The sequence below is a fragment of the Dipodomys merriami genome, unplaced genomic scaffold (genome assembly GCF_024711535.1).
Source record: "Dipodomys merriami isolate MVZ:Mamm:240054 unplaced genomic scaffold, mDipMer1.0.p SCAF_15, whole genome shotgun sequence".
Taxonomy (NCBI): Eukaryota; Metazoa; Chordata; class Mammalia; order Rodentia; family Heteromyidae; genus Dipodomys; species Dipodomys merriami.
The window spans coordinates 24,922,480-24,994,256 of NW_027202826.1; the positions used below are offsets into that span (position 1 = coordinate 24,922,480).

General features: G+C 44.1%; 1 protein-coding gene across 2 annotated transcripts; it reads right to left on the minus strand.

Annotated features, from left to right (window-relative positions):
- Nucleotides 1-8,062: 8,062 nt before the first annotated feature.
- Pitx2 (paired like homeodomain 2) lies at nt 8,063-29,820 on the minus strand. 2 transcript variants are annotated; one of them, XM_070022465.1, is made up of 4 exons: nt 29,297-29,820; nt 25,329-25,384; nt 11,918-12,123; nt 8,066-9,409 (listed from the first exon to the last, which is right to left on the minus strand). In XM_070022465.1, exons 2-4 carry the CDS (start codon nt 25,372-25,374, stop codon nt 8,846-8,848), a joined length of 816 nt encoding a protein of 271 aa, XP_069878566.1. In that variant the 5' UTR covers nt 25,375-25,384; nt 29,297-29,820; the 3' UTR covers nt 8,066-8,845. The 2 variants fall into 2 exon arrangements, with proteins under 2 accessions (XP_069878565.1, XP_069878566.1); XM_070022464.1 differs by lacking the exons at nt 25,329-25,384; nt 29,297-29,820 and adding an exon at nt 13,116-13,725 and having other exon boundaries at nt 8,063-9,409.
- Between the last annotated feature and the right edge of the window lie 41,957 nt (nt 29,821-71,777).

Below are 71,777 nucleotides of genomic sequence, written 5' to 3' on the forward strand. Positions count from 1 at the left end.
CTGCTTTCCCCAGCCACCCACACTTTTAGAAGTAAGTACATGTCCTTTTTCTCCCCTACGCTTCTCTGCATCTCTAAGTCCCTAACACACAGTGCCTGACTGTGATTCATACCTCTTTTTTTATTTATTTGCTTTGATGAGTTCATCGTCTCTTGGGAGCAAACTGGTAGAACATTTGAGTCCATTCTGTTTTTCTTAGGGGAGTGGGGTGACACCAAATTGGGTGATGGCAAAGTTTGGGCTGTCACAGTTTTACTGGTGTGCCACAGAACATTGTGTGCATTGAAGTTAGAACAGTGACAAGCTACAAGAAGTGAAGAGATTATGTAACTACATTTTCAACTCAAGCAAGACTCTGTACCAAAGAACTGAATAGATGTACTCAATTAATGTCTGTACACATTACTCTATGCAAGCTGGATGTATGCTCTTTCTGGAGGACCTTGTTCACTCCTTGTTTCTGGTGAGGGCCCAAAGCCCTCTCCTGAAGTCTTAGGATTACCATACAGGCTGTGAATGCAATGAAGAAGTGACAGCCTTTGGAGAAGCTAAGAACATACTGCATGAAGTCATTCAGACTATAAAGCTGACATGCGCAATTCCACATTCTCCCCTCCCCCACCCCACAAGCCTGCTGCAAAGATTTAGGTGAATGCTCTTAGAAAAAAAAATTCTGCTGTTCCAGCAAATAGTTCAGAGGTACTGTCCAGCTTGGGAGAAAAAGTTCCACCTGGGAAGAATAAAGGGTAATATGGAGAGGTTATTCTAAGCCAGACTTTGCATTTTAAATCAAGTAACTCTTCTGCATAAGCAATAAACCAGTTGTTTTAGGAAATATAACAACTTGTCAAGGCACTGACAGATACCTGTAATCTCAGCTACTTAGAGGCTGAGATCTTAGGATCCCAGTTTAAAGCCAGCCCAGATAGGAAATTCTTATCCAATTAACACCCCCCTCCTCCCCAAAATAAGCCAAAAGTGGAGATGTGGCTCAAGTGGTAAAAAAAAAAAAAAAAAAGCCAAGTCAAAGTACCTGAGTTCAAGCCTCAGTACCAACACACACACACACACACACACACACACACACACACACACACACACACACACACACACACACAGAGTATAAAAATCTCCTGTCATTTACTAGCAACCCTGGAGAGCTCCATGTAGCATCCTAGCTTTCTCTTGCTTGTACTCACCCTATCTGTTTCTGTGAATGGGGGGAAGGGAATGGAGGATTAAGCAGAAGGGCAGAGAGAGAAAAGGAATCACCTTCGGTCGTCAGGAATTTGCTCTGCCCCCAGTCGTTAATGTTTCCAAGTGAAGGTATGAGAAGTCAGGAGGTGCACAGTCTTGTATAATACCTGGGGTTTGTTATCTTTTCATAAACTCTGTATATTTGTCTAGACACGTGGCCCTAGTGCATAAATCAATGGAGAAGTAACATTGTTACTTGAGATTATTTATGTTGAAAGAAACAAATCAGTCAGAGAGTCAGGAAAGGCAGAGCTCAAGACTGGGTGTGTGTTGGGAGAGGAGGGTGGGATGCTCAGCCAGAGCCTGGGATTTTTCTCTCAAGCCACCAACCAACAGCTTGTGTGGGGTCTTTGCCCCCAGGCCAGCTCCAAATTCCACAGTCACCCACCTTTTACCCTTCCTGTCCTTCACCAGATCTGGATTTCTAGGATTCTGCTGTCGTTCTCTTCCCATCCAGTCCTGTCCCTCAGAATCCTGCCTCCTCCAGCACCAGGGGGACGGAGACCTAAAGCTTCCCAGCCCTGAAGGTAGCTAGCTGTTTCTCCCAGATTGCATCGGCCTCTGCTGACCTTGGTAAGAGATGGAGACCTGAACTTTGGGAGTGAGAGAAAGGACGTCTGTTTGTGCTAAAGCTCAAAGAACTTGCAAGGTGGCCTTGCAGTTCCCTGCCTGTCTTCAACCACCCGTGGTCTCCAGGCATGTGGCAGTCCGGACAGTGGGCCCGCACAGGGCCAGGGCTGCTGCTGTGGCCCGCAGAGCGGGCTATACCGCCATGGAATAGATGATTCATTTTTATATGTAACGTTTTACCTTACTCTATAGCTTGGGCCAGTTAATGTTCAATCCCAGGATTCCAAGGCAGTTTGTGTAGGAAGCAGGCAGGGATGACCCACTCAGGGTACTGACCACCCTGGAATGAAGCAGCTCAGGCCACCGAGAGGGTGAGGAGGGACGTGGTGTGCGGGAGACTCCTGTGGCGGTGGATGTGCGTGGACTAGTTGTGGCATCCGCAGCCAGCGCGCGCCTCCTGAGGCTTGGTTCCAAGGTCCAGCCCTGGACCGCCCAGGAGGGAGCCACCCAGGTCCTGGGCGATGCCTGTCCCCAGCTAGACCCTCTGAGGAACTGTCCACTCCAGGGGACCTGGATGATCCACTTGGGGCTACAGGCTGCGGAGGGGGAGGGGAGGCAGGTTCAATTTGGATTTGGTTGTGCGGGTGCATTGGAAACCAGGGTACCTTGGGACCCAATGGGATGAAACGCGGGGTGACTCTGTGGGTTCCAGGTTCTGTGTAAGCCCCTGAAAATCCTGTCGGTGAAAGGGAGAGAGGATGGCTTACCACCGGCCCTTTCCCCAGGAAGCTAACCCCAAAACGATCTTTAAAGACATAGCAGTGGCTGTGGTCATGGGAGGGAGGTCGGACAGGATCGAGCTGGTCCCGAACCACGGCTTAGGCCACCGGTGGTGGTTGCTGGTGGTTGGGGTTGCTTCTAAAGTTGATCAACCCGTCGGGCCTCGCGGCCCGGGCCAAGATTAGACATCCAAAACGCGCCGATCCACGGTCCCAGCCACGCTAGTGGAAGTTTGGGTCTGCAGCCCAGATGGGCGGGAGGATTTTCCCCCCTTCTTCTTCTTTGAGAAACAGATAAACAACGCAGCCTCATCAGATAAGACGGCTGCCTAGATTTCAAGCGGTGGGGTGGGTTGGGGGGAGTAGGGGTGGCCTGCAGCTGCTGGGAGTCCCTAAAGTAGAAAATGAACATCTCCAGAGGCCCAGAGCCTGTAGAGGAAAAGGCTTATTATCATATATATATATAGTATTACTATATATAGTATTATATATTATATATAGTATTATATATATTACATATAGTATTATATATTATATGTAGTATTGTATATGTGTGTGTGTGTGTGTGTGTGTGTGTGTGTGTGTGTGTGTGTTCTGGATCCTGGAGCCGGGCTCTGGCAGGCAGAGCCCGGTTTTCTCGCCCTGGCCGGTGGGCAGGGTCTTCACCCTGGGTCTATGATCTCTCCCCTCCCCCTACCCCAGGCCAGCGCCCAGCATGGGTGACGCCGCCAGAGACACGGGCCACCAAAGGCGGGCACCGCGCGTAGGGACGCGGGAGAAGACTGTGCCAGTCCATCCGGAAGGACAGAGAAAGATGCCATCGGGGTTTTTATTGGGTGCAGTCATGGCACGGTAATGCCTACGCCGAGAAAGCAGCAGCCAGGCAGAGTTGGTGAACCGGCCCCAACGCTGGGCTCCAACGAGTGTGAGTTCCGAGTTACATTCCAGGAGGTGACACAGCGCGCTCTCTTGGGGACCACCGGGGACGGCTGAGGTCTCTTCTTCCCAGAGGGTCACTCCTCCCCCCCCTCCCCTCCTCTCCCCCCCCCATCCCCAGCTAGGGAGGGGATTCCTGCCCAGGATTGTATGCGGGTGAGAGTTTCTTTGGCAAACTGCTGGCGAAGCCCAGGACTCTGGGGAGAGCAAGCCATCAGCTCTGCGGAAACTCCATGCCTTTATCTTGGTACGTTAGATCTCGGTATAAGAGCCATTTTCTAAATGGATAGAAGAGGGAAAAGAGAAAATAAGACGAAGCAAAGCAGAATTTTTGCCGTAGACAAAGAAAAGAGGAGGAAGGAAAGAAAAAGAAAGAAAGAAAGAAAGAAAGAAAGAAAGAAAGAAAGAAAGAAAGAAAGAAAGAAAGAAAGAAAAGAAAGAAAGGAAAGAAAGAAAGAAAGGAAGGAAGGAAGGAAGGAAGGAAGGAAGGAAGGAAGGAAGGAAGGAAGGAAGAAAGATAGATCAGGAGTAACACCTTAGACTTTTTTTTTTTTGGTTGCTAGACTCTTAGAATAAGAGAAGTAGTCCTGGAATGATCCATCAATATCACAGACACAATGTCCTTTTCCGTAAATGTCTTTTTTTTTATAGGCACTGAACGTTGTAAATGTATTTCTCTGGTGAACTAAAAGGATGGTTCTTTTAGCACGTTTTTTTATTTTTGGCTTAGGAGTTTACACTTAAGTATCTCCTATTTTTTTCATAACTACCACCGAACTGTTCATAGTGTATTCTTACAAAATAAAATTTCAAAGTAGTTAAAGTTTAAAGGCAGTTACATTATTTAACGGTAGTCAAGGTAGCTCTTCATTAGCATGTTTTATTTCTCACAGGACTTCCCCCAATCCCGAAAACAAATCTAAAATCGACATTTACACCACACGCACAAAATACCAAGCATATAAATGAAGTTATGCACCTCATACACAATAAATTCTGCTCTCTACACTTTCAGATAAAACGTTAATAAGGAGAAGGTTTCCACTGGCATAGAGACAGAAGAAATAGAAGGTAGAAAGGGCACTAAAACTTTTAGGATTGGAATAAAATTATCTTGATTTGGTCTGCTAAAGCTAAAAAGGTAAATCAGTTACGTGTTTAACATGGTATTTCTACTTAACCCAGTTTTTTTTTAATCTCATCTTGAATTAGCAATCTCTCAAATTCAGTTAAAATGCAATTGTTCAGAAGGTTGAGAGAGGAAAGAGTATTAAAAAAAAACTTCTGAAAATCTGCTATTGGAAATTTCTCTCATCTCTGTGTGCTTTACATTAACTACTGTTCTCCAGGAGTTTATAAATCAATCCATCAATCAAGAGTCCATATTCATAAAGGCCTGTGATCTGATTACACCTCTTCCTAACCCCTCTTTTTAAAAAGAATTTTAAAAATTGAATTGTCCAGCCAGAGCCATGGCAGAGGCTCGGGAATGGTCCATCGTGATGGCGGTTGGGGATTTGTGGAGTAGGATGTGGATTGTAAGACAGACCTTTGTCTGGTCACAGAGGTTAGGGGGAGGGCTGGTCTCTGGTGAGGTCGGACAGGATTTTTATAGGTTTGCCTTAAAAGGGCTCACTGCTCTCTGCAGGGTTAATTTATAGGGCTATCGAGGAATATTGGGATTTTTAAGACACTGTGTTTTCCCCATTATTTTTTTGTTACTGTCAAAAAACAAAAACAAACAAACAAACAAAAACCTTCCTCCTTTCAGCACCTTGTTGGAAAAGGGTGGTGGTGTGGCCAGGGAGAACTTTTGGTCCAACTGAACTGCAGATAGACCCCAGGCTTCCCAAGATATATTAAAATTAAATTTTAAAAAAATGTAAGGCATTTAAAAGCAGAGATTTAGGAAGTGGAAGCAGAGCGAAATGTGAGTGAATGAAGGGTACACCTTTCCTCATCTGAACTCCGCATTCCATGGGGGGGGGAGGAGTTGAGGACTTAAAGAATGTCTCAGAAAGTTTTCAAAAGATAAAATTGAAAAAAAAAATACAACAACAACTAGAGAATAAGCCAGAGACAGAAAGGTAGGGAAAGGTGGAAGAGAGTAACAGGTGGGTCACTGAAGCCCCTACAGCTCTGAATGGTGTGCCCAGACAGGCCTTCTGTGCCTGGCCAGCCCAACCTCTGGGCACCAGAGAAGGTGAGCAGCGGTGGGCTGACGCTCTTCGGAAGACCTCAAACTCGCCATATTTTTTTAAACTCGGAGGGGTGTGAGGGGGGATGGAGAGAGGTTGGTCTTCATGCTATAGATTACATTAAAGGTTCCTTTAAGCACTTTAATGCACAACTAGCTCAGAAATCATTAAGAGACCTAGAGAAGGAGGCAAGAAAAAATACCCTCACACTCACCGGTAATAAGTGTTGACGTGCAGCAGAAATCGATTGAGTGGAACCGAGCTGGTGGCTGCAGAGAAGGCTGGAGCAGGAGGGGGTAGAGGGGGGCCCTCTAGACGGCTCCCCGGAACTAAGAGAGGTGGCCTGGCTGGTGAGCCACTGAGGAGTAGGGCTCGAAGCCAGGATCAGGTACAACTTTTCCTTCTGGAAATCGTAGCAGCAAAGGAGCCGGAGGCTTCCACCCTCCTCTTCGGTCCCGTCTCCCCCTCCCCGCCCCCACCACACACACACTTCTAAATCGTGACAACTACTTCCAAACCTGTAAGTCATTTTCTTCTTCTTCTTCTTCCGCAGATTGGTTGATTAGCTGGAGTCGAGTTCTGTGTGAGCCAGCCAAGAGACTAGGCCGTAGTGCGTCCATCGCCTCTTCCAAATATCACCCTCTGCGCGCCTGGTGGAGAAGCCAATCTGTCCCCACAGGTCTCCTCGGCGCTTCCAAGTCTGGGTCCCCAAATCCCAGTTTCTCCCCTCCCACCCCACCTCCACCCCACCCCCTCTCGAGGCTGGGGTGGCGGAGATCGCTGGGCCCCTGGGGCTCCAGGAGCCAAAGTCCGCCCTTGGGGACCGCTTTCCTCTCCACTGCTCCCGAGCGAATCGCAGGGACCGAGGTAACCCTCGTCCAAAGGGCTTTTATCTGCCCCCCCCTCCTCCCGCACTTCCCACCCCGACTGCCACATGATTCTGCCACCGGTCACAGGTCGGAAGCAAAGCTTTAAAAGAGAAAGAAAGTTAAATTGCGTTGGGCACTGGTCTTAAGTCGGGGTATTTTGATCTGCGTCCTCTGTAAGCAGCAGCAACAACTCCTTGCAGAACAAAGACTCAGTGTCTGAGCTCCAAACGCTCCTAGGTTAAAATTTCAGACAAAAGCCATCTAAGTGCAAAAACACAGGTTTTTCTCGACTGCGGCTACTTTTCACTTTCGGATCTCAGGCTTGCTGTTTGTCCTAGCGTACTGGGAAAGGGGAGGAGGGAGGTGACAAGAATAACAAAAGACTTCGCACTCACCCTCCTCCACTCTAAATCCATCTCAACCCTGGTGATGAACTCTTTGGGAACCAGTCCTATTTTGCTACTATTCGTTATGAAATCAACTTTCACATTTTTTTTTAAAAAAAGAAGCTGAAAAGAGCTGATGAAGGTGGATCGTGTGCTTCAAGTACTTTTAAACACTCACAGGGACCTGATTCCTGATTAGACGTCAAAGGATTGGAGGGAGGGCCAGGGCTGTAATTCATCTTGATTTGCTTCATTGTCCCGCAGTTTGCAAACTATAATCCTGTATAATTTCAGGAACAAGCAGGTTTAGAATTAATGGGTCAATATTATTTAAAACAAAACACGGGGATCCTGACCTTTACCTCAACTACATATTGCTGGACAAGACTCAGGAAACTTTACTCTAACCTCTCAACCTCTGGGCTCTTTGAAACGGAAAAAAAAAAAAGCTGGAGGCTTGTAGTTATTAGAAATGGTCTTTGTTTCTTTTAATGTCTCCAAAGGATTTAGAAATAGTAATGCAATATAGCATGAAGGATCTCTCTACTTAAGCCTTAAAGATAAACGCCGAGGCCTAAATATTTTGAACTGGAGGATTTTTCCTTGTGAATTTATTAGAGATGTATTCCTCCTAAAAAGGAATGTATATAAACTGGACATGTGGACACTCGCACAGATTTCTCCAGAACACTTTACTGGAGGTGTGGCTCTCTCCTCTAATGGAGTAAACCAGAGTCATTGCAAATTGGTGTACTTCTACATTTCTTTCAACCTTCTTCTTCCTCTCTCTCTCTCTGTTTCATTATTTGCTAGTACTAATGGAATCTTCTGGGTTTAAGCAAAAAAAAAAAATCTGAGATACAAGGCCAGCCTTTGAAGTCTTTCTCCTCCACTGTAGGAGTGTCCCCCCCCCCACTTTATTTTTTAGTTTCTGATGAATGAATGGTTATCATTTATTTCTACCAAATTTAAATAAATACTGATACCTTACAAGTTTAGCAGGGAACCAGGGGAGACTGGTTTTGTTTAGGGGGCCAGTAAATAAGACTCCCTGGCTAGGTGACAACAGAGGGAGGAGAAAGAATCCAGACCAATTTGTATGCAGTATATTTTACTCCCATGAAATAAAACACATATTTTTTTCATATTTGCTGAAAAGTAAAACAATAATATTGTACGAAATGTTATACACAGGGTAGGTTGTACATAGCAGTTTCAGAAACATCATTGCATCCACCAGAGAAACTATTCTAAAACTGATATTCACACATTTTTATAATAATAATAGGTTAGAAACATACAGTGTGGCATTTAGTATATACATTCCCTTGCTCGCAAGCGAAAAAAACCTAATCGCTTCTGTATAACATGCTTTATTTTAAAGCCTAACCTTTAAAAACACTGTTGTGATATTACTAACAACTGCTTTTATAAAATTAATTTGACATTTCCATATATATACATCCTTTCAGTCATTTTAATGTTAACAAGGCTAAACTTAAAAAATAACAAGCTTATAGTAATGTTAAAATGTCATATCCAGTCAAACGTTTTGTTGGTGTAACATGTCCTTGCAAGTGTTGGAAAGAAATACTTTTGAGTGAAAGATGTCAGACATGGAGACCATTCCTTTGAAATCAAAGGAACTCTCTTTCCCTCTCTCTCTTTCCCTCTCTCTTTCTCTCTCTCTCTTGAAATCAGTGGTTTCCTTCCCCCCCCTCCTCTATCCTCTTTTCCTCTGCCTTTCTTTAGTGCGCACGACCTTCTCCCAAGTCTTTTCAAGGGCGGAGCTGCCCCTTCGGCACAGTCCTAGGCTCCCGGCGCAGCGCGCACGCGCGCGCGGCTTAGGCTCACACCGGCCGGTCCACGGCGTACTGGCAAGCGCTCAGGTTGGACGCCGGGTTCTGCACGCTGGCATAGCCAAAGCTAGAATGCTGCTTGGCTTTCAGTCTCAGGCTGGCCAGGCTCGAGTTACACGTGTCCCTATAAACGTACGGCGGAGTCGGCGGCGCGTAAGGACAGGCGGGCGTCGGCACGGCGGAATTCAGCGATGGGCTGCTCAGGTTGTTCAAGTTATTCAGGCTATTGAGACTGGAGCCCGGGACGCCCGTCACCGCCGAGGGCACCATGCTGGACGACATACTCATGGACGAGATGGAATTGGGCGGGGAGAACATACTCTGCGACGACAGGGGGTTGACGTTCATAGAGTTGAAGAAGGGGAAGCTCTTGGTGGACAGCGAGGCCGACGTGAGGCCCTTGGCAGCCCAGTTGTTGTAGGAGTAGCCGGGGTACATGTCGTCGTAGGGCTGCATGAGCCCGTTGAATTGTGGCCCAAAGCCATTCTTGCATAGCTCGGCCTGCTGGTTGCGCTCTCGCTTTCTCCATTTAGCCCGGCGGTTCTTAAACCAAACCTGAGGATGAGGGGACCGGAAAGGAGGGGGAGTGTGGGGGGGGGGGCAAGGGAACAAACAGAGGCCACAGAACAGATTAGTAAAATCACGATCGATCAAAGCATCGGAGCCCACCCCCCCTTCCGCCCCCCAGCCGCGCACGCGCGTCTGTCTGCGTCTTCAGGGTGGTGAGTCTCCGCAGCCCACACCGCTAAGCTACCGAGGCCTGTCCTGGGTTATGCAGTCCGCTCCGCTCGGGCGATCCTGGGCTCAAGGCTGGGTCACAATCCCTAGTCCGACGCCCAGTGGCCTGCGGGCGGCTGGATCGCTAACCCAGGCCCTTCCCCCGGATCCCAGAACACTTCGTCTACAAGAAACCAGGATCAGTCAGCTTTGCCCCCAACCGTTCCCCGACCTGGCAATCTTGCTTCCATTCCAAAGCCACAAACCCGGCGACGAGGACCAGGGCCTGGGAGGGCACCTGAGGGCCTGCGCTCCCTGCCGCAGCTCCTCCCTCCTCCCTAGCTCCTCCGCCGCCGTCCTCCACACATTCCCACCACCACCCCATCCCCGCCAACGCGGTCCTGAAACCGGGGCCTGGACACCGCATTCTTCTACGCTTAGAAAAAAAAAAACAACCAAATAAAAAATCTCCGGGTTAAATCCCACGAGCTGGGCGCGTAAAAGTTGGAGAATCTATAGCCCATTCCCTCCACTTCCTACCCTCAGAGCCTCCTAGCTCTCTCTGCTCACCTAAGGCCTGGCCCGGCCCAGTGGGATAATTTGGTTTCTCCGGTGATTGCCTAGGCAGGCCAGACCCCATCTGCGTCCCGTGGCCCCGCCGCAACCCCTCTCCCAATCCACATCGGGCCTGCTGGTCGCCCCAGACGGCGGCTTTTGTGTATTGGAGCAAGGCCTGGCTCCACGTCCCTAAGCAGACACCAGTGATGTTTCACATTACACATCTCCGGCGGGCCCAGCCGCCTAATCCGCCTTTTTTTTTCTTCCTTTTTCCCCCCCTTCCATTCTCAATTTCCTTTTTATCCTCCGTCCTCTGCACCCGTCTGCTATAAAAAGCACGCCTCCCTCCCTTCCACTTGGCTGACCCAAAGAACCAGGGGGAGAGAGAAACGTGCACCGCGCTGCCCTGGACCTGGGAGGGCTGCAGAAAAAGCCAGTGGAGTGGAGAGGCTTTTCCCAAAGAGTCCAGAGAACCACAAATGGCCTTTTCATTTTAATGACTTGCCATTTCCACCCTAAGCGTTCTAAACTTTGCCCAGGCGACAGGAGTACGTGCAAGGCCCGTTCCCAGACGCTCTAAAGCGAATGAAAGGCTGACCTTGCGCAAAACCACGAGGTCCCTGCCCGAACGCTCGGGCCCCGAGCGGTTAAAGTAAAACCATTTCCAACTCCAGCCGGGCTCTTTTATCTACTAGCGTAGCCCGCACAAGTGCCACCCAGAATTTCCTTCCCTTTACGGTGGGAGCGCCTCTGGGTTTTTATTTCGTTGTTATTATTATTATTCAAGGGTCTCTTTATTTTTCATTCTTTAACCAGAAGATTTTTATTTTTCTATACAGAATACATGAACCAAAACCAAAACCAAAAAGGCCTCTGGATGCTGCTTAGTTCTGTTTTCTGCTTCCAGAAATCCTAACAATTTTGGAAATTTCCATCGACCAGCCTAAACCAGGATGTTGCTATTGGTTGATTTTATTTAATCTCTCCTTTTTTTTTGTTGCCAATCCATAAAGTGCAGATTTGCTACAAAGCTAAGGTAAGCTCTCTTTTTAAAAAAAAACAAAACTATGATTATAATTAAGTGGAGGGGTGAATCAATCTTCAAAGAGTTCAACTCCTGAGAGAAGATAAATAAACCAAATTGAAAAGTCCCCCCCCCCCTTTTTTTTTCTTTCTAAGAGAGCTAGCAGAATCGTAGTTTGCTCGCGGAAATTACAGAACTAGGGGAGGATAGGGTTTGAGAGAGATCAGAGCGGTCAACCCCCCCCCCAAAAAAAAGGCCTTGTAAGGTGTGCGACCGAGGCCCAGAGAGGAGAGGCTGGGCCAGGCGGGGAGGGAACGCTGTTTAGTGAGGGCCCACCCTTGCTTGTCTCGGGCGGGTTTTCCTTGTTAAAGGAGCACAGGTTGGAGCCTGTTTGCCGCTTTTGGCCGGGAGGGATTTTATTAGTGCTCGTCTGGCGACTGTAAGCCGGGAACACAATGCCCTTTGGAGAGGAATGCCCACGCGGCCCAGCTTGGGTAGGCGCAGGATGGCGGGCAGAGAGCGGGTGCGGCTCCGGGCGCCAGTGCCTGGCTGGGGCAGCTCGGCCTCGGAAGGGGGAGCTGTTACCTTGTTACCCTCGCTGCTCGGAAGCCTGGCGCCGGAGCCAAGCGGCTCCCCGCCCGCGCCTTGCAGGGGGCCCGAGCCACCACCTCCATTTCCCCCGCTCCCTGCCCCGCACATCTACCGGGCCTGCAGCTCCACCATGCCCGCAACCCTCTCCCCTAAACTCGGTTCCTGGCTCCTACCCGGACTCGGGCTTCCGTGAGATTGGTCCACACGGCGATTTCTTCGCGCGTGGACATGTCGGGGTAGCGGTTCCTTTGAAAAGTGGCTTCTAGCTCCTGCAGCTGCTGGCTGGTAAAATGAGTCCGCTGTCGCCGTTGGCGTTTCTTCTTGGAGGGGTCTTCGGCGCCCACGTCTTCATTCTTTCCCTGCTGGCTCTTATCTTTCTCTGAAAACGAAACACACAAAGACTTGGCTCAGAGGGCCCACCTGCAACTCGCATCTTCCCCCTGGACCCGACGGCGGCCGAGGCGGTGCGGAACGGTGCGGTGCGCGGCCCGCCGGCCGGCGGCTCGGACGTGGCCAAGGGAGCCCTGGGTCGGTGGGGTGTGCAGATGAAAGTGTGGGTGTGTGCGCCCCATCTCCTCCCCTCCCCCGCGCAGCGCCCGCGCGTTTTATTTACATGTTTATCTCATGGAGGCGGCACGATCTTTTTTTTTTAATAGCCCGCGCTTTCAAAGTGGATTTCTCCGCCTCTGTGCGCAGACATACCAAAGTCTCTGGGGACGCGCGCGCGCGCGCGTTTTACAGACTCCCCCCCACGTATTCCACACCCCCCCCGGAGAAATCTCCGATTTCCATGCGGTTTGGGAAAGGCTCGGAGAAGTAGACTCTGGGATTCGATTAGGCACTCAAGTTCGCCAGCTCTTTTTTTTTGGGGGGGGAAGGGGGGTAAAGTAGGAGGGAGGGTCTGGGTAAGGGAACCTCTCGCAGAGCAGCATTTTGGAGTGGTTTCAGAAAATCCTTTCCTAACCAGGGGAGCGCCTTCCTTCAGAGGCGAGCAAGAGTGGGGGGGGGGGTGGCCTCCCAACGCCCTTGAATCAAGAGGTGGAACTTTGGTGACCCAGGACACAGAAAGGAGGCCAGGTTAGGAGTGGGTGTGTGGGGGGGATTGCACGGGACATTCGCGCCCCACGAGCCAGGTTAGAGAAGGTAGAGTGTAAAGACCGGGTCTTCAGAATCCCGGCTCCCGGAAGTTCTGCAGAGATCCAGCGGGACGACCACTCCCCCACCGCACTCCCCCCCCCCACCGCACTCCCCCCCCCTTCCTCCCTAAGAGGGGCGATTTCCTCGGGGCGGGATGGGGAGGGCGCTGAGATCCAGGGACCTGGCTGTGCCGGGCGGTTTGGGAGGTGTCCGCGGGGCGGCGAGGCGCCTTACCTGTGGTCTCTGGGCTGGAGGTGTCGGAGATGGTGTGCACCTCTAGCCTGTGCTTGGAGGAGTCCAGGGAGCGGGGCTGACCGGGAGCCAAGACCGAAGCCATGGCTAGTGGCTGGGGATGGTGACAGGAGGCGGACGAGGAGGCGGCCAGCAGCTTGGTCCCGACCGCACGGTGCTCCGAGTGCAGCGGGCCTTTCATGCAGTTCATGGACGAGGGAGTGAGCAGCGCTACGAGTCCTGGGCTCGCGCCCCGCGACCCCCCAAGGGGGTGTACCGCGCCGCCGGTTCCTGGATTGCGCTCTAGGCGCGGAGTTTCCCTCTTCCCCACCCCTGCGCTGGCGATCGGGGCTAGAGCCTGGGGACGTCACCCCCGCCAAGTCCTGCAGCCAAGCCGCCCCCTGTCTCCTCCGGAAGGCTCAAAGCGGGAGAAGAAAAAAAAAAGTCCAACAACCGAGTGTCAGCGGCGAGCAATCGGAGACATGGAAGGGGGGGGGGGGAGTGTGGGCGGGAGGGCACCCGCTCCGAGCGTCTTTGGGGAGCAGGCTTCGGAGATCCAAAGCGAAACAAGAATGGGCCAAGACCCCCCTCGGTCCCTCCCTCCCTCCCCCAAATACCTCTCCAATAAGGAAAGCTAACTCCGCTCGCGCTCCGCCCGCCCCCCGCGCGGCAGCCCTGACAGCGAAGTGTCAAGAGTGACAGGGACAGGTAGCTGATATTAGATCTCCCGCAGCGGAGGCCTGGGCCACAGCAGCGGCGCGGGACCCCCCGAGCACACCCCCCGGGCAGAGCGCATGCACACACCACCCCCCTCCGCGGGCCCGTCGAGCCGGAGCCGGGCCCCAGCGCTGCTCAGCTCCGAGCACCCCCGCCAGCGTCCGACCAGATCTGCGGCTCCGCGCTTCCCTGTTGGCCTAACATCTTAAAACCAGAGGCGGGCTTCCTGCTGCTGAGACGTCACGCTGCAGCTGCCCTCCCCGGCGCTCTCCGCCTCCGCCTCCTCCTCCTCCTCCTCCTCCTTCTTCTCCTCCTCCTCCTCCCTAGACCCTTCCCCCCGGCTGGGAGTGACGTGACTCCACACCAATCCTGAGGCCCCGAGCCGCCCTGGAAGGCCTTGTGCTGTCTGCACCTATCAGCGGTGCGGGGCCGGCTTAATTCCTAGCTGCGCCCACCCGGTCTCTACAGGCAAGTTCTTGGAGAATTCTGCCCCTGCCCGGCCACAGGCGATCTGGCGTTAAGATAGGTGCTGGGGATGGAGGAATGGAGCTTGGAAGGAAAAGTGGAGAGTTGGAAGGATCCACAAGCCACCTTGCCCCCCCCCCTCCTGCTTTTGTGTCTCCTGGCATCTATTTGTAGTGAGAACTCCCCCCTCTTCCCCTCTCCCCGCCCCGCTCAGCTCCGTCTAAAAAGACACTCTACCTAGAACTCCAAAATGATGAAAACCTCCACAAATCACCTTTCCGTGCTTAATTCCACTCCCCTACCTCCCACCCCCCAAACTGTCTGTCAGGTGAATGCCGCGCTAATCTAAGGAAGCTTTACTTTAATTGCAAAGGAGATAGGGTCCTGGGGGTGGGGTGGGGGTGGGGGGGAAGGCAGGCTAATAAATTAGAAATCGAGGAGAAAATGGACCCGTCAAAAGAAAATCACTTTGGCTGTAGACGAACAACTGTTTGGTGGTTCACTCTGGATTTATACAAGAATAAAAAGTCGCCTCAAATCACGTCCTGGTAATGCTTATTGGTCCCTAGACAGAAAGCAGCACACAATAGAGGAGAAACCCTAACCCAGCGTTTTGAAAACGCGGAAAGCTTATCCATTCTACTTAACGCTGATTAAGACACATATCCTAGATCTTTCAAATTCCTTGTACACTGTATTAAGCTCGTCCTAACCCGAGAGAGCCATGCTTTAAATTCGACTCTCTTGTTTACTTTATTATCAATCACATTTAAATCCATAGAGCCCGTAGAATCAACAACCTTGAGCTAATTATATATAAAATATGCTTTAATGAATTTCCATACAATTAAGGTTGTTGCCAAATAACCAATTTCAAGGATAATTTTTAACAGTCATTTTCTTTTCCTAGGGAACTCAAGACTGTCTGGAATGATTTAAAGTACAGACAGGCAGAGATATAGAGTGTGCGCTAAGTTTAGATATGTACCACGTTCAACTAGGACACACAAAGCCCTTTTCATTTATATGAAACAACATAAAATCACCTTGGGGTAGTGGTAGAAATCAACTATTTACAGTATTATTCCCAGGGAAATTTTCTATTCCAAGGAAATTAAAGAACTAAGGGCAATATATGCAAAATAAATTTGCAAAGTCTTCTTGCATGGCTGGGACTGTAGCGGAGGAGTGCTCTAGAAAGTAACAGGACAAAAAAAAAGTCCTTTTGTCCTCTGCTTAGGTCAGTTGAAGAACACAAAGTAATCTCTCCTAGGTTTCTGCATTGACAATTGTTTTATTGTGGAGTTAGTGTTATCATCTTTGAATGTGGACTTGTTTGACGTTACTGTCAATGATTTGCAGCACCACCATAAGGTATCTTCAGCCACAAATTCTCTCCGAATCCTTATTCACCATATTGAAAAACTTACTCAGTCTAGCACTGAGCAGAAGAAGCTGACCGCAAATATGGTTAGAAAATTTCTCTCCCCTTTGCTCTGCGTCCAATCATATCTATAAAAATTCCTCCCCCATTTTAAATACACCTGGGAGAAGTCGAAGCAAGCGAGGATCATTTCAAAGTCTTCCTACCACCATTATCTGACTGTAAGAAGCATTTAGCTACTAGGGAATCTTGCTTCAATAGTAAGCTTCCAATCAGCATCTCTGGTTTTAACCTTTTATTCCATTTCTCCCCAGTCCATGCGCTTGCAACACACACACACACACACACACACACACACACACACACACTCACCGGCTCCGGGGACAACACAACCCCACGTGACAGGCCTGCATGAACTGAAGCTTCTACCTCTAGCTATATTAGGTTCTGCAATCTTATCACTAAATTATACATATTATACCAGCAGCCTGTTGGTAAAGAAGGTGAAATTAATTTACATTCTGCTCATTATCTGGTGCTTAAATGACGTGTTTTATCCCTGAGATTTGGCAGAAGATCTCCTTCTCAGACCCCACAGCATTCCACTGAAGACAATGTTCTTACATTTGTAGTGGTTTTTAATCTGATAAGACTCTAATTTGCTTAAGTCTTTTAAATAAGGGTTTTAAATGTTTCTAGCCATTTTCTTATTGAATTTCCTCTAATTCCCCCAAGATCATAAAGTATATGTGTAAAGTAAATATTTTCTCCCATTGCACTACCAGCCGATGACCTATAACTAAGTCAATAAGAATCCAGCTCTTTTTGGCCCAGTGTGTTTACTAATCATATTCCAGATTCTTCTTCTAAACCTCAGTATGAGTCCTATGATACCATTCCCCTTAAAACTTCACTTCATGAATAGACTCCATCATATCAAACAATGAAAAAAATTCCATTATAGACAGCATTTTCTTTCCCTTGTTTCAGGATTCAAATCCCAGAACTGCAAGAAAAAGAAAAAAAAAACAACAAAAAAAACAAAAAACAACCCCCCCCACAAAACTTTAGTTTTGGAGGGAATGATATGTTTGAAGTGTGGATATTTTTTCAAAATGCTCACCCCTCTTCCCCTGCCAAAAAACCTGAGATGCTCTGAAGAGCCATATACATTTCTCAGCTCTGTCTTTTATGATATACGCAGCTTTTGTTGTTGTTAAGCTTGGATGGTTCTGCTTTTCCTATGGAACTTTCATCCTGTCAAACCTACACACACAGGAAAGACCTCAGCCAGCCAGCCACCAAAGTGGATGAAAACCCCAGGTGTAAGTGACAGCTTCTCATAGTGCCAAAGTATAAGACATGTTGGAAATGCTTGGGGATTTGCTGGTAGTCCTGAAGCCTAAAAAAGAGCAAGAATCTTCAATTGTCCGGGTCTACTGAAATCAAGAGACAATAAAGATAATAATCTAGAATACTGGTTAGAGCAAAAACAAAACTTACTTATCACCCATATGTGATATGTATAAATATATGTATATGTATATGCATATATCTTTTAAATCTTAGTGTATCTGTGAGCTCCATCTTTCCATGCTCCTTAAAGCTTTATTTCTCAAATATAATATATATACATTTATCATATATTTATTTTTTTTTATGTAGGTTGTGGGCTTGAACTCTGGGCTTGGGTGCTGTCCTTGTGCTCTTCAGCTCAAGGTGAGTGCTCTACCGCTTGAGCCATAGTGTCACTTCCAGTTTTTTTTTTTCTAGTGGTTTATTGGAGATAAGAGTCTCATAGACTTCCCTGCCCTGGCTGGCTTTGAACTGCGATCCTCAGATCTCAGCCTCCTGAGTAGCTAGGATTACAGGCATGAGCCACCAGCGTCCGGCTTTATCATATATTTCTAAAATATATAGATATAGAATATACAGAATATATTGAGATAGTATCTCAATATAAAGAGAATATTTATCGATCTCTGCATACCCATAAACACACACACACACACACACACACACACACACACACACACACACACACACACACCACACACACACACACAGAGTCCCAGCTTTCCACATAATTGACTTAAAGCGAGGATTTTCTTTGCATTTTTCTAGTTGGAGTCTCAACCCTCTCCTAATCTCCTAATCACTTTATACACTCTGAACAGCCACAATTGAGTGACACTTTTCCCCCGGACCAACAGGACTGACTCCAACATGAAATCTACATGGGGGGAAAAAGGAGGGGTGTGGTGGGAGACTAAGAAATGTTCCCTTTACAATGATCCTTTCATGGTGGCATTGGCAGTGGACAGATTCGAATATTTAACCTGCAGAAGACTTGTACCTGGGCACTGGCAGGCATATAGCAGCAAGAAGCTGGATTGCACACTCAAGTTGCAGGCACTACTAAGTTCAACACTACAGGATTGGTGCAAGCCAGAAGATTGGATTCTCGATTGGATTCTTGATTGGAAACGACTGATTTCATCACAGAAAGTTTCAGTCCAGAAAAGAATGAGCTTGGCTCTCAGGAACAAGTCTCCCTGGGGGGGGGGGGGGGAGAGGGGAAACAGGAAGCCCAGGGCTAGTTTGAGCTTTTGAGTCTAGGAGATCCGGGGGTCGGTCATCTCAATTGGCTATTCTTGCTTACTCTTTCAAAGAAGGACCCTCCAGGAGAGAAATGTGCCCTGCGGGGTCAGGCATGTTTTGAGCTCCTATTTGCCACCAATTACCATTCTTAAAGTCTTATTTAACTGCACGCTATTTAGTGTTCCCTTTCTATACCTCTTCCCTCCCCGCAAACTCCTTCTGGTCATCTCCGGGCACAGCTGGGTTGGGTGGTCACTTTTGGGAGCTACAAAAAGTATGCATGGGCTAGGACCCAAACAAGAGATCCTGAAAATTCTAGAAGCCTTTTCTCCTCACAACTCACCCAGAAGATGGCTTGTGTCCTTGTGTCTCTCAGAGCTGTCAGGCCACCAAGGGGGACCCCCCCCCCCCGGGCTGGGCAGCCAGGGGCCAGCTCAAGGACGAGGCCTGCCCTGACTCAACTCACAGACACGTGATGGGTGGTGAGTGCGTGTGAGGGTGGGTGGTATAAAGCCCAGAGGTCAGAAGGAGACCTTGCACCTTGCCCTTAGATTGGCCTTTCTTTCTCCTCTTTCTACAGCCAGGCTTTTCACAAACTAAGCTGAAAAGTTGCCCTGTTGCCCATTGCCGTGAATCTGACCCCAAAATCAAGAGCTTTGTTGTGACCGATTTCCCTCCCCGCCACCTCCCCTGCCCCATTCCCTACAAGGAATGAATAGGCACTGACTTGCTGACGCGACTCTTTCTTGAATCAGAAGTCATTTCGCATACAAGGCTTACCCTCTCTTCATCCCTGCAGACCCAAATGACACTTACGCCGAAAAGCTGCTGAAGTAAGGGTGGCAGCCTAGAAGATGCTAATGGGGGTAAACTCCACCTCACTTTGAGAGAAGAGAGGGGAATTGAGGACAGAGTACCTAAATGTCTAAGCTCACATGCCAGTGATGTTTTCTTCACCCATTTGGATAGGAACATTATGGGTCAACTAGGTGTTTAGTTAATGTCTGGAAAGTGAGGATTTGAAGGCACTAAGTTTAAAAAGGAGGGAGAGAATGATATTATATAAATGTGTGTTAGAAGTGTAGGGGAGAGAGAGAGAAGTGGGGAGGAAATGAGGGGGAAATAAAGAAAGAAGAAGAAAGAAGAGGAGGGAAGGGAATGAATGACTGTGAGGTTAAACCTAGACATTCAGATTTGGGAGGAAGGAAGTGGGAAGAGGAAGAAAAAGCCACTTTAAAAAAAGAGACAATTAGATAGAAACACTCCTCTCTCTTTCTCTTTCCCTCTCTGCAGCTCATCTCTCCTTTCTTTCTCTCCCTCTACCTTCTTTCTGTTTTCTCTCTCCCAGACATGCTGGTAGCTAACATTCAGCATTAGTTGTCATGGCGACCATAAATCACATAAATCCAAAAATACCCACCTATAATCTGAGATGAAGCTTTTATTTCCCTAGTGAAATAATATTTTAAAAGCTGTCAGCTGACAACAAAAAAAGGAACCCACCTCATTGTAGTAACCCAAGTAATAAATTACTTCTAAAGGTTTAAATTAAAATGTCAGCCTGTTAGAAACATGCTAGGAGAATCTTGGGCACTCTTCGTGTCAAATCCACACAAAGAAGTTGATTCAATTACTCTCCGTTGTTCTCTAACACATGTATACACCTTTGCAGATGCTCTCTCCATTCATTTCTTCCTTCTCTTTGCAACTTAGTCTTCACAGACTTTATGCATTGAGTTTTAAAAGAAATAGCTCCATAAGTTGGATGCCTGTGGCTCAAGCCTATCATCTTAGCTACTCAGGAGGCTGAAATCTGAGGATCGAGGTTAGAAGCCAGCCTAGCCAGGAAACCAAAAACCACCACCAAAAATCTGAAAGTGTAGGCATAGTTTAAGTAGTAAGTACAATGCCAGCCGTGAGCAGAAAAGGCTAAGGTACAGCACTGAAACCCTAGCTCTGGCAAGGAAGAGAGATAAGAAAGAAAGAAAGAAAGAAAGAAAGAAAGAAAGAAAGAAAGAAAGAAAGAAAGAAAGAAAGAAAGAAAGAAAGAAAGAAAGGAAGGAAGGAAGGAAGGAAGGAAGGAAAAAAGAAAGGAAGGAAGGAAAAAAGAAAGGAAGGAAGGAAAAAAGAAAGGAAGGAAGGAAAAAAGAAAGAAAGGAAGGAAGAGAAAGGAAGGAAGGAAGAGAAAGAAAAGAAAGGAAGGAAGGGGAGAGAGAGAAAGGAAAGAGAGAGAAAGGAATAGAGAAGGAAGAAGGGAGGGAGGAAGGATGGAAGGAAAGAAGAAAGAAAGAAATCTCCTAGATTAGAAAGGAGCTTGATGCAGTACTAACCTTTTGGGGACCTTGTGTGTATTGATCACTTCCCTAAATGAAAGGTTGGGGTTTAATTAAGGGTGGGGGGATCCTAATGGCTGTAGAAGAAAGAAATGCCAAAAGCAAGACTGGAAGGGAAGAGACTAAATAGTGGAGAATTGAACCGGGTGCTCAGGTGTTGTGGTTAAGTCTGGGCCTGATACGGTAGGTGTGTTGTCCTGTTCCTGTCTTTTTCTTTTCTGAGAGGAAACTTTCCCAATTGGATACCCTGGGGAGGAACCTGCGCTTGCAGTTGGGCCTTTTGTCTTTTACCTTGGGCTTGTTGTCTTTTGCCTATCTTGGATTACAGGGTATTCGCCTAGATGAAGAGCCATTAATTACCCATTCAGTCAATATTAGGAAGACGACAAAGCTTTTTACATAGGATTAAGAGGACATCAGATTGTTCCATTAGTATATTCCTGCTCACGAATAAGCTTTCGTTATACATTTCCTTTTCCCCCCGGGTTCCTCTAACAACTGCTGCATAGATTAACAGCGGGCGGTGCGGAGTGGAAGCCCAAGCAGCCTGGAGAAACTTGGAGTGTGAGCAGAGTCTTGGAGAAGGGACCGGACCTGTATAGATTTCTTTACCAAGGATCCTCAGGGACTGTCTACCTTTGGAGAACGGACACAATACCCACTCCCCGATAGAAGAAAAATAAAAAAGCAAACCCAAAACCCAAACCCAAAACCCACCACAAAGCAGAGAGGCAGCTTCTGCAAATAAGCCACTGATTTGATGGTGGTGGTGGTATCGGCTGAGAGAAAAGAAAATGGAAACCTCCGTTCACTACCCAGCTCTCCTGATGTATTCTGGCTTTTTTTCCTCCCTTCTCTTTCTGGAAGCCTCAAGCCTCTTTCTTTGACAAGCACCTGTCCCTGGCCTTGGAAACACCGTGAGAGCCCTCTTCCACTTTCTTTCTCAAGGGACTTCGGTCGCCCATAGGTCGCATCAACGATTTGTGTTGTGCATTTTGCTGTAGATCACCGCATCTCTCTGGTTTCTTTGTTAGTATTAATGTCACCTCATACAGGCGACAGAAAACTGGGTTTTTGGCTTGTGTGTGCGGGGTACACTAGGAGTCTAAGTAACATGAGCTTGGCAGACATTGGCTGAACGAATGGACGATCGCAGAGTGAGCGAGTGGCCACGAGAAGGCCAGAGTTAACCCGCATGCTGGGAAGGAGGTTGCGACTGAACTGTCGGCGCCCTGTGAGAAAGGCTTGGGTCACCATTAGGAATGTCCACAGGGATCTGGACACAGTTAGACTTGGGTCCCGACGGACCACGTTCAGTTCAACAGCCCCTGGTAAAGCTATTTAAAAATTAATGGCACCGCTGGGGGGAGGCTGGGCGAAGTACCAGCCCTACGTGACAAGGCAAAGCCAGGTGTTCGGGCCTCGCCGGATTGGAGCCTCGCTTCTAGAGACCGTACCTAGGACTGATAGGAAAAGGTCAGTCTGGCTCTTTCCTGAAGGTGGAGACCATTTAAGGAGTTCCTCAAAATGCTCCATGGGAGATACCCGAAAGAAGAAAGTCAACCTGGGCTCTGTGATTCAATGGGGAGTCTGCACCTGTTTTGGGGTGGGGGGGCAGATGGGAGGAGAGGGCCTAACTGTTTAACTTGCCTTCACACCTTTTACCCCATTCCAGGTGCCCAGCGATCCCTCTGAACCCTCTCAAACAGTCTACTTTAGGGTTTGTCAGTCACCCACACTTTCCCTAAAAATTGGTGAGTTTCGACTGGTCTTGAGGTCCTATCAAGGTTAATCGAGGGGAAGGGGCCAACAGCTGGAAAGGGGTGCGGGGCTGTGACCTCTCAGAGGTCACCTATCTAGCCTGTAAGGAGGACTTGTGTTTATTTGTGGAGAGAGGATAGGCCACCAATACAAAATCAGAGCTCTTAAAACAAAAGCACATTTCATTATACACATTTTTTGAAGTAAAAGAAATGCTAAAAAAATGCAATGCATTATTGCTTTTGTTTTAAAAAGCAGGCTTGGCCAAGAGTCTATATATTCATCAAATATCCGTAGAATGGCTACAGTTATTTATTCTAACCACCTTCTTTTAGTGAAGCTCTATTTTTACTTACTCGTGTATGACAACTATTGTTATTATTTTTTTGGTCTGCCTGTTCCCTAAAAGCCAATAAAACCAACATTTTCACCATTTCTTCCCACCGCATGCCTCTTCTTAATTAGTGACATGAAACATGTTTGGGCAGTAATTGTTTCTCTTCGATCCAAAAGGTAGAAAACAGACCTATTGGCAAGGTAAGGAAATAGTCTTTTACGCGTATGAAAATAATCCAATCGTTCATTACTTCGAATTTTATTTATTTTTTCCCTTGCTAATTATCCAAAGAGGACCCCCCTCCCCCCCGGCGCCCATGCCTCGATTTTAGTCTCCGAGGCTTTCTCTCCTTTCTTGGACTCCTGCTTTTCAGAAACCATCCCTTGGGTCAAGGAAACTTGGGTAGATGAGAGGGTGGGAAGGGGGTGGAGAAGGAGGAAGAGGAGGAGGAGGAGGAGGAATCAGATCGATTCTCTCCCGCTCCGTGCACACTGACACGCGTCCGCCCTGTCCGGCCCGCCCGCTCCGAGCGAAAGGACGACTCTGAACCTCTTCTGGGCTGGCTAGAGCCGGGCCTGAACTTACACAAAGCATTTTTCCCCGGGAGTCATCGCTGCTCTTGATATTTAACCATATCTCAAACATTCTCCGGTCTAATAATTTATTTTTACGACCGATTATCAAACAGAAGAAGAATTTAACACAATCTTAATGACAGAAATCACTCGACATTATCTCTGCATTGCTCTCATTTAACCCCATGGGGTTAATCCCAGACAAGTGAGCGTTTAACTGGCCCAGAAGGACCACTAGCAATAATGGTGTAAGGGGCAGGTTGTGAATCTCCGGCTCGCTTTAGACATTTGATTTTTAACAAATAATCCACTACCCCCCTACCATGCCCCCCATCTCTCAGATACGTGGAGAAGCCTAAATGGAGAGTCTTTGTTTTCTTCTGAGTAATTTGGTTTGTTTACTTGGCCAATGTCCCAAATCTCCCAGGTCTCCACATATTACGTTCTGTCCTTACACTTTAATCCGGAAGGAGGAGGTTAGGGCCGGAGGGCGGGGGGGAGGGGGGAGTCTTTATCTTCTCACACTATCAAAGGTCAACAACCTCCTAAGGCTAGACACTTATTTATTTCGGAGCAGGGAAAAGTCGGAGAACGTATGGGAAACGGTAAATTTGGGAGTTTTTCTCCGCTTGCAAACACCACACAGAACACCAACACCAACAACAAACCCTCCACCCACCTCCCAATCTCAAATACAAGTTTCCATTCCGCAGAGGCCGGCGCAGTGGATGGGAGACGTGAATTTCACGACGCCACCAGCCTACAGACTCGTCTAAGATGCACACAGCCAATCAAGCCATGACATCACCAAAAGCCCAGGCCTGGCAATCAGCACAACAGAAAGCAGGTGCATGCATTCACACTCTCCTCCACCCTCGGCGACTGCACACGCCATCTCTGTCCCAGACTCCGCAGGGGCAGTGTTCAGAACCCCGACCCGCCGGGGCGAACCTTCGCCGCCAACAAGTGTTTAGTGCCCGCCTGGCCCGGTCGGCTCCGCACCCAACCAGCCTAGGTGGGGCGGTGGCAGAGCCCCAGAGGCCCACCCGGTGGGCCCTGGCGGCATTGCGCGCAGTGGGACTTGGCTAGCGACAGAGGTCGCTGTTGGACCACTTTTCCACGCCAGCTCGAGGCGCCGAGGTAGGCTGCGGCTTGCAGAAGAGATCAGACCACAGGGAGTGAGAGAGAGCAGATCCAGAGAGGTGTTGGGTCTCAGGAGTGTACTAGAAACGGGGAAAAGGAATTAACGTCCCGGGAACGGCTGTTGCGCGTTTTACCCTGGGGCCAAAGTCTTAAGTTCAAGCCGCCGCAGAAAGTTGGGGCTTTGGCGGCACCGCCGGCCGGAGTTTCAGCCTAGGCTCCGAGTCGCGGAGGCGGGCGCCTAGCGCGCCGCGGCCTGCGCTACTCTCCCGGCCTTACCCTGAGCGCCGGGGAGGCGGCCGTGGGCACAGCCTGCGGCGGGCGGCCTCTTTCCGGCTCCCTGGAGAAGCTGTGGACTCGATCTTTTTGATTTCGGAGTCTTTGGAGAAGAAACGTGGTACCGCCGCCGGCTGCAGCCCTGGGCCGCGCGCGCGCGCGCCCCTCGCCCCCGTGCGGCGCAAAGCGATGCCCAACTCCAAGGGCCGAAAGGAGCCCCAGGACAGGGGCGAGGGCCCGGGTGGGTACGAGAAAGAGGGACAGAGAGCGAAGACTCGATTAGAGGAAAGAGCCCCACGCATGCCATCCCCCGGATCATCTGCAAACTAGCGCCGGGTGGAGAACTTTCTCCGCGCCTCTCTGGCTGCCCGCGCTGCTGCAGCGGGGAGAGGTGTGTGTCCCGGCCTTAGGCACTCTGTGCCCAGCCTCCTCCTGATCCACTGCTCCCCGACCTCCCCAGAAGGGGAGAGGATGCACTTGACGTAGTTCCAATGTCCTTCCTGCCTAGCTGGCCTCTCGGAAAAGCGCCGATGGCTGGGGCCTCGCCCCGGAGCGTTTGCCTTTTCGCGGCCCTCACGTGGCGCCGTCTCCCATGCAGTGACCCCAGTAGGAGAAACAGGCTCTTACCTAGTTGCACACACGCCGACACTAGTTTGCGACAGTTGGTCTCCATTCCCCGTTATCTGAAAAATACAAGAGTAGCGTCTGTGATCAACGGCAGCCGTCCCGCGGACGCACAAGTCGCAGACTACTTGTGCCGAGGTGAACTTCAAGTCTAGCTGTTCTGCGCCTACTAGGTACCCGGCTGCAGGCGCGCGTTTAGGGCCTGACAGCAGTAGGGCTGCCCCAGCTCCAGGCCCAACCTAGCCTCGCATCCAGGACCTCTGGCTGTATACCAGCAGGTGATCCATCTCAAGAACTGCAGCAGATGGGTCCAGACAGGGGATGGAGGCCGAGAAAACAGCCGGGCTCTGGGGAGGCCGCCACATCTACTTTCCAAAGGATCCGTGTTCTATATGCCTTAAGCATATACACACAATTTGGTGATGGGTGAAGTGGATCTTTCTGTTTGAGAAGGACACCATTCGGCACAATGTCCATTAATTGGAACTCGGTAAATATTTGCCAACTTTCTCGTGTCACACACAGCAAGATTTCTTCGGTTTTCTGAAAAGAAAGGATTTTGTTTTTCCTTTTTTGGGGGGGCCTGGGTGATCCAGGAGCGAGTTTGACTTCGGGCCTCATCGGGAGCCACTTTTTCCATATTTAGCCACATTTTTTTTCCCCTGGAGATACTCATCCAGCCATTTATTTACCCTAAAGTATGATTTAAGATCTCAGCGTTGAGACGGGGAGGACTCAGGGAAACAGTGGAGAGCAGAACAAGCATTCTTAAAAGGGTTTACTACCCGCCAAGCGCCAAGGAAGAGTACTGGGGAAAACTCCTCCTCGAGTTATTTCTTTTCCTCTCCCAGGCAAGCTAATTTTTTTTTTTTTTAATTTCCAACCACAGCGCAGACAGCAGACAGACAAGCTTTTAATGCATACCCACCCGCCTTTTTGCCACAGGGAAAGCAGGAAAGGTGGGTGGCGGGACAGTAGGGGCCCGAAAGAGTGAGTTAATAAAACGGAGACAAGAAAAGAAAGAAGGTCCAGGGCTCCCCAGGCCTCTTCGATCCCGCCTCCCCAGTCTTTTGGTTCTGGCTAACAAGGGGATGCCGGTGATCGGATGCCCCCCCCCCCCCACCTCCACCCCCTGCCCTGCTTCCCCTGGAGTCCCAGGCTGGGGTGGAAGCCGGCAATACTGGGGCTGGTTGGAGGGGGTAGAGGCGGGGCTGGGCACTAGGGGCCTAGTTCTGGCCTGAGTCCCGTTTTCGTGCTCTTCAACCTCTCCTTGGGAGAGTCGGCCCCCAGGGGTCTCTGGGCCAAGGTCGCAGGCCACAGGAGGGGCTGCCCAGTGCGGTGCAGGGGTGGGGGTGAGGATGGGGGGGGGGTCCCCGGGGTGGAGATCGACTGGAGGTTCTCTCCCCAGCTAGCGAGCGCCAAGCGGGGGACTCTGCCGATCCTTGTGGGCCCGTGGGCCCAGAAGTAGCAGTTTGGCGGCCCCAGATTTAGTGATTCTGCCGTAAAATCACAGGATTAGTCCCTGATTGAGATGTCTGTTCGTGAGATATTACAAAATTCATTATCACAGCTTTCTACTAACTCGATATGAAGTAACACAGATGGGATTTTATTAGTCCAGACTTCAAATGTTTACTTATGATAATTTCAGGGGAAATTTGCATGTCATCATCATTTCGATAATCTTTTTTTTTATATGTCTGAACTGGCTGCATTATTAGTGGGTAGCTCCAGCATTGCAGATGGTAACTGCAAATAGTTTATATTTTTTATTTTATTTTGTTTTACTTTTTAAAGAAATGAGCTATTCATGAGAGAAAGATCCGATCGTCTGGTGTAAACTCAGTCAATTATAACACATTCTGCCCCTACCCTATGCTCCAACATCGAAGACCAAACAAAGCCATAGAAAACAAATCTTCAAGATCTTGAGGGCTTCCTGTACAGACCAAAGAAGGGTCAAGGCGTGTTCCTTAGCTCACTCCTACATGTCATTGTGACTTTGGAATTCATTTTGCAGCACGATGAGCCCCAAGGTCTGACTTTTATGCTTTTTATAATATCCAGATCAATCAGATGGATTCAGCCTAAATAAGTTGGTAACACACACACACACACACACACACACACACACACACACACACACACACACAAAGAGACCTCCAATACCTGCTTGCTAATTCTTAAACTTGCCCTGTCAAAACAAATCTTGTGTGGCAAATTTTGCTGCCAGACTTTGGGAATAGCTCTGAAAGCTTATCTCACAAATTGAGATGTGGAACATTTCCTGATGGCTAGTTATTGTCCCCCCCCCTTAAAGTTCATATATATTCTGATTGGAATCCTGTTTTGGCCAACTTATGTTTTATTTTGTGGCCATGCAGGGGGAAAAAAAGCACAGCACAGCAATTAGTGTACACAGAAAAGGCACATTGGTAAGATAGACAGGCAAGCCCCAAGAAATAAAAGTTTGCTTAGACATAATCTCTGAGGACTGACACCACAAGAAGAAACCATACTTCTAGTAATTGCAAAAGCTCCCACATTTCTCCCTTTCTTTCCATTTATCTTGTTACCCTGTAACAGAATAATTAATGGAAAGTTTAAAAATAAACAGCATAAGAACATATGCTTTAAATGAGCTAAATTGGTGTGATTAGCCAGTAAATTAATTTGCAGTGGGTGATCATTTAAGGAAATTAAAAAAACGGCTTTAATACAGTTTGCATTTTACCATGTGCAAACCTTTTCAAACTAATATCCATAGCTTAGTAGTATTTAAAGACAAATATGATCAACTTTAAGGACAAAGAGCTGGAATAATTTATCATTTTTTGAGAAGTAAACTAAAACATCTCATAGTCAGTGAAAATTTATTTTTTTCAGAAAAGTTTGATTATTGGAGTTATATACTTATTTTATGCGATACCAACAAAATTCTCAGTTTATTTTGCTTACATGCTTTGTGTCTGCCATGGTTGGTATTTGAATTTTAGATGGATTTTCTCTGAACTGATATTAATATTCATGCAACAGGAACATCTTTAGTTGTGATGAATGGTTTAGAAGCAATGAAAAGAATTCTCCCCCAGATTATTTTTCATAAAAATATTTTAGCATGTATGAATTTCTATTGTTACAGTCTAAGTTTTTTCTATTTAAGTTTACTTTAATAAGACATAACTCACACAGAAAAGAAAGTAAGAATATCACAACCACAATAGCTCAATTCCTTAGAGAAAGTAAAGAGGATAAATTGGAATATAAAAAACTTATTCTCAGGTTTACCATCATCCCCTTCCTCCTTCCCCTCGCTTAGCTGCCAGTTGGAAAACAGTTCTCTTCCTGCATTCATTTAAAATTTATCTCCTCAAGTGTAAGATTGGAGCTGTCTGGTGATCAATTTATTAAAGGATTGATAATCCAAAGTAATTGTGCGGACTTGGCACCTAGGCCTGGGTCCCCAGGTAATTCGCTTGGGCCTGAGAGGTCACTAACTGCCCGTTAAAGATGGAATTTCTTTCTCCAATGGAAATAATGGGAAAGGGGCTAATCTTCCAGCAGCCGAAACTTTGTACAGAGCTCTTTATCTTGAGAATGCTAATCCTCGGCGGGGTGATTTGTCCCTGGGCCGTTGGCATCGAGATTTCAGGGAAGATACCTCGTTTTAAATGCCAGCCCTGGTCTAGCGTTCCACTTCAGCGCCCCGTAGATTGTTAGTTTCTGCGGCGGGGGAACGCAAGAAACAGAGCTTTGCAAGGTCTGTTTGCCAACTGCGTTACCTCCGGGGGGGGGGGGGTTGGGTGCGGGAGGTGGCGGGAGGGGGGGGGGAAGGAAAGAGGGGGGGAGGGAGAGAAGGAAACGCAGCCCGGAGAGCCACAAATCACCTACTGTGAAGATTCTCCAAAGTGGAACAAATTTCCAGACTCGCATTATCTCACATCCCTGCGGGAGAGACGGCCTCCACTTACCAGCTACCGGGGGGAGGAAAAAAAAAACGAGCTGCTGTCCGTTCTCGCGTCCCACCGCTTCCAGGCGCGATTTGCAGCAAGCTGGGGCTCGGGCTGCACTGCCTGCGCCCCGAAAGCCGGATCGGAGAGGACTGTAGGGCTCCCAAGGGTGCCGAAATCGGAGAAAGTCCACGAGAGCGCAGGGAGGAGGGGGGCTAGCCTCGAAAAACCCAGCGATCGCAGGCTGTTTCTTTCTGCTCCTCCTCTGCAGGTTTCACGCTGAGTCTTGCAATCTCTCTCCACTCCCTCCCTCTCATCGCCCTCCCTCTTCTCTCTCTCTCTCTCTCTCTCTCTCTCTCTCTCTCTCTCTCTCTCTCTCTCTCTCTCTCTCTCTCTCTCTCTCTTCTCTCTCGCTCTCTCTCTCTTTTCCTCGGGCTCCGACTCTGTGTGGGGAGTGACGTGACGTCAGCAGAGATTCCACCAAACTCCACTGCACAGTGGCGCGCGGGGCGGGCGCGCGGGGCTGCGCGGCGGGCGATGGAGGAGCCAACACCGCGCGCTCGCTCGGGGCCAGTGCGCAGGGGCGACGCGAGGCGAGGCAGGGCCGGGCAGCCCTGGGCGAGCCGAGCTGTCCAGGCAGCGGGGCTGGGGATTCGCGCAAGCCCCGAGAAAAGATCGGCGAGAGAGACAGGGAGAGGGCGCAGGGCAGGGAGCTTACACCACAGCCGACCCTGCTGGCAGGCAGGAGAGAAGGGGGGAAAAAAGGAATCTGGGCCAGAGCGGGAGCCCTAATAAATCAGAGCTTCTTGGGATAGGAGGGGGCAGAAACCTGCTCTAAGGGGGGCAAATCAGGACGGCTGGGGAGGAAGGGGCAGGGAAAGTGGCCCAGGAGATGGAACAAAGGATAGTGTGCAGGGGTTGGTTTGGAGCGAGACGTGTGTGGAGTGTGTATGTGCGTGTGAGTGCGTGTGTGCATGCGCGCCTGTGAACTCCTCTCGGGCCTACGGGGTGGAGGAGAAAAGGTCACAGACATGAGGGACTGTAGTGGAAGAAGAAAGTAGGAGACATTTGAGGGCCAGAGTGGAGGTTGGGTGGATGGGAGGAAGAGAGGATGATTGAGAGACATTGGAGACAAAAAGAAGAAAACAAAATGGGGTGATGGAGTGGGGGAGAAGAAAACCCAGGAGTCAGGTTGGTAGTGGAAGGAAGCCGGGACGCTCGGTCCAGCGTGGCCAGGACACCGCGCCTGGAGTCTAGGCGGGTGGACCAGGAGCGCTCGGAGTGGAGCGTCTGGGCGCAGGTAGGCGACGCCACTCTCCGACCAGTGTTCTCGGTGGGATCGCCTGGCCGTGGCTCAGAGCTGAGGCTAGAATTTCCTCCGCTGTACCTACGCTCCACAAGTTCACCCCGGGTCACGGGGATCTCATTTTTTAAAATGACGAGGTTAAGGTTCCTGACGACGGCGGTGGTGTTAAATTGCACGGGATGGGGGTGGGGGGAAGGGGTGGTGGACGGGGAGCAGCTTCCTTCGAATTCACAGTTGCTCCGCCAAGCGAAGATTGCGGGGAGAGTGGAGGGCCATTCTCACCCGATCGGGGTGCCCTGTTTCTGAACCCCGATATTCCGTTTCCTTGGATTGGAGCAAGCAGGGTGTATTTTGGTAGCGGGCAGGATCTTTGGGCTCCGACTTGCCTTTGGGTAGAAGGACTATAAATACGATTTGCCTGAAGGACCAGGTGCGTAGGCTTCTGCCAGGCATCTGGGAAAAAGTTCTTTCAATCTCAAGGGCGTCCTGTGAATGTATGTTTTTTTTTTTTTTTTTTAAAGTGTGGGACTTAGCTCTTGGGTCTGGGTTCTCCAACCACTAGGCATTCCTTTGTAGGTGCAAACCTCCATCAGGCCCGCCATTAAAGAACTCTTCTTTTTGATCCCCAGTCGAGATCAAAGTTCCATCTAAAAGTTGTATTGCTCTTCCTAAATCAAGACACCAATTCATGCCATTTTAGGCACATGCGATGTCCTGTTGGAAGACCTGTTCGAAACAGATGTAAAAAGCCAGGCATTGAGCAGGGTCGCCACATAGATTCTGAGCTTTACTCTACAGTTGGGGACCGTCGGCAACGTGTTCTGTGTTTTCTTGAATTACTCCGTGTTTTGAATTCATTTGAGTTAGCAGTAAAAACAGGCAAACAAACTTGCTCAATTTGTTTTGAGTGCTAAATCCCTTCTCTTGGAAATAGTTAACAGTCGACAGATGGACTTGTTTTATGGAAAGACCTCTCCTCTTCAGCCACGAAGAAAACGGATGAGACATCTACATTTTAAGCCATTGCTAACCTCCAAATAATATCCACGGAAAGTCAAACTTTCTCCTTTTACACAGTGGAAACCCAAGACAGTGTTGTGGGGGTGGGGGGGGGATAATACTCACGTGATGTTTTTACTTTTAATTTCCTCTCTGTCCTTGAGATTTTTGTAAAAAAATTCTACTGTTTTAGATTTTTAAAAAATCAAATGCCTTCAACAAGTTCTTCCCTCTCTTTCCCCCGCCCCGTCCCCCCTCCCCCCAGTCCAATCACAGCATACAGAAAAAGCTAGTCTAAGAACAATACTTTTTATCTCTCATAATGTTTGGGGGTACTTCCCCCACCTTCCTGAGCAATGGGTTAAATATGACCCCCTCATCGTTTCATTTTTGCAGAGGTTAAGCGATGCTTGTAGCAGAAGGGCCTAGCCTTTAGCTGGTGGCAAGGATGGGAAATCGTCTAGAAAATTTGAAAGAATGTGAAAATCAAAGACAGGAAGGTTCAGACATCCTCCAGAGACCCAGGAAAAGGAAAAGTAGCTGAGCAGCAGAGACGCACAAATGGATGCATGCAACTCTCCCCTTTTGCAGAATTCAGAGGTTTGTAACCAGCGCTAGCAGGCAGGGACTCCAAGAAAGCTCACGTTTCCCTCATCCACCCACCCCCACTTCTGTCTGGAGTTTCGCCTGCCGGGGGCCTGGTTTAACCCCAGCCCCGGCAGCCTCAGTCAACGGAGCTTTTGGGTCCTTGCTTTACCCAGGGCTAGTGCAGCTGAAGTGAGCAGCTGGTGAGAAATGCAAATGGCTCCTGGAGAAATAGAAGATACAGAATGATTTTCATTCTCTCCTCGAGTGTGTGGAAGGAGCTGGACATACGTTTCACGCTCCTAATCCTTCTTTTACATTTTTAGTCATACTCCTATTAAACAACTAATTAATGCCCAGAATCACCAGGGAATACATTAAGCATGCAGTGAGGAGTCTGGGTGTGGGTAGGCTGCAAACCACCGAGCTGATTTAAGACTTGGATTTCAGATTTTGTTTCCCCCACCCACCCCCAACACACACACACACAGACACACACACACAGACACACACACACACACACACACACACACACACACACACACACACACACACACTCTGCCCCTGTCAAAGCAGTAATGGAAGAGTGGGCCACGGTGATTGTATTTAGATTCTGATTACTACTTCGAATTACAAGGGGGTGGAGAGACAGTATCCAAGCAAAGCGAGTAATTCTCTGCCCGCAGCTGTAAACAAGATTGGAGCATCAAAGGTACCAGCTCCTTCTGAGCCAGATTGCCTGGGCTGGAGGCTGGAGGCCAGGGATGGGGAGGCTCAGAGCTGTGGATCTGTGAATTTCAAGGCTGTTACCCTTTTACATAAACAACTCCAGCTCCGATCCTCTGATTAGCCCCGGTACAAGCCACTGGTTGTAGAAGATCTTAAACCTGCCCACTCCCAGCTTATATCTTTTTTCTGTGTTCCCCCCTCCCATAATTTTGAATACTATCTGAAGATAATTGCCTTTCAGTCAAGCAGTGGATCACCCCATTTCCTCCCGTCACTCACTTTGACTTTTCTATGATACACTTCATTGAATGTGGGCACCCAGCTCATGAAACATACCCCGGAAATGCATTCAGGGACATTAAAGGGAGGTTCTGAATTTTATTCCTCCTGACAATATCTTGAAGCAAAGTGCTAGAACTGTTAGAACCAGAACCCAGATCGGAAGCTGAGAGAAACAAGCATTTTGTGCTCACAGCAGGTAAAATACAAGGACAAATGTGGGATGACCCCAGCCAGATCCCTCTCACCCAGAAGTCAGGATTCGAGAAAGGTACAGTATTATTTTAAGCTCCGACGGGCTGTGTGCTACCATTTGCGTTCTTCACCATGGATTACGATCTCAACCCTGGCAAGCAATTTCCCCAGCTCCTTATCTGACCACAAGCGAGTATGTAAATACCAATGGCTAGCGGTGTTTAACTGCCTCAAACATTATTGATTTGTTAGCTCTTCTAAATTTTCTTCCCTATCCAGATCTTGTTTCCGAATGATCTATTCCAGAGGTTTGATCTGTACCTCTGATGTTAAGATACAATAATTGTTTTTTTTAAAAAAAGGCATTTAAGATGAACTGATTGATTTGCATATAAATTAAAATTATTATGCGTTGCCTATTCTGGTGTTTTATAATCATTTTGAAATTAGTACTTAACCACTTGAGCTAAAAGAATATATAAATGTCTGTATTGACTCACTAATGAATTACCTCATTAAAACATCCTGGGGAATGGCTAGGCGCAGGAAAGATAGTTAAATCAAGACTTATTAGGGGACAGATGAATATTAGGAGAATAACGGACAACCATCTCGAACTCAGAATGGAGTTTAATTTTGCAACCCAGGTCTCTCTTCTCTGCTGGTGATGACTTGTGTTTGTTTGTAAATAAATGAAAGGGAAAGAGGTAGTTGGTTGGTCGCGACCATTCAGGTCCTTTGCTCTTGCCTGGGTACAGTTTTCACTGAGAAGCCCCAAGCTTTGAAATTCTGGGCCAGCTTCAGAGGTGTGGGGCCACTGCAGGCTGCCTGACCAAGTTTCTTCTGTCCCCCCTGTCCCAACAGCAGGCTGTGGGAGCAGCGGATAGACGCTTTCAGAGCGATCAGAGATCTGGAGTCAAAGCCGACATTTAATAGATATGCTAACTGAGCACTTACCTTCGTCCGGAGAATAGGAATAAAAGGTAGCTCTTCTTAAGAGAGGCCGTGGAACGGCACGCTATAGGAGTTCAGAAAAGGCTTGCAGCGGGAAATCTGTAGCCTGGGGGCTAGCCAACATCCCCTTTCATTTCAAGCACTTATTGATTTGCTGTTGTCATCTTTGGCGACGCAGAAGGACACTTGAAAGAATTTCTGATGGGGCTCTGATCTGAGAAAGGAGGTGACCTACCCAGGCTCCCACCAAATTCTTAATTACCACATCAACTGCTTTTCTTTTCTTCTTCTTCTTCTTTTTTTAAATCCCCTCAACCCACCTCTTTCCCCCATAGCAACCAAGTTTGCTTATTCTTAACTTTTTAATTATTCAGAAACTCTTACCTCTCCGGGGCATCTCTTCTGCAGCAGTATTCTATCCCAACCTTACCCCTCTTTTTGCGGTGGGGCCTGTATATTGATTTCTCTGACCTTTTGTACATTTGGGCCTGCTGAGATATCTCAGCCTTCCTTCCTTCCTTCCTTCCTTCCTTCCTTCCTTCTTTCCTTCTTTCCTTCCTTCCTTCCTTCCTTCTTTCCTTCCTTCCTTTCTTTCTTTTCTTCTTTCTTTCTTTCTTCCTTTTTTTTTTTTTTTTTTTAAGATTTAGGAATGGAAGGCTCCACCCTCTCTACTATGTGCACACTCTCAGAGATATGAAGACTTACACAGACTGCCCCCAAACCCGGGAGATCGAACAGATGTTCCCTTCACAGTTGCCTCTGGAAATCTGAAATGCCTGCTTCATTTCAATGTGGATGCCTCCCTCCTGCCTTTTTTGTTCCGTAAAGAAGTTTGAACATGTGTACGAGGATGCCCCGCCAAACATCACCCTCCACATTCTCTAACAAATTATAAACAAGAAAGAACTAATGCTACCCATGGGGGAGATCAGACTCTCCAAATACAGGATTCTTCAGTCAAATCTGGTGCAGAAGGAATTTCAGGGCATTGTATTAGAATGCAAATGATATGTCTGGGTTTTGTTTGTAAGTTTTAGTATATGCAGTACCAGGCAGGAAACAATGTCAGTACAGTAATTATCTGAAAATTCCTTGGGTCCATCAGTGAAGAGAACGTTCTCCAACTCTGTAGCTTTCAACTTCATTTGTAATTTGTGGAAATGAGGAAGACATAAGATACTTTATAGATTTCACTTAATCTGCCAATCAGAGTTTCCATCCACAACAGCAATAAAGAATTCCCTTATAGAACTGATAACCAGTTCAGAAAATAAAGCCACAGCAACCATCTGTATGAAAATAATTTGGTGATCTGACCATTACTGTGATATCATATTAATGTAATACCATACTTGATCAGTGTTTGTGGACGGTCTTTTAAGACTTGTAAGTCCTTACCAAATGTAACTTCATTGTTTGGCTCCAAGATCATATACTGATTTAAAAATAACCTGCTCTGTTGGTACAATATTGTCTTTTGAAATATTAAAATAGTATTTTTAATGTAAGTGTCTCCAGTTTTTTACTTCCTCCAGAGTTCCTATTTTAATCCTTCTAAGTAAAAATGATTTATATATTATTTGTATTCCTATTCTCTATTTTTTAGAGAGCTTAGAGAGAAGCTAGCATCAGCATCATCACCTAAAACAACAGAATCTAAACCTTAAGCTTTTTCTTGAGCATTATTTGGAACATGTTATGTTTTTGACTTCATCAACATCATCCTACAAATGCAACCTGTAAACTTCCTTGGAATTTCTGGAAGGAACATCTTCTCCCTGGGAACATATCTTCTTGCTTTTTGTTGCTCTTGCTTTCTGGAGGAGGGGCTAAGAGCAATGAGAGATGAAGAGCACTTTGAAGTTAGCAGAAACTTCAGTTGAACAAACCTGGGTTCAGTGAGGTAATTAATTCACTACACTACCCCTCCCCTTCTTACACTCTGAGATTCTCTTTAATTGGAGCATCCATTTCCCCTCTATGGGAGACTGAAGCATTTGGTACATATATCCATTCTCCCTTTGTGACCTCTGCAGGGTGGCCCTTAGTTCAATGACTTTTTTGGGTAGTCATCAGTCTCATCATAATTTGGATGTTTGATGAAGTTAGGAGAAAGCCGATCCCTTAGTAAGCTGGAGCATATGGAAGAGATGTGAAGGAACTCACCTTCAGATCCCTGCCTTCAAGACCTTGACTGTGTAAAGTGTGGTTATGCTTTCTGCTCCCCCAGCTGTCTGTGGGCCATGAGAGAAAGCCTTTGGCTCATGAGATGTCATAGAATGTAAGTATTAGACATAGTGTTTGTTGGGAACACAGGGAAATCAGGAAACTTCATACCTACAAGATGGATCTGGTGATTTGAATTAGAAATAATTATAATGACTAATCTTTTATAAAGTACTTAGTTGATTTGGTCATTGTGCACTTTCATATTGATCATCGTATTTCTTCCTTCTGTCAACATTACAAGGTAGATACTCAATGAATAAGGACTGTGAGGGACTGGGTGATCATGTCACTGGCCTAAGATCATTGAGCTGGTAAAATCCAAGCTGATCACCACTGGAGTCTAGAGTGGGTAAGAATACTCAGGCTACCTAGTTGCTAAGTGGCCTGATTTTTATCTAAATATCCCTAACTTTTAAGTCCTAAATGTTAACTAGTACCCTGAACTGATGAGTAGATCTGGGAGATCAGAATCCTCTGGAGGTAAGAAGTAGAGGAATTCCATTTGGGACATTTCAAAAAGGAAACATGCAGAGACAGGGAAAGCAAATATATTTCCTAGAGGATGAAGAGCGTCGGAAATGTGTGAGAGAGGAGGAAAGGAAAAATGTTTGTGTATAAGGGAATACAAGAAGCTCATGTCTGCTCTTTGTCCACAGTAGTTCATTCTAGGCAAGACAGAGAGCTTCTGGGATATTTCTGACCCATAAGCAAATTTTTGCTCAGGTAATCAGATTGGTTTGAGCCTAATACAAGATCTCAGGAATCCACTTTTTGAGAACTTTGTCCCTGAGCTACCCAGTAAGAATAAAATCTCTGACTTGGATTTGAGTAGTTTTATCCTAGAACCAAAGAGAGATAAAAGTAAGGACCCAGAATAAAGAAAACCTATTATTTACAGAAACATGTAAGTTGAGTGGAAAATGAAATCTAGAAAAACCTGTTAGGAATCTGCCCTGCCAAGCTCAAAGAAGAAATGAAACTTTTTTTCTTACCTATTATTCCCTACTTCTGCCTAGTGTTGCATTTCTAATAACTGTAATGAGGTCACTTGAAATGTTAAGTGACATAACTTTCTGTGCTGAAGAGCAATCTTGCATGGAGGGGGATCAGGAGACAAATGCAGAGGCAGGGACATTTAAAAGACATGGTCTATGGGAAGCCATGCTGGGCCATTCTCGCCTAATCTTGGTAGAACATTTACCTGGTAAGAACCTCCAGAATGTTCCACAGGGTCCATTTCATTTTATCAGGTCAGTGACTGAACCTGAGGGTGAATGTGTGTGTGTGTGTGTGTGTGTGTGTGTGTGTGTGTGTGTGTGTGTGTGTGTGTGTGTGTGTGTGTGTGTGCCAGACTTGGGGTTTGAATTCAGGGCCTGGGCCTTGTCCCTGAGCTTTTTTTGCTCAAGGCTAGCACTCCACCACTTGAGCCACATCTCCATTTTCAGCTCTTTTTGGTGGTTTTTTTGAGATAAGAGTCTCATGGACTTGCCCGCCTCGTCTGGCTTTGAAGATCTTTACATCTCAGCTTCCTGGGTAGCCAGGATAACAAATTCTCAGTTCTTAATTCAGGATTTACACATTACTGACAATGATCCAAAATTGGGTCAATTTTTGCCTTCTACAGAGGACTAGGTAAATACAAGTGCATGTTGTCTTTCCATGAAGCATAAGAGGAAAATAGAAGGATCATTCTTATTCCTTTGCCTTGTGTGTAGACTAGGTGTCATGGAAGGCAGGAGTCATATGAATGACAACAATAATGATAACAATAATAATTATAATAGGTAGGTGAGTTCATTTCAGAGGAGATTTTGACCTGGATCATTCTAAGATTCCAGAAGTCTTCAAGAATGCTATGCCTTTTTCTCTTCTTTCTTTCTTTCTTTCTTTCTTTCTTTCTTTCTTTCTTTCTTTCTTTCTTTCTTTCTTTCTTTCTTTCTTTCTTTCTCTCTTTTTCTTTCTCTCTCTCTCTCTCTCTCTCTTTCTCTCTCTTTCCTTTCTTTCTTTCTTTCTTTCTTTCTTTCTTTCTTTCTTTCTTTCTTTCTTTCTTTCTTTCTTTCTTTCTTTCTTTCTTTCTTTCTTTCTTTCTTTCTTTCTTTCTGTCTTTCTGTCTGTCTGTCTGTCTGTCATAGGGCTTGAACTCAGGGCCTGACACTGTCCCTGAGTTCTTTTGCTCAAGGCTAGTGCTATATACTTTGAGCCACAGCTCTACTTCTGGTTTTCTGCTGGTTAATTGGAGAGAAGAGTCTCATGGACTTTTCTGTCCAGGCTGGCTCTGAATGGTGATTCTCAGATCTCAGCCTCCTGAGTAGCTAGGATTACAGGCGTGATGGGTGTGAGCCACCAGTGCCTGGCAGCTATGGCACTTTTTTTTTCTTTGACAAGAAATGTCTGAGGGTGAATAGACTTTGTATTTTCTGTCTACCCCTGGGTATCTCATAGTAGTTTTCTAAATGAGAAAATTATTTTCTATAGGAAGTAAGAACTAGATAGGACCTAGAAAGTGTCGGTCTCCATCAGCCTCTGTTTAAGTCATTTCTAGAAAGATAGTCAGCTACTCATTTGAAGAAAGATCCTCCTTAGGTCTCTTGGCCATGTATTCTAATGCTTCACCATTTTACATCTGTGTATTAGTCTACAGAGTGAACTCTAATTACTGAAGAAAATGATGTGGCATCAGCTAGCTTAATAGAAGGTAGGTTTTCCTGGACCCTTCACATATAGCATGCTTACTTTGCCTAAAAACAAGAACAAAAACAAAACAAGCCCCAACTGTATGAAAGGCTGGACAAGGTGGCACACATCTTTAATCCAGGCTACTTTGGAGTTAGACTTCAGGAGGACTAGGTCCCAGGCCAATCCAGGCAAAAAGTTAGTAAGGTTTCATCTCAACAGTAAAAATCTGGGTGTGGTGGTACTTGCTTGTCATGTCAGCTACATAGGAAGTACAGGTCATTGGATTAATGTCCAGGTTTATCCAGGGGGAAAATATGTGTCCCTATTGGAAAAAGTAAACTGTGTCATGGAGACTATTAACCAGCGAAGGAGGAGGAGGAGGAAGAGGAAGTGGAGAAGGGGGAAGAAGGGGAAGAGAAATTTTAGAGACTTTTAAAGAACTTTTAGAGAATCTCGAGTATGTCACTGGAAGAATTAAATTGAAAATAGTAAAAAAAAAATTGCTGTACTCAGGGTTTTCTGGGAGATAGATCACTTCTTCCTGTCTGAATAAAGCACACATTTGACTGTAACTCTATCTGTCCTTCTGTTTGTCTGCCTGTGAGTAGTTTATCTTTTAATCCATCAATTTATCTCCTTGCTACTTTCCTAATACACCATAAGTTAGCCAATGTTGATAAAATTTCACCCTTACAGTGAGTGCTACTTGAACAGATCGAGACAGTTGTCATATTTTTCAAATATCCCATGGAATGAACAGGGTTGCTACTGTTTAAGTGTCATGATTTTGCTCTTATCCGGGAATTGTGTGTATGCCGTATCTTCCGCCGTGAGGGACCGCCTCCACTATTAGGACGTTTGATATTTGTTCTGTCTCTTGGGAAGAGGTGGATCATTTTGTTCATGTTACTCTTGAGGGTCTCACAATTGCCTTTTTGTTTATGTGTGTCTTTTCTCACCCATGCATTTGGATTGTTTTCTAAGCCCAACTTCATGAAACGGGATTCACTGAAAAATGTTCAGATTTCCTAAGAGACCGTGTTGGAGTCATTATGGAATCAGTATGCTTTTCCAGGTTTGGTCCTGATCTGAGTATAAATGTTCTTTGTTCTTTCAAATTCACCTATTCCAAAGATGAGGGTGAAGTTCTTCTTCAGTGGAGTTTAGGAACAAAGGCAATAGAATTCTTCAAGACACCTCATGGAGAACATGTTCAGCAAATGGATACATTTTCTATTTGTCAATTAAAAACAAGCCAGACACAGAAAGATAAATGATAAATACCAAGTATTTATATATGTGAATTCTAAACAAAGTTGACCTCCTAGACATAGAGAACAGAATGGTGGTTTGCCAGGTCAGGGGGCTCTGTGCTGAGGTATTTGATCTCTCTCTCTCTCTCTCTCTCTCTCTCTGTCTTTCTGTGTTTGTCTGTCTGTCTGTCTCTGTACTGGTGAGAGCATGTATAATCACACATAGATAGGAGGAACCTTAACACTAAACATGACAACTACGTTAAAGGCTTGATATTGTATTCTGGGGAAATGCAGAGGAGATATTAAAATATTCTCATCACAAAAGAAATAACTATATGAGGTAGTTATTTATTAAGTAGTTAGATTGCACCATCCTACAATATGTATGTACATGTATATATATATATAGATGTATAAATGTATGCATATACATACATATATATATATTAAAACATACTGTATATAATAAATTCAATTCTGTCCAAAAACCAATAGGACTCTTAATGCTTTACCTTTTTGATATGTACTCTGCATTTGGGATTTGGTAATCCATCTACATCAGTGCATTTCCATCCATGAAGGGAATTCTGTATCATTGTCATCATCTCCCTAGAGTTGCTGTGAGCTTTCTGGGTTCAAGCTGTTTCTTTATAAATCTTTAGTTTCTGTGCCATAGTTGAAAAGGCATCCCTTTATCCATTCATTCTATTCATTTTTAATTTACAAATATAAACTAGGAACCACAAAAGTGAGTAACTTCAAAGCATTCTTTATTTTGAAAATTTAATTTGCTTTCTCATATTTAAGAAAAGATACATATCATGTTCTCTCTGTCCAACTCCATAGGAATGTGTTGAATAAAGAGAAGGAAATAAGAAAGAAGAAATGACTGAATAAGACAACAAGATGATTCAGTTAAGCTGGTAGATTTTTTTTTTTGTGGTAGTGGAGTTTGAACTCAGGGCTTTGTGCTTGCTTTGCTGGTACTCTACCACTTGCACCACACTTCCAAAGCTGCCTATAGCTTGTTATTTTAGAGATGGCATCTAGTGAACTTTTCTACCTAACTGGCCTCTAATAGTGATTCTCTAGATCTCAGCCTCCTGTGTAGCTAGAATTACAGATAGGAGCCATCTGCTCCCAGAATCAGTTTGTGATAGTTGGTTAAGCTGAATTCTGGATGATGGAATGATAGTTCTAGATCTTTAGATGTGTTTGCTAAGGTTAAAAAGAGACTAATTGAATCTTTTACTTATATCCAAGTGATTGCAGAAAAAGGAAAGAGAGAGGCTTAACTTGATATAGTAAAGTCAGGATTGAAGAAAAAGAAGAGTAACAGGGAGTAGAATGTTTTTTTAGGTTGATTTTGGAAGATAAGTTTTGAGTTTTTTGTTTCTCAGATTGAATTTATTATTAAAATATGTGATGTGTATAATATGCATACATATGCATATCACATCGTATTTCATGCTACACTATACATAATGAACGGTGGTGAGTATGAGCAAAATATATGATTTGCATATGCAGGAATATTTCAATGAAAACTTATACATTATACAACTAATAAGAAAAGGAAGAAACATGAACTAAAAGCAAATGAAAACCCCCTCCAAACAAATGCATGTTTACAGGTCTCAACACAGGTCAGTTGGGGTCAAAATGGTCTCCCCTGTTTGCCCTGTGGCAGTAGAGAGGAGAGCTTGGAGGGTTAGCTTGCCTTTACTCATCTTTCTTGGACATTCCTCTCTAGCCATCAGCTGGCTGAATGCATGAAGAATCAAGATTCTTGGGACTCCCAGGAATAGAACCTAATTTCAAAGAATTACTTTCTGTGCCAGCAGGCAGGTTCAAAGGCCTATTTCAATTATGGTTGCCATTTTTATCTTTGTCAGAAAGCAAGAAAAGGTTGCACAGCTCCACATGGTATAGTTAAGAACTGTAGACCAACAGCTTCCACTTAACCACACTGGTAAGTCCATCATTGGATGCTGTTCTGATCAGAATGGTCAGATTCCTATGATGAGACCTAATGTGGCAAAGGTGAAGCAATAGAGCCTGTGGGAGGTCATTAGGGTGGAGCCCTGACTCTGGGATAGTACCAAGATCTAAATCTTGGTAGTGGTAGCTCTTGCCTGTAATTCTAGCTACTTAGTAGGCTGAGATCTGATGTTTGTGGTTCAAAGCCAGCCCAGACAATTAACCATCAGACTCCAATTAACCATCAAAAAGCCAGAAGTGGAACTGTGGCTCAAGTGGTAGAGTGCTATCTGTGAGCAGAACATGCTCAGGGACAGTACTCAGGTCCTGAGTTCAAGCTCCAGGACCAGCACAAACACACTCTCCCTGGCTGCCACACACAATAGGTCCAAGAAGATTAGTTTACTCCTTCTACCACATGAGGTTATATGAGCAAAGATGGGCCCTTCTTTATTACCAGACACCAAATCCACATGGATCTTGGACTTCCAGCCTCCTGTAATGTGAGAAATACATTTCTATTTTCTCTGAGGCATTTTGTTGTACGAGTCCAAACAGGCGAAGCAGATGCTTTCCCTTGATCTCCCTCATGAACAGGATTGCTCCATTATCTTTATTGGGAAACCTAACTTCCTGGTGCCTACAGCTCATTTCTAGGAAGATTAAATTTGAGTATGTCTTATTTTATTTTATTTTTTAATTTAATTTTATTTTATTTGTGAACATACTGTACAGAGGGGTTACAATTACATGGGCAGGATAATGCGTACATTTCTTACCAAGCATTGCAGCCTCCTCCTTTGGTTTACCCTTCACATCCCTTTCCAGCCTCCCCCCTCCCCCCCAATCCCAGTCCTTCTCCTTTCCCCCCCTTTCCCCCCTCCCCCTTTCCCCCCCCCCTCCCCGCACCGACATTGTAAAGCTCGTTTTGGACATGACAACTTGTACTTCTCATTGTTGCAACAGGTCCACCTGTATCCTTAAACAACTGGTTTTTCCCCATCTCCTCCACAAGTTATACTGACATCAAATATAGTGAAAGCAGGGGTTATACTGTGGGGGAGGGACATACAAAGCAACAAAGAGACAATCTTATAAATGCGTTAGAAACACATGCATGAAAGAAAAAAACATTAAAATACATATCTAAGGGTTGAGTACGTCTTATTTTAAAATTCACACAGTGTTCTCCTGCCAAAAGGACTGTTTGAAGATGGATCCTCTCTTCTCCATCTCAGATAGGTTTGGGCCTTGGAAGGTCTGGGAAGTTATTGGGCTCAACATTCTCCTTTCCTAAGTCACCCTCCTCCTGCTGTGTATCTCAGAAGGCTGCCCTGAAGGGTTGCATTGATGGAGTTCCCTGGTCTTCTAAATACAGGTGCTGGGTAAAAGCTCTCTATCTCTGTTTCTCTCTCTCCTCTTCTTTTTCCCCTTCTTCCTCCTCTTCTTTCTCCCTCTCAGACTGAATTTAAATAACATTGCACATTTATTTATTATTTATTATTCAGTTATTATTTATTTATTTATATTTATATTTATTTATTTATTTATTCATTCATTGGTTGTGGAGCTTGAACTCTGGGCCTGGGCGCTGTCCCTCAGCTCTTCAGCTCAAGGCTAGAGCTCTACCACTTGAGCCATAGTGCCACTTCTGGTTTTCTGGTGGTTAATTGGAGATAAGAATCACATGGACTTTCCTGCACAGGCTGTCTTTGAACCTTGACCCTCAGATCTCAGCCTCCTAAGTAGCTAGGATTACAGGAGTGAGCCACCGGTGCCCAACTAATATTGTCCTTTTAAATGGAAGATTTACTTCTACTTATGGGTAACTTCTTACCTCCCCAACAGTTGTTTACAATTGATCTTTTGTGTTGTAAAGATTGCAGTGGTCTATTGCTGCAACAATGAGAAGTACAAGTTGTCATGTCCAAAACGAGCTTTACAACATGGGTGGGGGGGGGGGAAGGGGGGGAAGGAGAAGGATTGGGATTGGGTGGGAGGGGGGAGGCTGGGAAGGGATGTGAAGGGTAAACCAAAGGAGGAGGCTGCAATGCTTGGTAAGAAATGTACGCATTATCCTGCCCATGTAATTGTAACCCCTCTGTACAGTATGTTCACAAATAAAATAAAATAAAATTAAAAAAAAAAGATTGCAGTGGTCCAGTTTCACAGTCCCTGCTTTTTCTTTAAAGGTATCTTTTAAGTACATTAAAAGCAACATGATTTTTTTTTGTTTCCTTTGTATGTTCTTCCCCATGGTATAACCCCTGTCTTCACTGTATTTGATTCCAGTACCCTCCATCTTTTATATACATTTTTCTAATTTGGGGAGGGGAAGGGAAGTAACAAAATGCTGAACCAAGGATATAGGTTGACCCATTGTAACATGAGATGCACAATACACTATTTTGAAAATGAACTTTACAACTCAGTGGGAGGGGGAAGGGAGGAGTTTCGGAGGTAGGGAGGGAAGGGATGGTAGGGGGAAAACAAAGGAGCTGGTAACAATGCTTTACAGGAAATGAATTCATTACTTTACTCATGTATCTGTAACCCCTCTGTACAGTATCTTTACAATAAAAAATTTAAAAAAAGATATCTTTTAAGGAAGTTTGAAAGCAACGACAACTGGGAAAAGCGTATAATTCCCAGATCCTTCCTAAGATTATTTTACTGAAAAAAAAAAAAAAATGAACCGATCAGGGAGTTAATCCAGACCTCAAAGGGTTTCTGGGATCTGAAGAAAGATGCAGAATAGGGCCCCCTTTAAGGCTGCTCTTATTTTGCTGTATTATCAGCTGGTGAATCTGGATCACTCATGGTTAAGAGTATTTATGAGTTACTCACAAAGGATATGTCCCAGAATGTCCATGTTTGGTGATGATAAGCCCATGAGGGATCCTGGGAGAGATGGACATGAGCTGGGAGGGAGTTAGGTGTAGATACCAAGTAGCCTGCAATGGTCTCCAACCATCACACTCAAGGTAACAGCTGTGTTGACAACAGTGGTGCTGAGGAGCCCAGTTGTGAGTTCTATGTATTATTCATCACTGGCTCACATCTGCATGGCAAAGGCTTCCAGATCATGATAGACAAAGATTAGAGCTGCTGTGTGAGGAGAAAATAGTGTGTGTGTATGTGTGTGTGGTGTGTGTACTGAGACTTGAACTCAGTGCCTGGGTGCTATTCCTTAGTGTTTTTCTCAAGGCTGGTACTCTACTACTTGATCAATGGCTCCACTTCTAGCTTTTTTTTTTTTGGTCAGTCCTGGGGCTTGAACTCAGGGCCCTGTCCCTGACCTTCTTTTGCTCAAGGCTAGAACTCTACCAATTGAGCCAGTGCCACTTCCAGCTTTTTCTGTTTATGTGATATTGAGGAATTGAACCTAGGGCTTTATGAATGCTAGGCAAGAACTCTACTACTAAGCCACATTTCCAGCCCTAGATTTTTAGTTATTAATTGGATTTAAGAGTCTCATGGACTTTCTTGCTCAAGCTGGCTTCAAACTGAATCCTCAGCTCTCAGCTACCTCAGTAGCCAGCATTACAAATGTGAGCTACCAGTGCCTAGCTAAAATGCTTCTTCTTCTTCTTCTTTTTTTTTTTCTGGTGGGTTGTGGGGCCTGAACTCTGAGCCTGAGTGCTGTCCCTCACCTCTTCAGCTCAAGGACAGAGCTCTACCACTTGAGCCACAGAGCCACTTCTAACTTTTTTTTTTTGCTTATGTGGTGCAGAGGAATTGAACCCAGGACCTCATGCATGCAAGGCAAGCGCTCTACCACTGAGCCACCTTTCCAGCCCTAGGTTATTATTCTTATTCAAATCTTTTTCTTTTCATTTGAGTTTATACCTAAAAGTAGTCATGAGACATTTAAGAAAGTTATTGGATGGTAGTGAGTTGTTTAACTTTTAGCCTTTTTTTTTTAAATGAAAAGGGTAGTTTAAAATAGTCATATTATTGTGAAATTATTCTATCTGTGTGTATCCTGCATTGTACATGTAAAGAGAAGAATGTATGTTTAAGTATTCACAATAGGAGGTTAGCATAAAGTATTATGATTTTAAATAGGCCACTCTGAACAGATGTATATAAATATTTATGCATTGTATACATATATTATATACCAGCATTTCATCTAAGTGCTATCTGCTTATAATTTTAACATCAAAAACAAAGAATAGGACGAATAGTCATCAAAATGGGAAAGTCCTCCATCTAATTTATAGAACTTCTAAAGATGCTTTAAATAATCCTGCTTCCTTGTCAAAGATGTCTCATTCCCTAGTGAGTTCATTCTGTCTCTATTTAAAGTCTAACACCCAATTTCACTGTACATAATGCAGTCTGGAATACTGCTTGAAATGTGCAGACAACACTTTATGTTTTATGACTGTTTTTTTTTGCTTTAGGTATTTTGATTTTAATTTATTTTTTTTATTATCTTTAGATAGTTGTGCAGGTTTCAATTCAACCTGTCCAGTTTATGCCTATAATGCATCTCCATCAGTGTTATCCCTTCCATCCTTCTTCCCACGCTATTTTTTTTAACAAAACTTTCTCTGAAGTGATGGTGAATTACATAAAAACCAAGCAGTCAGATCAGTCTTGCTGTGTCCCTCCTATCTTTACTGTCTTAACTCATAGAGGTGCTTTTCCAATAAGAGTAATAGCTGGTTAGGATATATTTAATAAAGGATTGATTCTTCATTTAAAAAAGAGTAAAGTCTCCATGGTCAGATTCTTAGAAAGGGTTATGAGGGAACTTTTTATGTTTTTCTCCCCAAGAATGCCCTAGCATAGTTGCACATAATTAAAGAAGTTATATGGCATTAGCTGAAGCTGACTCTTTGGAATAACAATGGTGAGAATGAATGAAAACCTTCTTGTGTCAGGCCAATTAAAAAAAAAATCAAGACCTGGACTACTTGTTCTTGGTAGTAAGAGATGATGGGTTGAAATAGTTTTAAACATTGTATCATGTGTCAATTCTGATTGCTACTTTGCTTTTATCTGGGAAAACAATTCTTTTCTTCCTGTTGTTACTGCTTTTTATTACTATTTCATAAGGACTGATTACTCTGTAGAAAGTACAATACATCTAAAAATTGTGACACATTTTATTCCTTCTGATGAATACAGAGCTCCATATGAACACATAATATCATATATTATCTGTCATAAATCATATATGCAATATATATTACATAATATAATGTACAATATATTATATTATATATATTATATTTATTGATACAGTGTCTTGGGTCAGATGCCTAAGTGCTCCTCTGTGACCTATTTAGGCTACTCTAGCTTAAACTTTGCATTCAGGAAGAAATAAATATGTAGTTATGACAAAGACAAATGAATAGGATACCTCTGATAGCTCATTTGAATTAGCCAAAAATTTCTAATGGTTTATATTTTAATATTTTCTAAAACAATCTCACTATTAAGCAATGGCAAAATAAGAATCATCATATATCATAAACTTGCAAATGTGGTTTTGTCAGACTTTACACAAATTTTCCAGTCTTGGTGCTTGGACTCAGAGCCTGGGCACTGTCCCTGAGCTTCTTTTGCTCAAGGCTAGAGCTCTACCACTTGAGCCACAGTGCCACTTTGTGTGTGTGTGTGTGTGTGTGTGTGTGTGTGTGTGTGTGTGTGTGTGTGTATGTGTGTGTGTGTGTATGTGTGTGTGTCATGGACTTCCTGCCCAGGCTGGCTTCTAATTGCCATCCTCAAATCTAGCTAGGATGACAGGTGTGAGCCATCAGTGCTGGACAGCTTCTTCTCCTAAGGACTTCTCAAAATCAGCTCTGGTAGCAAATTTCAGTGAGGTTCTAGCTTTTGGCCTGTCTTTTAAAGAATGGGGTTTTGTTTCTTACATTCAGCTCTCCACTGCACCTCTACAATGTTTGAACGAAGTAGCTCTTTGCATCAGCTGAGGGACCTCATTTCATTTCACAAACAGTCAGAGTAAGCTTCTCTGTTCGGAATCGGGTTTCTGCTCATATTTAAATATGTAGTGAGATACATTTGCAAGTCAGAGACAAAATAATTGAAAGATAAATTCAGGTAGATCTGGGTGCAAATAATTTCATTTTAATCCATAAACAGTCGTACATGACAGGTTTTCTGCCTGGAAAGGTTGCTACCCAAAGGGAAAAGACAAGTTCAGGAAAACTGGAGAAAATTGAACTTTAAACATTTTATAGCTTTGTTTAAGGTCGGATCTGTTTACTTTTGGCTGGGCAGGGCAGGAAGAAGAAAACAAGACATGACAGGCAGCTGCTGTTGAATGCCTGCTTGAGTCATGTCCTTACAACTCCTCCACAGAGTGTGTATTCCTGTTGGGCTTGGTGGCTCACCCCTGTATTCCTAGCTACTCAGAAGGCTGAGATCTGAGGATTACAGCTTGAAGCTAGCCTGGGCAGGCACATCCAGGAGACTCTTATCACCAATTAACCAGCAAAAAAGCCAGAAGTGGAGGCATGGCTCAAGTGGAAGAGCATCAGCCTTGAGAGAAAAAGTTAAGGGACAGCTCTCAGGTCCTGAATTCAAGCTTCAGTACACACACACACACACACACACACACACACACACACACACACACACACACACACACACACACACTCTCTCTCTCTCTCTCTCTCTCACAAATATGTATTCTTAACGGTTTTCTCGTTCCCATAGTTCTTCCTTTCTTCCATTCTTTCTTTGGTTGAAAATTCTCTATTATTATTATTATTATTATTATTATTATTATTATTATTATTATTATTATCTTTATGGAGTTGTACAATTCATCATCTCAATTTGTGAGCATAATGCGTCTTGATCAATGTCCCACCTCCCATCCTTCTCCCCATCTCTCTCCACCCCACGCATCCCAAGTTATCCAGTTCCACGTTCACATATGTACCTTGAAAATCATGAGAATATTATGACTATTGTCACTCATCCTTCCTCTCTCCATTTCAACGGGCCCATTTTCCTGTTGATTATATGGAATGTTCTAGAATGTGAAGAGACGTGTTCAAGATCTCACTGAGGCGAGAGGGATCTCAGACGGGACCTCATCCAGTGCTCATCCAATTTTCCTTCTTCTCACCATGCTGTCTTCCTAACATGTAGACAATTACATCAAACCTCTAGAAGCCGTCATTAGGGGCCTCTGCTTCAGATTCATTATGCCAGGCCTTTTTCCTTCTTTCCCTCCTCATTTTCCTTATTTGGTAGTTGAGACTTTGTATACACAAAACAGGTCTACTCCATTGGGGTTTGTTGGTTGGAACATCAGCGAAATGTTCTGAGGCTTATTGCTTGAGTCAGGGCGAAGGCTTGTTTATGGAAGCTTCTACATTCCCCACCCCCCAACACCCTCCAGGGAAAAGAAGACATTTCACAGTGTTTGCTGAATGAAAGACTAGCTGTGATAACGTTACTTTTGCCTGTTTTCTAACTGGGTGCTTGCTGGGCTTTCAACTATGCCTGGAATTTTCTGGAGAATTGTAAGACGCAGAGGTTGGAAGGGCCTTCAGAGAGCAGGGGGGCAGCCTGTTACTGACAGATAAGAAGACCGAAGCCCTGAGAGGATAAATGAATCACTCAGAGTCACATGTCTGTTGCTAACATGTTTGGGAAGGGGCCTGGTGTTCTTTCCTGGCCTAGTTTTCAGGGAACTATATAGAATTTCTTGTCTTAGTATTTTTCTTGGTGTGATGGGTTAGGGTGGAGTCTTAAAATACCATACCATACCATGACAGTTTATTATTATTTTAAATGGGTCCTTCTAGTGGGATATAATGGGCAGAGTGACTCCTGACTAAAGTGAATTTTAACTTTTTTGAAAAAAGTATCTTTGTAGACAAATTCAGATCTTAAGACAAAAGGGCCATCTTGGATTATCTGGATGGGCTCTACCTCCAAGATGAGTGGCTGCTTTTCCTCTCCTCTCCTCTCCTGTCCCTTCCTTTCTTTTTGTCGGTAGTGGGGCCTGAACTCTGGGCTGGACCCTGTCCCTCAGCTTTTCAGCTCAAGGCTTGTGCTCTACCACTTGAGCTATAGCACCATTTCTGGCTTTTTCTGCTTATGTGGTGCTGAGGAATAGAATCTAGGGCCTCATCTATGCAAGGAAAGCGCTCTACCACTGAGCCACCTTCCCAGCCCTGCTCCCTCTTTCTTTCTTTCTTTCTTTCTTTCTTTCTTTCTTTCTTTCTTTCTTTCTTTCTTTCTTTCTTTCTTTCTTTCTTTCTTTCTTTCTTTCTCTTTCTTTGCTTTCTTTCCTTCTTTCCTTCTTTCTTCCTTTCTCTTTCCCTCCTCCTCCTCCTTCTCCTCCTTCTCCTTTTTCCCCTTCCTCTCCTCCTCCTCCTCCTCCTTCTCCTTCTTCTTTTTCTCCTCTGCCCCTTCTCTTCCTCCTTCTTTCCTCTTCCTTCTTTCCTCCACCTCTCTCTTCTTCCTTCTCCTTTTCCACCCATTTCTTTCTCCTCCCCGTCTTCCTTCTCCTCCCTCTTCTTCCAACTAAAAGGCAGAGGAAGACTTAGGACTTACAGAAGAGGAGAGGATGGAGTGAAGACAAGGGAGAGCTTAGAGGGACATTGTCACGAGTCAAAGAAGCAAGGGATGCTAACTGTCACCAGAAGCTTGAAACAGCAAGACAAAATTCTCCCCTATTCTTCCCAATGATAGTTGAAAAAAAATTGCATAGCAGCTACAAGAAACTAACACATGGAGAAAGAGAGAAGTCTAACAGAGGTGTGCTTCCTCTCATTTCTGGTTGCTTGGATTTGAATAGAGAGTGTTTTCTGCAGTTGAGGTATAAATGGAAACATTTCAAGGATAGATAAGGATTTTCATTTGGGTAGAGGCAAAGAATATCAATATTTTTGTAAATGACAGGGATAATATAAGACACACCCCACCCCCTGCGACCGGGAGATTTGGGAACATCATGTTAAATAAAGTAAAGGAGAAAGGGAGAGACAGAGCATTCTTTGCTAGGCATTCACATTTTCCCCCCCACCCTGTTTTCTGGATCGGGGTCCACCCTTGTCACCCAACCGCACACCTGGGTAGCTCTCTTGTCTTCCATTCTCTAACTTCTCAATCTCTAGGGCTCTCTCCCACGTGCTGAGCTCCATGCCATTTGGAGATAAAAGCTAGTTGCACCTCATTAGTAAGACTGAAATCTTTCATAGCTGATAGATGCCTAAATCTGAGGAGAGGAGAAGTCAGTGGGGGAAGTGAGGGAGAAAGAGATTGAGAGACAGAGAGATTCCTCTTTTTTGTTCTTTCCCATAAAGGCTGGTCCAGTTCTGGGGCAGTCTTATGCCTCATTCGTTTTCTACAGCCCTAGATATAGAAGGAGTACAAAAAAAAAAAAAAAAAAAAAAAAAGAAGGAAAGAAGTTGTTTCATCTAGGCTGGATCCCCCCTGCCCTCCAAAGTTTTGTAAGTGGTATAATGCTGCTTGCTTCCTGGCAAGTTTTTCTTAATTTGCTATGATTTGCTTTCTGTCAACGAATGACTAAACTTTTCTGTTTTCGGTTTATCCTCTGGAAATGACAATGATATTATTTACATCCTTGGCTGGTTGTGTGGAATCAGTTTGGACAAAGCTTTCAGATCTGTGCCTGGCATCTATAGTGAGAGTGTAATCAATGTCAGGTATGAAGTGATAGATGGAATAAGCTGATTTTGCTTCTTTTGGGGTGTGTGCCTAGATCAGGACTCGAACTCAAACCCTTGTGCTCTTGCTTAGGACTTTTGCTTAAGGCTGGTGATCTACCACTTGAGGCACACCTCCACTTCTGTCTTTTGGCTGGTTAATTGGAGAAAAGAGTCTCTTAGATTTGCCTGCTTGAGATGGTTTCAAATCTCGATCCTTAGATCTCAGCCTCCTGAGAAGCTAGGAATTAGCTACATGAGCCACCTGCACCTGGCTTTGATTTTTTTTTTTTTTTTTTTTTGTTCTCAATAGTATGCTAAGTTCTCTAACCTAGCCTGGAGCAGTAATGAAGTTAAGCTGTGTTCTTTAAAGCTTTGGAAACCTATCTTTGTTTTCAATCGAGACATAGTAATTGCCCGTATTTATTGTGGGTAGCCTGACATCAGTATACATAGACAATAGGATAGGATCAGATCATGGCACTTGGCCCACCTATCGCCTCAGACATTGATCATTTTTGTTTCTGGAACATTCAAGAGCTAAATTCAATTAATTGAAAGAATCAATTAATTGTTGGGTAAAGTTCCAGGCGTCACTTTACTCTCAAGGTACCAGTTAAACTACCTGCACACATCACCTTTCAAATGAATCAGCCACAGAAGAATACCTGCAGTCTTCTTCAACTGCTGCTCCTATGGCCATTTGAGTAGTGCTTGGAGCCATATCATGTTATAGAATAATAGAAGTGAGTTATTGGAAGTAGATATGTAGATGGCCAGCCTTGAGCAGAAAAAGCTAAGTGAGAGTACAAGGTCCTGAGTTCAAATCAAATGCAACTGTACCTGCGCAACTGTACCTGTACCAACTGCCCTTTGTACCCATTACCATTTCTCCCTTCACCAAACCCTTCCCACCCTGTGAAAATAACTATTTTACAAAGTGGATTTATTTATTCATCTGCAATCTTTTTTGTATTATTTTTCATTGGGGTCTTTCAGAAACATCAATGTAATTATTACTGTGAGACAGAACTTCAGGCAGGACAGAAGAAGTCTTGTTGGAGGTAAACAAAATGAAACAAAACAAAACAATTCAAGTGCCAGTGGCTCACACCTATAATCTTAGTTCCTCAGAAAGATGAAATCTGAGGATCAAGGTTCAAAGCCAGTTCAGGCAGGAGAGTCCATGAGACTCTCATCTTCAGTTAACTACCAAAAAGCCAGAAGTTGAGTTGTGGCTCAAGTGGTAGAGTGTCAGCCTTAAATAGAAAAAGCTAAGGGATAGCACCCAGGCCTGGAGTTCAAGCCCCAGGATCAGCACAACAATAACAACAACAGCAACAATCTTTGTTTAAGTAGATGTTTCTTATGTTTACTCTGTGCAATGGTGAAGTGCCAAGCTGAAAATCCAGGGTTTCCTTTACCTCCAGTGTACCAGTTTAACTTGTCCTTAAGTCAACTAGTAATAGAAGGACTTCGGCAATTACTCCTTCTTCAAGCCCATTTGTTCCTGGGAAAGAGCCTTTAAGGATACCCCAACGGTACCATGCTGTGGAATGCGTAAAATTGTGCAGTAGAAGGATCATAAACAGAAGATCTTTATTCCTGAGCAAGCAAAATGAAAATTCAGCAAACAAATCGAAGAATCAAGCTAGAGACCTGAAAGATGAAATGGGAACGTGAACTATATAACAATGAACATAAAACAAAATCCTCTCAACACCTGGCAATTACACGGGTCCTGTGGTGAGTCAGAGTGACAAAACACTTCTAGAGGAGAGAGTAAAGTGTTCATGCTTGAAGAAATACCAGCATTGTGTATCGGTGCATTATTTGGACTGTACAATGTGCCTTCACACCTCTTTCTGTTTATTGTTTTTATGCAAACCCTATGTTGTTTGTAAATGACGTGGCTGTTCTTGTTACAAAGGTGCTAAGCAAGGATCGCTGAGAAGTAAAGCAAATAAATCTCTGGCAGCTATGGCTGTTAAGATAATTCCCATAACTTGATGGTAGTTTCTCTCTCTCTCTCTCTCTCTCTCTCTCTCTCTCTCTCTCTCTCTCTCTCTGCACAGTACTGTGTACTGGGGCTTGAACTCAGGGCCTGGGGGCTGTCCTTGAGCTTTTTCACTCAAGGCTGGTGCTGCTGCTCTACTTCTGGCCTTTTGGTGGTTAATAGGAGATAAGTGTCTCATAGACATTTCCTGCATAGGTTTGACTTTGAACTGTGAACCTTACATGTCAGCCTCTGGAGTAGCTAGAATTGCAGGAATGACCCCCTGGCTCCTGGTAGTCTTTTCCCTCTTATCTTCCATGGTTTTTTCTACTTTGGTAGTGGTGGGAATGATTTTAAACTACGTTTTCTTTTCTTCATTTCTTGGGTCTAATAAATCTGACTTCCAAGCATGACATTGATAGCATTTCATTTTTTTACCATTTTGGAAACATATCTTGGAACTCAATATAGCCCTTCTTGGGCTTATTAATGGAACGGTTGGATTTGCTCACTGTAATAGTAATTCAGGATCAGAGCATTGTTTCTCTAGATAATTCAAAGATGTAATAAATAACATTTCATTGCTAGTGGTAAAAGGTGTATGAAGAGAAGAGAAGGCCTAAAGTTGAGTTAGTGGTAGGTTTTTAGCACAAAGGCAATATTGCTTTTAGGGTTTACGGTATTTAGGTATGGGAGATAAAGAAATGGACATGGCACTTTAAATAGAAATATATGTTTTAGAAAGTAAGGGTAAGTTTTTACCTTATTAAAACATGCTTTTCCTATAAGTTGGTGTTCTTTGGAATTTCACCCTTCAACATTTTTAGATGTGTTTTCTCGACTTCACCTACTATTTGGCAACAATTGTCTGCTCGTTCCTCACCTTAGGGAAAAGTTCTGGGCCTTGTGACTGTGGCCAGCAGTGTCTGACAAGGCTTTTCAGAGTCTACTGTTTTTAAAGCCAAGGCATTTTCCCCTACCACTCAGGGCATTTTTGGTCTGGGGTCTGGATTTGTCTTCAGTTTTTGATCCTTTGAGAGAAGTTGGGGTTGGCTTCTTGGAGGTTTGCTCCCTGGACTTATTCCCACAAGTTCTTTGTGGGAATAGTTTCTTTATATTCCCCTTTATTTCATAGTAAACCAGCCTCTGTAGTTAACATATTGGTCTGGCATGGACTCTGAATTCTACCATTACAGAGACACTTGAAGCATTTCTTTTTCTATTAGCTCAGATTGGAGGCTCTGATCATGGTACTAGATTTAAGATGCTGTTTCCGCCCCCCCCCCACCCCCGGTGGTGTTTCTTTACTGCAGTCGGAGTTTATTTCCTGTTGAAATGGAAGTTGCTGCTGCTGTAGCCTTGCTTCTCCCCAGCCAATGTGTTTCCTTCTTCTAGATGCAGCCCCCTTGTTGAGTCTTGTCATTTTGCTGATGTTGGTCTTTGTAGGAATGACTATAAAATATACAGGATTATTGCCTCAATAATAGAGTAGCAATCAAGAGAATTCATAAGACTGTTGTAATAGTCAATAAATGTAGTAACTTTTTAACTGGTGCATTTGGCAGAGACGTCACAGGATTACATGGAAACCAAATAAACAAATAGATAATAGGGTAGAATAAAATGAAACAGAATTACCATAAAAAGGTATTTTGGAGATTAGAGTAGGTCCAGGTTTTCTGCAGGCATGGATTATTTAATCAAGTATAACCAGCTAGGGTCTTCAATTCTTCAATACAATCTTGAGATACGATTTTTTTTCCCCTACTAGGCAGATATGTTTGGTTGTTCTTTGACATTATTTTCCATTATTCTTCCTTCCTAGAACAAGGACTATATTTTCCAGCTTCTCTTGCAGCTAGGTTTTTGGCATACGGCTAAATTCTAGTAAATGGGATGTAAACTGGCATTGCTGTGAATGATTCTTCACATTCATTCCATGAATGATTCTTTGAAGTAGAAGATCCATTCTTTTCCTTATCTTTTTACCTTCATGATGGCTGTGATGCAGAAATGATAACTAGAGGTTGAGCAGGCATTTTCACCTGTGAGATAAATTTAGGAATAGAAGCCCATCCTCATACAAATGAGGGGCGTAGTTTGGACCCTTGACAACATGGGGGCTGTACCAACACTGTTCTTGGTATTTGCACGTAACCTTGAGAGGAAGATTAACTTGTCTCAGTAAAGTCACTCTCATTTTAATTTTCTTTCTTATATTAACTATAAGATTATATGTATGTGTAGTCAGTGGAGGATGAAGAGAAATCTTTATATACCCTGTTATTGGGAATGTAAATTAGCACAACCATCATGGAAATCATTTGGCTGTTTCTCAAGAAAATGAAAAATGTAAAAACTTGCTATAGTCTTTCTGAGAGCATATTTAACAGAATTCATGTTAGCATGTAATGAAGATACCTGTATATAGTCCAGTTATGGGGTCAGCCTAGGTAACTATCAATGCATGGGTGAAGAAGAATTTATATATATATATATATATATATATATATATATAATGATATATTATACATATTTTTTTCCATAAAGTAGTATAATTTGTAGGAATATGGACAGAACTGGAGATCATCATGTTAAGTGAACTAAACCAGATCCAGGAAGGCAAATATCATATGTTTTCTCTCATATGTGGAATTCAGATGTATAAATATAAGCAAATAAACAGACAAAAAAAAGACATGAACCTAAATCAGAGGGTTGTTTTGTCAGGGAGGAGCCAGGGTGAGGCTATTGAATGAGATCAAAGCACATTGTATATGCATGTGTGAATGCCATCACAGCACCCATTATTTTGTACAATACATTTAAAAAATGGTAATAAAAAACAGGTGTGTGGTGAGTTCCATTGCTTCTCTCAGAAAGATACATCTCAATTCCTGGCACTGTGACCTTTCTGAAAAGAGTATATGTAGGTATTCGGTGAAAGATCTTGAGATAATTTCAAATATAAATTGAGCTATACACCAAATAATATGTAATTATAAAAGAAAGAAGAGACGTGTGATAAACACACAATGAAGGAGGCTAGGTGCAGGCTGCTGCAGACACTGTCACAGATGCTCCCAGCACCCACCAGAAGCTGAAAAAGGAGAAAAGAATTTGTCCTTCAAATCTGCTTTTGTCCTGGATGACCCTGAGGTGCTTTAAGCTACCAATTTGTGGTATTTGTAATGACAGCCCTATGAAATTAATCCAAATAATGAAATCATGGTTTTTCTTTTTTCTTTGATAAACACATTGGTGATTCATCTAAGTTATAAAATGATTATTTAAACATGAATCTACTTTTTTTTGGGGGGGGTACTATGTTTAATACCAGATTGGAAAAAAGTATTTTGAAATCATTTATCTGTGATCTAGAAAGAAGTTCTATGTTTATTTTGTGGAATGTTCCATAGGATCAATTCTATTACTATATCTGAAATTCATGGTACTGGTATGTAGGTGGGAATTTTTTTTTTTTGTCGGTTGTGGGGCTTGAACTCTGGAACTGGGCTCCGTCCCTCATCTCTTCAGCTCAAGGCTAGCATTCTACCACTTGAGCCACAACGCCACTTCTGTTTTTTTCTGCTTATGTGATGCTGAGGAATCGAACCCCAGAGCCTCATGCAAATGGAGCAAGCACTCTACCACTGAGTCACCTTCCCAGCCCAGTGTGAAGATTTTTGAACTTTGAACATTTATCAACTGGTTTATGTTGTTTATGTTCACCAATTTAAATCAAAGTAACAGCTTAAAATGATGCTACTTTCCTGAACACATGGAAGAAATATTTCATTCTCTTTAAAGAAACACAGCTTTAGAATAATAAAACCCAGAAAATTTGATAAAAGAGTAATTCACAATGCCATTTATCAGTTTTGCCAAGTGGCAAACACTATATTAAAATCAATTTTTAAAACAAACAGGCTTATGCCTGTAATACTTGCTAATAAGGAGGCTGGGACTTGAAGAATCATAGTTAAAAGCCAGTTGAGGCAGAAATGCCTGTGAGAATATGTCTCCAAATATCCAGTAAAAAGTTGTACTGGAGGCATGGTTCAAGTGGTAGAGTGACAGCCGAACAAGCCAGCCCAGCGAGCCTGAAGCCATGAGTTCAGACTATAGTATCCCCAACAAACAAAGAAGGAGATAGATAGACAGGAAAAACAAACAAGTGGTAACTTTAGGTATTTGGTATTGACTTGCTCATGTATGTACCCTCATTTGATTTTCCACTAATGTGGAATGAAGTTTAGTCAGGTGACAGGGCCTCATGTGTGTATGTATGAGAGAGAAAGGTTTATAAATACATGCTTTATCATAAAATGTTCATTACATGATTCCACCAATTAGAGACTCACAAGTTTGTGAGTATTCTATGTATTCTGAAAAAGTCTCCTGGAGGGTGAAGGAGGAGCCCTCAGTGCCATGCTAGCTGGGATAAACTGGATCTTGTCATCTTCTTCCTCTTCCTACTTCTAAATACCTGCAGAGCTTCCTCTTGCCCCTACCCTACAATACCTAGTTCTGTACACAATATTGAGTAATGCCAGCTCCACCTGGAGCTATTTCCTGGTGTTTCTGTTGTACTGTAACTACAAGATGGAACCATCAACAAAGAAAGTAAGACTTTTGGGTGATGGAACTCCACTTCTTTTCTTATGATTCTTGTAATTTCAGAAGAGGTATGAGAGTGGTCTGAAAAGATGGACTTTATGATGCGTTTTTTAAAGATCATTACTCTTTTTAATTTTTATTACATAGTTGTGGAAAGGAATTTCAATTCCAGAGGCAGATTATGAGAATAATGCTTCTTGATCAATTCATGTCCATCATTCTTCCCCATCTTTCTCCATTCTATCTCTACCCTCAAGTTACACAGCTCATTTTTTTTTTTTTGGTTGGATGTGGAGCTTGAACTTAGAGACTGGGCACTGTTCCTGAGCTTTCTTACTCAAGGCTAGCTTATACTTTGAGCCACAGTGCCACTTCTGGCTTTCTGGTAGTTAGTTGGAGATAAGTCTGATGAACTTTTCTGCTTGGCCTGAACCACAATTCTCAGATCTTAACCTCTTGAGTAGCTAGGATTATAGGTGTGAACCACCAGTGCCCAGGTCATAGTTCAAGTTTTACATAATGCACATTGAATAAACTGTATTTGCTCATCCTTCTTCCCTCTACTTTTCAAGATCATTAAGTTTTAATGAACTTGTAACTAGATTTGTTAAGGAAGTCACAACAACAGATAATAAGATTAGAAATAAGTCAATCCAATTTGGTGTTTCTTTCCTAAGGATGGAGATTTATACAGGTGTATGAGTAGCAAAGGAGGTCTAAAGGCATATGATTGAAGAGATAAGCTTTCTGCTTCTAAGGAAAGACAAGGCATTGGTACTGTTAGGGAACTGATGAACTAAGAAACAGAATTTGCTTGAACCTGGACTAAATGGGAGTATATAAGGGAAATTCAGTGCAAGACAGTTCTTTGACCAATATTGCTGGTCACAAACCAGTTTTTACTCTTTCTTTCTTCCTCCTCCTCCTCCTCCTCCTCCTCCTCCTCCTCCTCCTCCTCCTCCTCCTCCTCCTCCTCCTCCTCCTCCTCCATCTTCTTGCTTCATCTTCTTAATTATGCCAGTACAGGGCTTTCTTAGGGCTTGAACCATACTTTAAGTACTCAACTACTTGAGCCTTAACTCCATTTCTGGCTTTCTGGTAGTTAGCTGGAGATAAGGAGTATCATGGACATTCTTGCCTCAGGCTGGCTTTGAACTGTGATCCTCAGCTTTCAGATTCCTGAAGGTAGGTAGGATTACCTGACCATCAGTTTCTTAAAAAGTCCTATAACACCAAACTTGCAAACTATTGTTTTAAAATAAGTGAGGTGCAAGCGTGTTATATCTTGTATACAAAGAAACAGTGATAATATCAATTTATTGACACTTATGGATAATATATAATCCATTAGGTGCTTAAATTAAATGTTAAAGTTAATTCCCTTTATATAAGAAATTTCATCAGTAACTCAGGCTAAAGCAGAGTTATGGGTGCTAAATTAATATCATTTTCCAGAATTTCCTTTTAAAAAAGGGAGGGGAGACGAGACTGTACTCTGTATAGGGCATATGCCTATGTGTAGAAAATCTTTATTAGGATAAGTGGCGTGCGAAGCATGATTTTTCATGCTGAAAACTCTATACTTACTTGGATCTTCTGGCTTGCATAGATCATAAACTATCATTTTCCTTTAACTTTACTTTCACTTACCTCTTGATAATTTAAATGCCAGTAAGACAAGGATTCCCCCAAGGTCGTGGAGGGTTAAGTTGTAAATGGTTCTAAGTTGCCAAGTAGTTGACTAAATGACTCTGTGAGGGGAAAGGGAGTAAATAATCGGAGGTCAGCAGCTCCCCTTGTGAAAATGTCATTGTGATGAGACCAAATGGGGCCTCTCCCTCTTCTCCTCTGCCCATCTGGAGGCTGAAGCTCAGGCCAGGCTTCAAGGAGCTGTGGCTAGGTATATGGGAGTGACTGAATGCTGATAGGCCATGAAGCCATGGGGTCAAGGACAGAACAGGAAGTAGAGGACTGCTGAGGCCTCTAAGTAAGGAAGCTGGCACAGAATGAAAATGGATTGCTTTAAGACCTGGTGGGTGTGGATCTGACAACTGGCAAAACCAAACCAACGAGTTGGGGTGGGGTGGAACTTTCAACTATGATCATGGCTAAACCTACTTTAGAGTCAAGCAGCAGAGCAGGGCTTTACATCGTGATTGGATAGGCTGCAGCGTGTGATTTATTTATTTTTATTTTTTTACTTCTTCTGCTCTGGGTTATCCAAAAAGGCTTGAAAGGGAAAGATGTGGGTGTCAGGCAGGAAGAAAATATTGACTTTCGATCTACAGCACTGTTCATAGACAGCCTGGTGGAACTTGTGCTTTGGGGAAGTAGTCCTTTCATTACAGTAGAAACAAAATGCTTTAAAATAGGGATTAAAAAAAAAAAGAAATTATGGGAGTTTTTAAGTTAAACTCTAAAGCCTCTGTGTGTGTGTGTGTGTGTGTGTGTGTGTGTGTGTGTGTGTGTGTGTGTGTGTAGCTGTTCTTGAGCTTTTTCACTCAAGGCTAGTGTTCTACCACTTGAGTCACAGCTCCACTTTTGGGTCCACTTCAGGCTTTTTGGTCATTAATGGGAGATAAAGAGTCTCACACTGCCCATACGGGCTTGGAATGAAGATCCTCAGACCTCAGCTTCCGGAGTAGCTTTGATTACAGGTTTGAGTCACTGGTAGCTAGCTTTCTTTTCTGATTTACTTTAGAGATCTAGATGGGCGTGGAATGATATTTGAAACACCGGCCAAACTATAACACATGGGATGGTCATCAATAGAGAGGCCAGCAGCCAACAGAAGTTAGCGCAAGGCCTGGCCTTGCCTCTGCAGGAAGAGGAAAGCATCAGGAGAGACCAGGCAGCGAGATGACACTGTGAGAGCTCAGAGTGCCAACGGATCACCCATCACTATTGAAATCACCCATCACTATTGAAATCACCCATCACTATTGAAGGGTGTACAATCTTTGCTAGCAGATTGACCCACTAGCTGAGTATTAGAATAGCTTGTTTGTTTTCAGCTTTTGTCACTTAAATGACATCTCCCAGCACGTCAGAATTGTGAGCATGAACTGTGGATGTTCTCATTTCCACAAGATGTGCTCATTGTTGATTTCTGAATGATAACTTCCATGCACAGACCTTTCCTCCAGGAAAGGCTCACATGAAGATGCTCACTTCAAGCATGCATAACGTAATGGTAACTCCTTGTATTATGTGGAGAAATGAAAATCTAACATAGTCCAAACGTTTTGAGATCTTCATAGGGTGGGTTGTTAGCAATCAAACATGAAAAAGGCATTTTTTTTTTTGGACTCAAGTTCTAACAAAGTCTAGCTCCCTACAGAAGGGCCCTGTAGAAGGATCCCAGGGAGTGCTAATTACTAACATGTGTTTTTGTTGAAATGCATTTGCTAATGTAAACAACTTAGGCCTGCCTATGGCACCCAAGACTGTCATGTGTAGCTTGCATGATACTTGGAGAATGCAGTGCTCATGAAGATTAACGCATGTAAATCTGTAATTCATACATCTGCGCCCTCATGCATCTCCTGCAATTAAAGAGAAAGGGACTCACTTATAGTAGGCCCAAGAGATGGAGAAGAAAATTCAGCATGTGCTCTAATAGAACCAGAAAAGGGAAAAATAATTGAAAGACTGGGGTGTAGGAGAAAAGGACTGGCAAAAAAACCTGTATTGAATGATAGAGGGGACCCATTGTCACCATAGTTTATAATTTTGATCTCTTTACAGAGCCCCCCCCCTTTTTTTTAAATGCAAAAGGGTGCTTTCCAAGAAGTTTATCTTTTCTGATTTTTAATTTTGGTCCATTTGTTTTCATTTATTTTATTTTGTATTTTAGTTTTGTTATCTTTAATTAGTTGTACACAGGGGTTTCAATTCAACATGTCTGTGAACACAATGCATCTTGATAAGTGTCAGCCAATTGACTTGAGTGTTTTGGGTGTTTTAGGTAGAGAATAGCCCTTTGACTACACACACACACACACACACACACACACACACACACACACACACACACACACACACACACACACATTTTAATGGGTCCTGGGGCTCAGACTTTGAGCCTGGGTGCTGTCCTTGAGTTCCTTTTTGCTCAGGGCTAGCACTCTATCACTTGAGCCACAGCTCGACTTATGATTTTTTCTGTGATTAATTGGAGATAAGAATCTCAAGGACTTACCTGCCTGGGTTGGCTTCAAACCACAATCCTCAGATCTCAGCCTCTTGAGTATCTAGGATTACAGATGTGAGCCACCAATGCCTAGCATGATAATATATTCTAAGGATGTGGTTCTCAAATGTGGAGAGCTACTACAAGCTTTTTCTTCGTAAGTCTGGGGTGGGGGTCTAGACATTTGCATTTCTAACAAGTACCCAGATAATGTGCACACCACCAGGCTCTAGGAATATACTTTCAAAACCACTGTAAGGCAGCCATTATTAAACCTGGATGTACATCTGAATCACCTAGATAGCTTTTAGGCAATATCCAAGCTAAGCTTCATTTCTAGAAACTCTGATTGAATTTGTCTCTGCAGGCAATGCTTACAAACACCTCTGATGACTAAATACTCAGAAGGTGGTAAGAGCTACAGCTAAAGAGGAATCACTACTATGGGATTTGTTACTGGTTAGTATCTGGTTGACTATTAAATGATGTTTCAGTTTAGAATAATGCTTGCGCCTAACACATAACTAGATAAACTAGTTTTTTAAAAAAGCAACTGCAGCATTTGATGAAAGCCAAACACACACACACACACACACACACACACACACACACACACACACACACACAAAACTAGCCACACACTAGTGACTCATGCCTATAATCCTAGCTACTCAGGAGGCTGAGATCTGAGGATCATGGTTCAAAGTCAGTCCAGCGAAGCAAACATTGTGAGAGTCTTATCTCCAACTAACTACCAGAAAATCAGAAGTGGCCCTGGGGCTCAAAGTGGTAGAGTGCTAGTCTTGAGTGAAAAAAGCTCAAGGTCAGCGCCTAGGTCTTTAGCGCAAGTCCATGACTGAAAAAAAAAAAAAGCAAGAAAAACAAATCCAGGTGTTAACACATTACTTGCATAATAAATAGCTCTTTATAACTTCCCCTGTCCTCAGATGTGAAAGGAAGAGCAGGACTGGGACCAGAGTCTTGCCCTTTCTCCTTTATCTTTTTACTTTTGCCAGTCCTGGAGCTTGAACTCAGGGCCTGTCCCTGAGCTTCTTTTGCTCAAGGCTAGCACTCTACCACTTGAGCCACAGTGCCACCACCTGCTTTTTTTGTGTATATGGTACTGAGGAATCAAACCCAGGGCTTCTTGCGTGCTAGGCAAACACTCTACCACAAAGCCACATTCCCAGCCCTCCCTTCTTTTTAGAACATCTCCTTTCACTCACCTTCATCTCAGTTCTGAACCTTCTTTTCTTTTGTCCAACCTTTTATTTAAAGGTCAATCGGCAAAATGGCCGTGAGTGGCTTTTATCTATCATTCTAAGTACTCAGCAGGCTGAGACCTGAGGATTCAGGAGCAAAGCCAACCTAGACAGAAAAATTCCCAAGACTTTTATCTTTAACTAGCAAAAATCTAGAAAGAAGTAAAGGTGTGGATCAAATGATAGAGCACTAGCTTTGAGCAAAAAAAGCTAAGCAAGTGAGAGGTCCTGAGTTCAAGCCCCAGTACTGGCAGCCCCCCTACAAAATCAATCAATCAATTAACCAACCAACCAACTAACCAACCAACCAATCAATCAATCAGTGTCAATTGGCTGACTGAGTGGAGCTGTCCTTTATATTCTAGGTGATACAGGAAAAAGCTCCTAGTGCCGGCAGGAGGGATTGAGTGCACCCGGGAGGCGGAGTGATTCATACCTATGAAAGAGAATCACATCTACCTCCTTTGAGTTTATTTAAAAGATTAACTAAGGTAGCAGAGATGGGGCTCTGATGACCTTTTTCTCCACAGAATCTTGGGCCAATGCCAACAAGTAGGAGGCACTTGAAGATACGGACCGCATTAAAACAAGCTTTGTAAAGCACCAAGGAAAGAAAATGGTGAAAAGGCTTTCTAGTTCTGTCCATGCTTCCCGTGCGCGTTTACCCCTGTCTTTCTTTGGACCATAAGCAGCAATACCAGTGTAAGCATGCTTGAAACGAGGTGCTGAGACCGAAAGTTGATAGCATGCCATATTCATCTTCATCTGATTGCTATGGCATCTTCTTTCTAAAATGTTCTTTTTCCTAAAGAACGCTCAATCAAACCTTAATGGCAACATTCACTTTTACCATTTCGTATTCAGAACTTCAGAGGTCATTCTTGTCAGTTGAGAAAACTGTGTTAGCTCCAGCTAGGAATTGAAGTTCTGGGTTCTATTTTTTCCTGACAGTACTGTGGTACCTCATGCTTTATAAATAACCTTTATTGACTTAACTTTGGCACGCCTCAGGTTACTGATTATAATTATGCCCAAATAAGATCTTTGCTTCTTCTAATAATATTCTCTCTGTATTGTCATACACTTGGGCTGGTTCTATGGAATCACTGGGGGACTGAAGGAATTCGGGTAAGAATGGGGCAAATGTCATTTGTCAAACGGTGTGATGGTAACAGTGGAAAAAAGCCACACTTGCCTGGAAGAGCCCCAGCTTTCACATGCTTGGCAGAGGATCTTTGCTGAATATTTTGGTTGAACCAGTTTTACCATAGCACTTAAAGTGCCTTGGTTAATGAATGCTTGTTCAATGCCACCAGGGCCAAGGGGGAGGGAATATGCACACATGTGGAATATGCACAGGGGAGGCTTATTTTATAATCTTATTTATGCACTCAGTTCTTTGAGTGACAGCTCTCTATGTGTTGCCTTGGTACATAGTTGAAATGTTGATCCAACTTCTTTGTTTTTGCTCACGAGTCCGTATCAGATGAGAAAATAACAACATGATTGTTACTTAACTTATTCACACGGAGAACTTGTTTTTTAAATAGGCAGACTATTTCTATTATCATACAGCAATTGCTATGATGCAGTATTTTGGGTACGAATAAAACACTCCAAAACATAACTTTGAAGGGAAATCCTAGAATAATAAAGCAATTAGAAACATCTAGTGCTCCCAAAGCAATGGAAAAAATGTAAAATACAAATGTAAAAAATAAACAAAAAAGCTAAAAAAACCAATCAAACAAAAAATTCTCTCTTTCTGTCTCTCTCTATCTACACACACACACACACACACACACACACACACACACACACACACACACACACACACACACACACACACACACACACACACACACACACACACACACACACACACACACACACCCTCTGGCCTAGATTTCCCCAGGCAATAGTCTTTTTTTTCCCTCCTTCCAGTTGTAAAGTTAGTCTTCAAATATAAACTGAAGTCCTGGGCTCCATTAGTGTGGCTGGCCAGAAAACTAGAGTCAGTGTTATCTCTAAGTTTGTGAAATTCAGAAAAAAAGCAGCTCAGCAGTGGCAGGGCTAGAATTTTATAGCCTGGGTAAGGAATGCCATTGAAGTTGTCAGACTCATAAACTTAAAATGTTTAGATCTTTTGGAGGGAGGGAGCATGGAGTGTTGGCAGCAGCAAAGAACTCCAAGTCTCCAGGACAGTGTTTGATTCCTAAGACTCCCATGTATTCTTTACTCCTCCAGAGCCATGTCTTCCTGCCTCAGTTTCTCCATTCGTGTAATGGAATAATTGCAAGATTTAATATTTCTTTGCTGAGTCTTGGCTTAGCGTCTACCTTCTTTTGGAAAGTCTTGTGAAAGGGCTTATGTTTTTGGGCAAGGAAAGGTTATGTTTTCTGTGTGTGTGTGTGTGTGTGTGTGTGTGTGTGTGTGTGTGTGTGTGTGTGTGTGTGTGTGTGTGTGTGTGTGTGTATGTGTGTGTATGTGCCAGTACTGAGGCTTGAACTCAAGGTTTGGACACTGTCTTTTAGCCATTTTTACTCAAGACGAGCACTCTATCACTTGAGCCACAGCTTCACTTTTGGCTTTGTTGTTGTTGTTGTGAATGGTAGATAAGAGTCTCATGTACTTTTCAGTCTGAGTTGGCTTCTAATTATGATCCTTAGATCTTAGCCTTCTGAGTAGCTAGGATTATAAACATGAGCCACTGGTGCCTACCTGTGTCTAATATTAAAACAAAACGAAACAAAACCAACAACTTACTATGCTCTACCTTTTGTCCGCAACCCTATGAATTTCATGAAACCCTGTGCTTGTTTACCACCTGATTACATATGTAACTTTTTAATTTACTTTTCTTTCTGTTCCACATGCGGATCCTCCTTTTACCAAGAGCCTAAAACTGATTTTTTTTTTTTTTACTGCTACAATCGTAGGGTCTAGCCTTGTGTTTAGGGTTGGATACTCAATATTGCTTCTTGATAGAATAAGGGAATGAAAGAACAGCTGGCTCTTGATATCAAGGACAAATTTATAGATATGATTATATTAATATAAATATACAATGATATATATAATTATATGTTGTATAAAGTATATAAAATAAAATATAAAATAATACTTTTTTTTTGGCCTGTGTATGGATGGGTGGGTGGCAAGTCCTGTAGCCTTATTAACATGGCTCAGAAGGAAGAGAGAAGGTCATGCTGGTGAATGATGCTTAACAGCCAAAATGATTCATGGAGGTATGCACACTTGGCGTGTATTCCCTGCTGGAATGATGGGCAGGGCACAGCTGCCATGGGAACTGTTGGCCTGAATGCCTCTACCCACCAAAGGGAGGCAAGCGCCCTCTGTTCTACATTCAGATAAGGACACAGCACTTGACTATGACGTGATTGGACAGTTCAGACTCTTTGAGCCATTTGTGCTAGCCAGCCAGTAATGCTACCGTTCATTGAGCACTTACTACATCCAGACACTTTCCGAAGCACTTACACAGTAAACTCAATGACTTCTCAGAAGGAAGATGACTATTGTTTCATTTTCGTGATGTTTTGGGCACAAAGAAAGGAGATCAACCGCCTAGGTCCGTGTAGTCAGAAGACAGAGAAGGCAGGCGTTAAATCTAGGCAGTCATCTCTGGCGCCGGTAATGCCGAACCATTACGAAATCTGCCTCTAGGGAGCAAGCTGCCTATGTTCTCAGCTAAGCAGCTAGGAGGACCAGTCGTTAGATCAATCAGTCAGCTGAGCAATCCGTCAATACTGGTGACTGATGGGAATCATCCAAAAAGCCCTTCCCTGAGAACCTGCAGTCAGGCAAGTCAGGTGCATTATTAGAAAACATTTCGTGACAGGGTATAAGTATGCCTTTATTGCATTGCATAGGGAGTGGCACTCATGCCAGATGTTGAGAATCATTTCTGGCTAATTTTGAGAGAAAAGATATCCTTTGACCTGCATGTATGGCTGGGTTGAAATGAGCCAAATCTCTGACCATCTCAGGCTTCCTTCCTTTTTGCTCCTTTGAGGAAAAGAAGTTCATTCAGGGCTAGCTTGATCACTTCTGAGACAGAGGAGGGATTTTTTGTGTGACTGAGAAAAGGATCAAAAAGATATGAATGGCACAATCTTAGTAATCTCAATGAAGTTAATGTTTGTTGAATTGTTAAGGCATAATTCTCTTTCTCTTTCTCTTTCTCTCTTCTCTTCTTTTCTCTCCTCTTCCTCCTCTTTCTCTTTTTCATCCTCCTCCTCCTCTTCTTCCTTCTCTTCCTTCTTCCTTCATGCGAGTACTAGGGCTTGAGTTTGGCCTTGTGCTCTTGCGTGGCTCTTTAACTCAAGGCCAGAACTCTATCTGTTGAGGCAAAATTCTACTTCTGGCTTTTTGCTCGTGAAATGAAAAGTCTTGTGTGCTTTCCTGCCAAGGCTGGCTTTAAACATCAGTCCTCAGTAGGTTAGGATAACAGTTGTGAGCCACAGACACCTGACAATGCATTACAATGCATTATATACATATTTACCTCCTTTCTTCCTCAGAAGAAAGGTAGATGCTGTTTTTTGTTTTTTTTTTCTTTTGTGGTCTTGGGGCCTGAACTCTGGGCCTGGGTGCTGTCCCTCAGCTCTTCAGCTCAAGGCTTGTGTTCTACCACTTGAGCTACAGCACCATTTCTGGCTTTTTCTGCTTATGTGGTGCTGAGGAATAGAACCCAGGGCCTCATGCATGCAAGGCAAGCACTCTACCACTGAGCCACCTTCCCAGCCCGATGCTGTTATTTTTTAAAAAATATTTTGGGCTGGGGAGGTGGCTCAGTGGTAGAGTGCTTGCCTTGCATGCATGAGGCCCTGGGTTCTATTCCTCAGCACCACATAAGCAGAAAAAGCCAGAAATGGTGCTGTAGCTCAAGTGGTAGAACACAAGCCTTGAGCTGAAGAGCTGAGGGACAGCACCCAGGCCCAGAGTTCAGGCTCCATGACTGATAATAAAAAAATTATATGTGCAAACAACTGGGAAAGATAAAAGGCACTTTTGGGAGTCAAAGGACAGCTCCAGGCTCTCATTTTTATTTAGGCCTTGCCACCATGTACTTCTCATTCTGTGCCAAATATGAATATCTGAATGTTTATATACATGGACACATTGAACATTGGGTAGTCATCTGCCTCCCATACGGGATAAATGATATATTTATCCAGGAAATGTACCAGTAGTTCCACAATCTGTTTGATGTTAAATCCTGACCTTGCAATCATTCAGCACTAGATAGCCTTTGTTATCTGAAAAAAAAAATAACATTAATGGTGCTAACCTCTGTCTTAGGGGATTGTCGTGAGGGTTAATATGGGATCATTTATGTGAAGCAATTTGCATAGAGTTCAACACAGTGTGAGAGTTCAATAAACATTACTTTAGAATCTTACCATCATTCCTCAATTCATATTTCTTCTGGAATTAGAATTAATTTGAAAAACATTTTTTTTTTGTTCTTTGGAAGGGTTGCTTGAGTGATGTTCTCAACTTTAATGTGCTTCACCATCCACTTTGTAAGATGGAGGAAATAATAGTATCTATCTCAGAGGAGTGTTGGAAAGATGAAGCTAGACCATCTATTTAAAGAGCAGAGCTCTGGGGCAAGTACTCAATTAATGTTTGCATCTATTATTAGGAGAAGTAAGGGAATGGAGTTGGGAGGGACACAAAGAATGTTTACTACGGAGACTTCATGGTGTAATTAAATATGAGTGACTCAGAGGACACATCTCAGAGTGGGAGCAGGGGAGAAGTTGCCAGGACAAGTTGACCTCTTGCGGGCACCTCACACCACATTGGACAGAGAATGAGCTGGGAGCCCAGGCAGCCTTAGTTCCAGTCCAACTCAGCATGGCCCTGGCAAATTATCGAATGACTCTAAGCCTCTGACTCCTCATCTGCGCAATGGGGATAATAGTCTCACCCTTCTGGAGTTGTCAGGAGGATTAAATGAGATGCTGTGTGTAATTTACTTGGCATAGCACCTGGCAAAGCATCAACTCCCAAGTAAAAAGTAACTATCAGTGTATCTAAAAGTTGTCATGGAGTAGGTCAAAAACACAGCCTCATGACTTACACAATCCTGTGACCATTTCTGAGCAATTCAAAGGCTAGTCCCTGGTTCCCAAGGCCTTTTACTATAAGGTTATACCATTTGCTATCCACAAAAACTGTGGTCACATAGACACTGGTCAGGGAAACTTTGGAATTACAGGGATCATCGTTAAGCTGGGTGCTGGTGGCTCATACTTGTAATCTTAGCGACTCAGAAGGGTGAGATCTGAGGATCATGGTTTGAAGCCAGCCCAGGCAGAAAAGTCCATGAGACTCCTAATCTCTACTTAACCAACAAAAAGCTGAAAGTGGAGCTGTGACTCAGTAGCAGAGCACCAGACTTAAGAGAGAAAGCTAAGGGACAACAACCAGGCCCTGAGTTCAAGTCTCAGTACGGGTGCATGAATGCATGCATGCACGTGCACGCACACACACACACACACACACACACACACACAAATTGGTAGGCTAGAACAAAGTTTTGAGGCTGTTTAATTTAAACAATCCTTTTCCTTTTAGTCAGTGAGAAAAATTAGGTCCAAAATCCAGGTCAGGAAGACCAGAGTGATGAGTCCTGATTCTACACTTAGATATCTCTATAAAGCTTTGAGAAGCTGGGTGCTGGTGGCTCACACTTGTAATCATAGCTACTTAGGAGACTGAGATCTGAGGATGGGGGTTCAATTATCTCCAATTAACCACCTGAAAACCAGAAGTGGTGATGTGGCTCAAGTGGTAGAGCACTCGCCTTGAACTGAAGAACTGAGGGACAGCACTCAGGCCCAGAGATCAAGACCCACAACTGACAAAAAAAAAAAAAAAGAAAAGAAAAAAGAAAAGCTTTAAGAAGCCTCAATGCTAAATGCAATCCTGATCACTTAGAAGTGTTAGTATGCTAGCTGAGGCATGGAGGAAAATGTAATTTAGTGAGCTTTTACTTTCATATTAAACCTTTACATTGCATATGATCTCCCTTATAAATTATGGCTGGAACTAGTACAAATAGCTCTCTCAACCTTTATAACAGACAATAAAATTTAAAAAAACTGAAACAATTCAAAAGGAAGGAAGATGCCAGTTCTAGTCCAGCTGGGGCAAAAAAAAAGTAGTGAGACCCTATCTCACAGAGCAAGCTGGATATCGTTGGTACTTTCTAGTAGTCCCAGCTACTCTGTGGGTGTAGGTTTATGCTCTAAGGTTAACGTAGGGGAAAAACAAGAGAACTCCTCTCTGAGGAAAACAAAAACAATGGAAAAGCAAAATTGGGTGAGCAGTATGGTTCAAGTGGTAGAGAATTTACCTAGCATAAATGAGGCTCTGAGTTCATATCGCAGTACAAAGCAAAACAAAACCGAAATAAAAAAAAACCTAATGTAATATGAGCTTTCTTTACATCTGAATACAATTCTTAACTATCTCAGGGATAAGGTTATGCATTATTACTATATTTCACCTGGAATACTATTATTTCATTTGCAATTACTTAAAA

Coding starts and splice junctions, on each gene's coding strand:
- Pitx2 (XM_070022464.1), bottom strand. CDS start 13,323: ATGAACTGCATGAAAGGCCCGCTGCACTCGGAGCACCGTGCGGTCGGG. Junction 12,124..13,115: donor CTCCAGCCCAGAGACCACAG/GTAAGGCGCCTC, acceptor TTTCGTTTTCAG/AGAAAGATAAGAGCCAGCAG. Junction 9,410..11,917: donor TCACGGAAGCCCGAGTCCGG/GTAGGAGCCAGG, acceptor CCTCATCCTCAG/GTTTGGTTTAAGAACCGCCG.